This window comes from Neoarius graeffei, chromosome 5 (assembly GCF_027579695.1).
Source record: "Neoarius graeffei isolate fNeoGra1 chromosome 5, fNeoGra1.pri, whole genome shotgun sequence".
Taxonomy (NCBI): Eukaryota; Metazoa; Chordata; class Actinopteri; order Siluriformes; family Ariidae; genus Neoarius; species Neoarius graeffei.
In genome coordinates this window covers 9,051,412-9,123,500 of record NC_083573.1, presented here as the reverse complement: position 1 = coordinate 9,123,500, position 72,089 = coordinate 9,051,412, and the positions used below count along the sequence as shown (strand labels likewise).

Here is a 72,089-nt window from a genome sequence, read left to right as displayed (position 1 = left end):
GAGGCCTTCATACAGTGGTGGGCAAAAGTTTACATACCCCAACAGAATGTTTCGTTTCTTGCCTATTTCTAAGAGAAATTGAATGATAATACACAAAAACCTTTATTTCACTTGTGGTTAATGGTTGGCTGAAGCCATTTATTGTCAAGAAAATGTTAACTCTTTTTAAACCTTTATGACAACAAAGAAACTACACAAATGACCCTGATCAAAAGTTTACATACCCCAATTCTTAATACTGTGTATTTCCCCCTTTAACATCAATAACAGCTTGAAGTCTTTTGTGATAGTTGTCAATGAGTCTCTTTACCTTTTCAGATGGTAAAGCTGCCCATTCTTCTTGGCAAAAAGCCTCCAGTTCCTGTAAAGTCTGGGGCTGTCTTGCATGGACTGCACGTTTGAGGTCTCCCCAGAGTGAGGTCAGGAGACTGAGATGGCCACTCTAAGACTTTCACTTTATGCTGTTGTAGCCACTGACGAGTTGATTTGGCCTTGTGTTTTGGATCACTGTCATGCTGGAATGTCCAAGTTCGCCCTATGCGCAGCTTCCGGGCTGAGGCGTGTAGATTTTCCTCCAGTATTTTTTGATAAGTGACTGCATTCATCCTGCCATCAACTCTTACCAAATTTCCAGTGCCTTTGTAGTTCACACATCCCCAAAACATCAGAGATCCACCACCATGTTTCACTGTGGGAATGGTGTACTTTTCATCATAGGCCTTGTTGATTCCTCACCAGATGTAGCGTTTAGTGTTGTGCCCAAAAAGTTCAATTTTGGTCTCATCACTCCACACAACTTTTTGCCAGAAGGTTTGGGGTGCGTCTCTGTGCAGTCTGGCATATTGTAGACGGGCTTCTTTGTGGCATTTGCGTAGAAGGGGCTTTCTTCTGGCAACTCTCCCATGCAGCCCATTTCTTCTCAAGAGTCTCCTAATTGTACTCTTTGAAACATCCACATCAACTTGTTTCAGAGAATCTCGAAGTTCACCAGATGTTATTTGGGGCTTCTTCTTTACATCACGCACACCACTTCTAGCAGTGGTGTGTGAAATTTTTCTTGGTCTACCTGAACGGGCTTTGGTGTCTCCAGAGCCCCTGACTTTCCACTTCTTGATTATTGTTTGAACAGTGCTGACTGACATTTTTAATTGCTTTGATATTTTCTTATATCCCTTCCCTGATTTATAAAGTTCAACTACCTTTTCATGCAGGTCCTTTGACAATTCCTTTGATTTTCCCATGGCTCAATCTCAAAAAGATGACGCGCAGCACTGGATGAGGGATAAAAGGTTCTCTCAAAAGTCCAGCAATTTACTGACTTTTATTTTCACCCACTAATTAGAAGAAAACAGATCACAGGTGAAGGTAGTTGCCTTTAATTGCCATTCAGTCCTGTTTGTCAAATTGTGTACAGGTTTTCAGGCCAATTCACAGGGGTATGTAAACTTTTGATCAGGGTCATTTAGGTAGTTTTTGTTGTTTTCATGGTTTTCAAAGAGTAAACGCAGTAATGAATGCAATAAATAGCTTCAGCCAACCATTAACCACAAGTGAAATAAAGGTTTTTGTGTATTATCATTCAATTTCTCTTAGAAATAGGCAAGAAATGAAACATTCTGTTGGGGTATGTAAACTTTTGCCCACCACTGTATCTGTGATCCCCAAAGAAGGCAGGGACAGAGTGGACTGGAAATGTTACAGACCTATTAGTGTTTTAAATTCAGACTATAAATTGTATGCCACCATTTTAGCAAAAAGAATGGAACCTGTAATGCCCGTTAATAGACGAGGACCAAACGGGATTTATAAAGAATAGGCAGACACAGGACAACATAAGAAGAGCCTTACATACTATTGAACAGATGAACAAAGACCAAATTAGTGCTATCATTCTCAGTTTAGACGCGGAAAAAGCGTTTGATTCAGTTGGGTGGGAATTTCTGTATTTAGTTATGAAGAGATTTCATTTTAGTAAGGATTTTATACGCTGTATTCAGGCACTTTATGCCTCCCCCACTGCGAGAATTAAAGTTAATGGCAGTCTGTCTGATTCTATAACTTGACAACGTGGTTGCAGGCAGGGCTGCCCTCTCAGCCCCAACTTATTTAATTTATTCATCGAACCTCTAGCCCAAGCAATACGTCAGCAGTGTGAACCCTTTAGAATTTTCTATATTTCTGCGTAAACATGACCGAAAACATCATCAGATTTTCACACAAGTCCTAAAGGAGATAAAGAGAACCCAGTTAAACAAATGAGACAAAAATATTATACTTGGTCATTTATTTATTGAGGAAAATGATCCAATATTACATATCTGTGAGTGGAAAAAGTATGTGAACCTCTAGGATTAGCAGTTAATTTGAAGGTGAAATTAGAGTCAGGTGTTTTCAATCAATGGGATGACAATCAGGTGTGAGTGGGCACCCTGTTTTATTTAAAGAACAGGGATCTATCAAAGTCTGATTTTCACAACACATGTTTGTGGAAGTGTATCATGGCATGAACAAAGGAGATTTCTGAGGACCTCAGGAAAAGCATTGTTGATGCTCATCAGGCTGGAAAAGGTTACAAAACCATCTCTAAAAAGAGTTTGGACTCCACCAATCCACAGTCAGACAGATTGTGTACAAATGGAGGAAATTCAAGACCATTGTTACCCTCCCCAGGAGTGGTCGACCAACAAAGATCACTCCAAGAGCAAGGCATGTAATAGTCGGCGAGGTCACAAAGGACCTCAGGGTAACTTCTAAGCAACTGTAGGCCTCTCTCACATTGGCTAATGTTAATGTTCATGAGTCCACCATCAGGAGAACACTGAACAACAATGGTGTGCATGGCAGGGTTGCAAGGAGAAAGCCACTGCTCTCCAAAAAGAACATTGCTGCTCGTCTGCAGTTTGCTAAAGATCACGTGGGCAAGCCAGAAGGCTATTGGAAAAATGTTTTGTGGATGGATGAGACCAAAATAGAACTTTTTGGTTTAAATGAGAAGCGTTATGTTTGGAGAAAGGAAAACACTGCATTCCAGCATAAGAACCTTATCCCATCTGTGAAACATGGTGGTGATAGTATCATGGTTTGGGCCTGTTTTGCTGCATCTGGGCCAGGACGGCTTGCCATCATTGATGGAACAATGAATTCTGAATTATACCAGTGAATTCTAAAGGAAAATGTCAGGACATCTGTCCATGAACTGAATCTCAAGAGAAGGTGGGTCATGCAGCAAGACAACGACCCTAAGCACACAAGTCGTTCTACCAAAGAATGGTTAAAGAAGAATAAAGTTAACGTTTTGGAATGGCCAAGTCAAAGTCCTGACCTTAATCCAATCGAAATGTTGTGGAAGGACCTGAAGCGAGCAGTTCATGTGAGTAAACCCACCAGCGTCCCAGAGTTGAAGCTGTTCTGTATGGTGGAACGGGCTAAAATTCCTCCAAGCCGGTGTGCAGGACTGATCAACAGTTACTGGAAACGTTTAGTTGCAGTTATTGCTGCACAAGGGGGTCACACCAGATACTGAAAGCAAAGGTTCACATACTTTTTCCACTCACAGATGTGTAATATTGGATCATTTTCCTCAATAAATAAATGACCAAGTATAATATTTTTGTCTCATTTGTTTAACTGGGTTCTCTTTATCTACTTTTAGGACTTGTGTGAAAATCTGATAACGTTTTAGGTCAAATTTATGCAGAAATATAGAAAATTCTAAAGGGTTCACAAACTCTATTTCCATGGGAGAAGGGGAATATAAAATAAGTCTGTACGCAGACGATGTATTGATCACAATACAAAATCCTAATTTAGGCCTGCCTCTATTAATGAAAATGCTGAAAACATATGGGGAATATTCAGGATATGCTCTAAATATACATAAAACACAGATTATGACATTTAATTACACACAGAAGAACTCAACGCAATGTATAGTTTTAATTGGCGCGCACCCTGCTTTAAATATCTGGGAGTGAGTTTGCCTAAAGACATGACACAATTATTCAATATTAACTATAACCGTATTAACAAAAAAATATATGAAGACCTTGATGGGTGGAGCCTGCTGCCTCTTGACTTCGGTAGCAGAATTAGATCAATAAAAATGAATATCCTTCCTAGGTTATTATATCTCTTTCTCACTGCCAGTGGAAATCCCTCTGAAACAATTCAGAGAGTGGAATAAACATATTTCACGATTTATCTGGAATAAACAGAAATCAAGAGTTAAATTTTCCGCCCTTCAGCTCCCGGAGGAGAGGGGTGGTAAGGCCCTCCCATCTTTAAGGGATTACTATTTGGCAGCCCAACTGAGACCCCTAGTACAATTGTGCTCATAAGTTTACATACCCTGGCAGAATTTTTGCTTGCTTGGCCTTTTTTCAGAGAATATGAATGATAACACAAAAACTTTTTTCCCCACTCATGGTTAGTGGTTGGGTGAAGCCATTTATTGATAAACAACTGTGTTTTCTATTTTTAAATGATAATGACAACAAAAAACATCCAAATGACCCTGATCAAAAGTTTACATACCCCAGTTCTTAATACCGTGTATTGCCCCCTCTAACGTCAATGACAGCCTGAAGTCTTTTGTGGTAGTTGTGGATGAGGCTCTTTATTTTCTCAGGTGGTAAAGCTGCCCATTCTTCTTGGCAAAAAGCCTCCAGTTCCTGTAAATTCCTGGGCTGTCTTGCATGAACTCCGCGTTTGAGATCTCCTCAGAGTGGCTCGATGATATTGAGGTCAGGGGACTGAGATGGCCACTCCAGAACCTTCGCTTTGTTCTGCTGTAGCCAATGACAGGTCGACTTGGCCTTGTGTTTTGGATCGTTGTCATGTTGGAACGTCCAAGTACGTCCCATGCGCAGCTTCCGGGCTGATGAGTGCAAATTTGCCTCCAGTATTGGCTGATAACGTGCTGCATTCATCTTTCCTTCAACTGTGACCAAGTTTCCTGTGCCTTTGTAGCTCACACATCCCCAAAACATCAGCGATCCACCTCCGTGCTTTACAGTAGGAATGGTGTTCCTTTCATCATAGGCCTTGCTGACACCTCTCCAAATGTAACGTTTATGGTTGTGGCCAAAAAGTTCAATTTTGGTCTCATCACTCCAAATTACCTTGTTCCAGAAGTTTTGAGGCTTGTCTCTGTGCTGTTTGGCATAAATTTTTGTTGGTCTACCTGACCGTGGTTTGGTTTTAACAGAGCCCCCGATTTTCCATTTGTTAATCACCGTTTGAACACTGCTGACTGGCATTATCAATTCCGTGGATATCTTTTTGTATCCCTTTCCTGTTTTATACAGTTCAAATACCTTTTCCCGTAGATCCGTTGACAATTTTTTGCTTTCCCCATGACTCAGAATCCAGAAACGTCAGTGGCTGGATGAAAGATGCAAGAGTCTGTCTGGATCCCAGAAACTCACTCAGCTTTTATGCACACAAACTGATTACAAGCAAACTGATCACAGGTGAGGACGTTACCTTTAGCAGCCATTCAAACCCAGTTGTGTCAACTTCTGCGCATGTTATCAGGCCAAAATCACCAGGGTATGTGAACTTTTGATCAGGGTCATTTGGGTAGTTTCTGTTGTCATTATGATTTAAAAAGAGAAAACGCAGTCGTTTGACAATAAATGGTTTCACCCAACCACTAAGCATGAGTGGAAAAGATGTTTTTGTGTTATCATTCATATTCTCTGAAAAATGGTCAAAGAATCATAGATTCTGCCAGGGTATGTAAACTTATGAGCACAACTGTATATTGGTGTAACCCTTCTTATGAGGCTAAATGGAAAACCATGGAGTTATCATTAACAGACGTACCAATACAATCACTGCTTGGTTGTGTGGGAATGGAGGGAAAAATATTACATACGGAGAGCCAATGGGTTAACTGCTCACTGAAGGTATGGGTGGAGGTGGCTAAAAAATTTGAACTCCAAAAACAGATAAAACTACTTAGATGGCCAGCGTATGACCCCGAATTCACACCAGCATTACTAGATCATAGGTATAAACAATGGACCCATTATGGTGTTACTGCTGTATGCAAAATTGCTAAAAACTGGGAACTTAATAGCTTTAACAATTTGTCAAATGTATGGACTAGGTGGACATGACTTTTACAGGTACTTACAGCTCCGTGACTATTTTTGTAAAAAACTGAAAGGTTGCAACACAGCAGAGCCACCAGCAATTATTCATATATTTATGGATGCATACAACTCTGGGAATATTAAAGGACTTATAAGCAAGCTATACCATAGCATCACCTCTTTGAAGAAGGACTCTACAGACTATGTGAAACAATGATGGGAAAAAGAGCTGAACATTGTGATTACAGAGGACCTGTGGCTGAACGGCTGGAAAATACAGTCATCCTCCACCAACTCTTGGACTTGGAGAGACTTCTGTTGGAAAAGCTTAATTCGTTTTTTTATAACTCCCAAGCAGAAGTCCAAACAGACTGGTACACAACTGGCCTGCTGGAGAGAATGTGGAGAGGTCCTTGCTGATGTAGGTACAGTCCGTCTAAGAACTACAACAGCCCGTCTCTTTGAGAAACTACATTTCCCATCAGCCAACTTCTGCGTTGACCTACGTCACTTCCTCCAGGAAGGCATAAGAAACCCGGAAACTCCTAGCTCGCTCTCTCTCTCGTTGTGGATGTCAAGCCATCTGGACACAAAGAGATACCCTGCACCAGAAAACCCAAGATAAAGATGTATTTTCTTTTCTTTCTTGCAAGAATCAGAGTTTCGCGCTTTTCTTTCACCTTTGGCCACGGTAGACTCTAGAATCGCACGATTTTGACTCCGATTGAATATAACCGGTTTCATTTGTTCCTTATAAGTACGTACAAAACTGCAGCCCAGAGCAGTTTTAATTTAAAAGTTTAAAAGCGACCGGATCCTTCTAATTAAAAAGCTGTGCACATTGTCTGATCAGAGACTTTCTTTTCATCACGAGCGACCATGCATCGGACCAAGAAATTCTCTGCGCTTCATAGAAGCGACTCACGTGCTCCACAACGGTGAAACTCCAAAAATCTTGGAACATCTCATAATCTCGCGTAGAGGCGAGATACTGAAGTAAGACTGGCATTTGGGCAAAACTAGTCTTAGGAATTAGTTTTATTGAAGTAGTGTGAATTTAAACTCAGGAACGGTTTAAATGTGTACACTGTAAACACGCAGCGTGTTGAATTGATGATTGTTCTATTTTGTTTTAATCTCTCAATTGTTTAATAGATAGGCTTTGCATGCTCTCTCTCTATTCCTGGCTAACACTTTAATTTCATTATTTACACATATTTTGACCTCATCAAGATTTCAGTGGATTCAGTACTGTTATAAGCTAGTGAAATTAGCCTACGGCTAATTCTTTTGTCTCATTAGCATCCAGGGCTAAGGGTATTACCTCAAGGGAACACATGGCGGTCCTCCCCCACACTCTCATACACACCTTTTGTTTTAACTCCACGAGGTAGGATCCTCGGGCCTTAGCTAGTCACATACGGCTAATTCTTTTGTCTAATTAGCAATCCATGCTAACTCTTTGTTCAGGCCACACACACAGGCCTCACAAACACACATTTTAGCTAGCATTCTTTTGTCTCATTAGCAAGCTAGGCTAACCTTTTGCTTAAGCCACAAGGCCTACACCATGTGGACACACACACAAAAATCTTATCTAGCAACTCAGAGCTAATTCTTTTCCACGTGGTGACACACATACCTCAGATAAAACACACACGCACATCAAGTATACATCATATTTGCATATATTGCAATTGACATTCATTTTTATCTTTGTTATAATAAATTAATTTATTATTGAAACTGTGTTTATTGTGTTGTTCCAATACTTTTGAAGTCGCCCAAATCTCAAAAGAATTCCAAAGGTGCATATGAGTTATGTAATACGGTAAGTGATCATAATAATTTGGAATATACCATAATTTAGCTGTTTGGTAATTTATTATTAAGCACCAAAATTAATGGTATGATTCAATGAGACTGATTCAATTTAATGATTTAATGAGATTAATTAATGAGACCTTCAGATTTAATGAGATTGATCACTCAATTACCAATTGCACCTACACTGATTATGCTCATATTTTTTGGTCCTGCCCCTCCATCCAGTTTTTCTGGAGGGAAGTGGCAAAAATTATTTCAAAGGTTCTATGTTTTAATATGAATCTATCATTCACAACTCTCTACCTTGGGAATATGCCAGATGGGTTGAGTAGAGCTGATGTATACCTACTTGGGGTCTTGCTGGCTGCTGGCAGATTCTACCATAACAGAGGCCAGTTAAGTCCCATCTCCTTAAATTGCTGAACTGATTATTTTGATCATTCTATTAAGTTTTTCTAGTAGCATTTGGGGTCTTGGACATTCACAGTAAATTTTAGGACAGTAGTCCTGGTAACTAATTAATAAAAGCCTGACATGACAGACATGCTAAATGACAATAGAAACACATCGGTTTCTATCATCAAAATCTGACAAACTAACGTCTACCATCATATTCTGACAGACACTCTAGATGACAATAGCAACAAAACTGTTTCTTACATTATTAATCTGACAAATTTAGTAATAATATTAAATACCTCATCACTAGAACCAAATAATAAAATAAAAAATATTGAAATAAAAAAGATAAAATTTATTTTCAAAATTGAAATATCAACAATAATTGTCAGAACAGTGACGATAGACACGACTGTGTCACTTTCGCGGGGAAATAACACATTGAAATGGCCTGTCGGCTGAAAGGGTCGCAAGTGGCTCCGATTTATCTCAACTTACGATAGTTTTCCTCCAGAAAAATTTAAATATGAATGCACAAATATATTCTCAATGTTTCTATCGTCAGGATAGCTGACTGAAAATCTTACCTTGATTTATTTGATGAAATCTAGCTGTCAGAACTCCAAGTCTTGCCCGGAAGTAAATGTCTGCGGTCACAAAAATCATGCGCAGTAGAATTTCCTCTTTGCGTCAGTCAACATGTGCGTGGTGAGGGCTTGAATTTTGCTATCGTCAGGTGCATTTGACTGACGATAGCATTTTTTAAAAATAACTGTGGGCTTCTCTCGTGAACGAAATAGTTTTTTTCGCTGTTAATCTATTTCAACTCTATCTGTTGACACCCAAAAATGATAAAGCCTGCTTCCACACGATAACTACCAAAGATCCATAATGGCGGAGTCTATCGTCAGGTCATCTGACAGAAATTCACTGACGATAGCAACAGGGATAATGAAAGTGATTTTTAAAATGGGAGTTATGTCTGTCAGATATGTCAAAGAAATAGAACTTTATTCTTTAAAAATATCTTTTATTGATATACTCAGTGTATTTTTAAATGACGTGCTGTTTTAGAAGACCAAATACCATATTGTCAAGCTTGAAAATATTACCTCACTGAAAAAAGGACAAGAAAAATTTCTTATTTTGTGGGCAAGTGGTTAATGGATCCAGTTACGGTAGAATCTGCCTGCAAGTAAAAAAGGCCATCACAAAATGCTGGCTCCAGAAAAATGCCCCCACTATAGATTCTTTTGTTAATATTGTAAAACAACTACATGTATTAGAGCAAATGACTTAATCAGTCAGACTCCAAAAAGATCTAGGGGAAAAACGATGTCAGAAATGGCAAGCCTATTTAGCTAATGAATGAGACTGTATGCATGTACTGGGTATGATACTTTGTCTTTTGGATTTACTGATCACCCCCGGACCTTGAATAAGGGTAATTGTTCAATGTTCTGTTTTTCTCTTTTGTTTTAACTTCCTGTATTAAAAGATGAAAATGATCTATAAATAAAGAGTTAAAAAAAAAAAAAAGTTAGATGGGTTGCGTTGGTGTACAGCAATCTTCAAGTTATGCTACAGATTCTCAATTGGATTGAGGTCTGGGCTTTGATTTGGCCGTTCCAAGATGTTGAAATGTTTCCCTTTAAACCACTCCAATGTAACTTTTGCAGTACGTTTTGGGTCATTGTCCTGACTCAAACAGGTTTTCCTCCAGAATTGCCCTGTATTTAGTGCCATCCATCTTTCCTTCAGTCCTGACCAGCTTTCCTGTCCCTGCAGATAAAAAACATCCCCACAGCATGATGCTGCCACCACCATGCTTCACTGTAGGAATGGTGTTCTCAGGGTGTTGGGTTTGCGCCACACATGGCATTTCCCATGATGGCCAAAAAGATCAATTTTAGTCTCATTTGACCAGAGAATCTTCTTCCGTGTATTTGGGGAGTCTGTCACATGCTGTTGGGCAAACTCCAAACGTGTTTTCTTAAGCAATTACTTTTTGTGGCCACTCTTCCATCTGTCGAGTGTATGGCTTAAAGTGGTCCTATGGACAGATACTCCCATCTCCGCTGTGGATCTTTGCAGCTCCTTCAGTGTTCTCTTTGCTGCATCTCTGATTAATGCCCTCCTTGCCTGGTCTGTGAGTTTTGGTGGGCGGCCTTCTCTTGTCAGGTTTGTAGTGGTGCCATATTCTGTCCATTTTGCTATAATGGAGCTCTGTGGGATATTCAAAGTTTGGGATATTTTTTAGAACCCAACCCTGATCTATATGGTACTTCTCCACAACTTTGTCTCTGACCTGTTTGGAGGCTGCTTGGTTTTCATGTTGCTTGCTTGGTAGTGTAGCAGAGTCAGGGTCCTTCCAGAACAGGTTGATTTATACAGACATCATGTGACACTTTGATGGCACACAGGTGGATCTTCATCAACTAATTATGTGACTTATGAAGTGAATCGGTTGGACCAGTTCTTATTTACGGGTTTCATCTATGCGCACTCCAGATTGTTTGTGTCAAAATAAAAATGATTTGCACCTTTAAAATGGTAGGCATATTGTGTAAATCAAATGGTGCCAACCCTCCAAAAATCCATTTTAATTCCAGCTTGGAATGCGACAAAACAGGACAAACACCAAGAGGGATGAATACTTTTTGGCTTCTTTTATCTTTTTTGGTTTCTTGTGATCACTGGCAAAGTGTAAAAGCCTTTCATCAATGAAAATGTTTGTTTTCTGCTCCAGATACCTTCGACGTTAGATTTAACAATGGTGTCATTATACAACACGAAGACGATGCACTCGCCTTTACTGTAATCGTATGTTAGAGGGCAGATGACCGCGTTTGGAAAAGAATGCTATCTGCCCTCTTCTGTATACACAAATGACCAGGGCTAATTATTCTCTCAGACTCACACTCTCCCAAGGACAGATCAGTCAGGAATTGTTTGCTTTGAATGTGTTTTAATGTTTGCTCATCATCGATCCTTACCTGAAAAGATTCCATTACATGAATGAAACAATAAAAATTTGTGTCTTGTGATTTGTGCCTGTGCTGTTTATTTCTTTAAAGCGTACACAGTGAATTGATCGATGTGCTATAATTACTGTACAATTTTGATAGTATTTTCTAAATATGTAAATGCCTGCTTAGAGTTGTACCCAATTACGAAAAAAAAAAGAATTATAAATTAGTTATAGGAGAAAATAAGGGAGAAAAAAAAAATGCCTACAGCGCCTTGAATAAGTTTAAAGTGCATATCACGGGTAAATTCAGGAGCAAGATCAATGTAATGCTCTTATTTTATAGTAAACTTTGGTCAAATATCTGTCACATTTTGCGCAATTTTTTTACCTTGCGCAATACCAGAAAAATTCAGTTGAAATCAAGCCATTTGCGGCGAATTGGTCCGCCTGTGAAAAAACTTTTAAGGGGTGTTCACACGGCACATATATAAATAAATAATTATTTATTTCTGTCGCTCTGACTACGTCACAGTCACTGTTGCACTGATTGGTCAGAGCGTTGGCCTATACGCACAGAGACAGTTTGAAAGACAGCGGTTTGTTCCTCCCACACCCGTCGGAAATGTCTACACATTCACATTTAGTCTGGCTTGCCAGGCTAGTTTCTTCCATGTTTTCTTGATGTTGTGTTCTAGAAACAGCACTAAAACTTAGCTTCGAAACTACAAAATGCAACTTCGATGGGAAAAAAAATATATAATAAATTGCTTACCTCTCTTCACGTCGAAAGAAGGAGGAAAGTTTTGCTTGTTTTGACATGGCGAATTACAACCCCGATTCCAAAAAAGTTGGGACAAAGTACAAATTGTAAATAAAAACGGAATGCAATAATTTACAAATCTCAAAAACTGATATTGTATTCACAATAAAACACAGACAACATATCAAATGTCGAAAGTGAGACATTTTGAAATTTCATGCCAAATATTGGGTCATTTGAAATTTCATGACAGCAACACATCTCAATAAAGTTGGGACAGGGGCAATAAGAGGCTGGAAAAGTTAAAGGTACAAAAAAGGAACAGCTGGAGGACCAAATTGCAACTCATTAGGTCAATTGGCAATAGGTCATTAACATGACTGGGTATAAAAAGAGCATCTTGGAGTGGCAGCGGCTCTCAGAAGTAAAGATGGGAAGAGGATCACCAATCCCCCTAATTCTGCGCCGACAAATAGTGGAGCAACATCAGAAAGGAGTTCGACAGTGTAAAATTGCAAAGAGTTTGAACATATCATCTACAGTGCATAATATCATCAAAAGATTCAGAGAATCTGGAAGAATCTCTGTGCATAAGGGTCAAGGCCGGAAAACCATACTGGGTGCCCGTGATCTTCGGGCCCTTAGACGGCACTGCATCACATACAGGCATGCTTCTGTATTGGAAATCACAAAATGGGCTCAGGAATATTTCCAGAGAACATTATCTGTGAACACAATTCACCGTGCCATCCGCCGTTGCTAGCTAAAACTCTATAGTTCAAAGAAGAAGCCGTATCTAAACATGATCCAGAAGCGCAGACGTCTTCTCTGGGCCAAGGCTCATTTAAAATGGACTGTGGCAAAGTGGAAAACTGTTCTGTGGTCAGACGAATCAAAATTTGAAGTTCTTTATGGAAATCAGGGACGCCGTGTCATTCGGACTAAAGAGGAGAAGGACGACCTGAGTTGTTATCAGCGCTCAGTTCAGAAGCCTGCATCTCTGATGGTATGGGGTTGCATTAGTGTGTGTGGCATGGGCAGCTTACACATCTGGAAAGACACCATCAATGCTGAAAGGTATATCCAGGTTCTAGAGCAACATATGCTCCCATCCAGACGACGTCTCTTTCAGGGAAGACCTTGCATTTTCTAACATGACAATGTCAAACCACATACTGCATCAATTACAGCATCATGGCTGCGTAGAAGAAGGGTCCGGGTACTGAACTGGCCAGCCTGCAGTCCAGATCTTTCACCCATAGAAAACATTTGGCGCATCATAAAACGGAAGATACGACAAAAAAGACCTAAGACAGTTGAGCAACTAGAATCCTACATTAGACAAGAATGGGTTAACATTCCTATCCCTAAACTTGAGCAACTTGTCTCCTCAGTCCCCAGACGTTTACAGACTGTTGTAAAGAGAAAAGGGGATGTCTGCCTTGTCCCAACTTTTTTGAGATGTGTTGTTGTCATGAAATTTAAAATCACCTCATTTTTCTCTTTAAATGATACATTTTCTCAGTTTAAACATTTGTCATCTATGTTCTATTCTGAATAAAATATGGAATTTTGAAACTTCCACATCATTGCATTCCGTTTTTATTTACAATTTGTACTTTGTCCCAACTTTTTTGGAATCGGGGTTGTATTAACACAAGAGGAAATGCTTGTAATTCGCAACTAAAAAGACTGCAGCTACACTGGCAGCTTGACCACACTTTCTAGTGCGATTGTGTTGCGCTTGCGCAGAACGGTGTCAGTCCTGCGCGCCTTAGCACGTGCACCTGAAGGCGCGCCTTGGGCGCGTGCACGCCTAACGAGCTCCGGCACGCACGCCGTTAACAAAGAGCACCTTTCTTTAATCAATGAACTATGTTTGGGCTATTTAAGGACCGCGCCCATGCAAGGACGATGCGAAGTATTACGCCGCGTCTAGGAACGTGAAAAATCCGAAAAATAAATTTCTCCATTTGGAAAACCGGAGATTTTCAAGAGTTTTGTCAAATATCCGGATTTCCGGGTAAATCCGGAAGACTTTCGTCCTTGAACTTGGCGTGTGGATTTCCTGGCAAACATTGATTTTCGTGACGTCGTCTGCGGGACGCCTCACTCTGAATCCTACGTCAGCGCTGGTTTGTTTATGACAAAACGACCTGGTGGTTTTCTGCAAATTTCTTCAACGTTATCGCGTAATTATTAAAATGGTTAACAGATGTATCGTAGGAGGGTGTAGCAACACCAATCTTGATGGGATTAGTACTCATCGTTTTCCAAAAGACCGGACAATGAGAGAGAAACGGGAGCGCTTGGTCTACACAGGCTGTGCACTGAAACCGTGCAAAGCTCGTGCAGCCTGCACAGATAACATCACGAATCTGGCTCCAGACTCCCTTGGGATTTTTCCAGACGCGTTTTATTTTTTTCTGCTGTAGACAGATGGCCTTGTGCAGAATTACCCTTCTGGATGAGTGTGTAAAGGGACATACTTTCATATAAAAAAACCAAACTGGTCCAGGATATTCACTTTAACATGTACCGTATTTTTCGGACTATAAGTCGCACTTTTTTTCATGGTTCGGCTGGCCATGCGACTTATACTCCGGTGCGACGTATATATGTTTTTTTTTTTTTCACCGCGGAATAACTGGAGCTGATGCTGAGTCTGACGACAGCCACGCAGAAGAAGAGGAAACGGCGCTTCATCTGCCGCTGGAGGCAGAGTTGTTCAGAAGCGACACCGAGGATGAGGAATTCAATGGATTTGCTGATTTGGAGTGAAATCATCAGCTTGATAAACTTGATTGACCTGTGTTTTATTATTAATGATAGGCCTATAGTTATTTAAATAAGTTATGTAGTGATTTTAGGCAGTGCTTAATTTGTGAAGTGGGAGGTCCCAGAACGCAGGAGGTGGGTGGGTCCGGCGACTCAAAAAAAAAAAAAAAAAAAAGGCGGGGGATGGTTTACTATAACTTTACGCACATGCGCTTATTGTGTGTGTAAAATAATAATAATAATAATAATAATAATATCAGACATTATGATCTTAGAAAACGCTTTAGTGACAAACAGTTACAGACAGTAATATGTCGTGATATTATATTATAAAATATTAATTTTTATTAGTCTATATATTAAATTATAAATTATATATTACATTTATCTTCTAAAATAACAGACTGTACTCATCACAACCGGTTTACTTCACCATTGGAGATCAGATCACACAAGACATGAGTTAAATGACTCATTTTAAGGATTTAAGTAGGGGATTTAAAAGCGGTTGTTGTTTTTTTTTTTTTTTTCACTAGACGGTTGTTTTTACTACCGTACCTGTCTTTGGAGATGATATACCTATAGCCTACTTGACCTCTGATTTGATGAAATAAAATTCGACAAAAATGAAGAATGACACTCCTCGATGATGACTACAGCTTTAATAACACAGATGAAAGAGCCACGGGGCGATAATAAGCCCTACCGGTAAAAATATTCTAAAAGCAAACTGATTAATGCATCAGTAATAGGCTACTAATATTAGTTATAATAATAATAATATAGGCTATTAGTAATAACGATAGTGATAGTATTAAAGATAGTAGTAGATATTTAAAATAATCAGACTAGGCTACTTACAGGGCAAAGGGCGCGTTATCACTGCTCAGCTGTTCGTTTATTAAATAAACAATGCAGTCGCGCAGTAACCACGCGCCGCTTATCAGATACAATCACAGATTCTATGGATAGAATAACCCTTCAAAAAAGTGCGACTTATAGTCCGGTGCGACGTATACATGTTTTTTTCGTCTTCATAATGCATCTTTTGGCTGATGCGACTTAAACTCCGGAGCGACGTATAGTCCGGAAAATACGGTAAATAAAGGACTAGTGGGTGGGACCTTGTTTCTCCAAAGCTGATGCGGAGTCATAAATCGTGCTCAAATCGCCACTTGTTCTAGGAATCAATCAGTGCCATGATACATGTCGAATGGATATGAATATTCATCATATGGAAAGGGAAGGATCACACTTTATTGCTGCAGTTTGTGGAAAAATATTTACAACGTTTTCCTCCCCTTCAGACGTGTAATGGACAATACAGCATTTTAAAGCACAAGAAGGGAATCTTACAGGAATCTTACAGAAATCTTACATTGTGTGGCTGGTGTGTTATTGTCTGTAGCAGCACTTTCATTCAAGTACACACTGACATTCGAAAATGTACTAGTGTGCGTGTCAGGCATATTCACACAGGTGTCCACACCCGGCAGGACAGTGGCTGGAGCTCTTGAGCCACTCCATCACGTGCTCCAAATGGCCGCCGTGGCTGCAGCCCTGACACCACACAAACAGACCCTTCACAACATGGTGACACACGGCACACACACTTGCGCACTGGTGGCACCTACACACACAAGAAAATAGAAACAGAGCTTATCAGTTAAGGAGGCGTGGCCAAAAATAACGGCACCCTAAGCTTTGAGTGATCGAGGGCATGGGGCTGAAAAAGCAAGCGTCTGAAAAGGCGTGGCCTCTGAAGCTGTCTGTCCCAGTAAAAGAGGAGGAGGAGAAGCTTTCGCCGACTCAAATCGCATCGAAACGGCTCTCAGTCATGTTGTATTGAACCGAGTGTTTGTCCGAGATGCTTTTCTGCTCACCGTGGTTGAATTACTGTAGCCAGATGTACACTTGTGGTCAGAAGTTTACATACAGCGGCATGAACGTCATGGCAGTATTTGGGCTTTCGGTAATTTCTTTGAACCGTTCTTTTTCTGTGGCAGAACGATTGTACAGCATACAGCTTTAATTAAAAAATAAAATCAAATTTGGTGCACAAGTTTTAATTTTCTTTGGGTTTTCTGAAATCAACACAGGGTCAAGATTCACCTTGACCAAACATTTTTGTTTCCCATGAACAAGCTTCTGGCAGGATATTTCACGACTCTTCATGGTGGAACTGGAGGAGTTCAATTACATTTTTTTTCTTGGCATGGACTCGACTTATAAGCGCGGTCCATATATTTTCCACAGGGTTGAAGTCAGGACTTGTTATAAGCTAAATATTAGCCTGCTTTATCTTCCACAACCAGCTCTGATGCATGTTTGGGTTCACTGTCCTGTTGTAACTCCCAAGTCGTGTTCAAGTTTCTGATGGGTTTATACTGAAGAATTCTGAGCTAGTCCTCCTTCTTCATTATTCCATCCACTTTGTGCAGTGAACCAGTTCCACTGGCAGCAAAACAGCCCCAGAGCATGATGATCCTACCACCACCGCCAGCTGGTACAGTGTCCCTCTGTACATGGTGGCCAAACGACTCAATATTTGTCTCATCTGACCATACAGCTTTCCTCCAGAAGGCTTTTTCTTTGTGGTTCATCAGCTTCCAGTTCATGGCAGGGCTGTGCCATGGTGGTTCCCAGGTTGTTCCTGACCATCTGAACCAATTTCCTTTCAGCTGAGGGTGACAGTTTGGGTTTTCTTGAAGCAGAGTGGCTTGGCAAAGTGACTACACCTCACAATAACTTGCGTACAATTGTTTGAACTGATCTTGGAATTTGCAGTTGTTTAGAAATGGTTCCAAGAGACGTTCCGGAGTTGTGTCCATCTGCGATCCTCTTTCTCGGATCTGCACTGAGCTCCTTGGACTTTCCCATTGTATTGTATGTTGGTCAATCCAGTGAGTGCTGTAAACAAACCCTTTTTATGAAGGCACAGAGACGCTACCAGCTGTAGTCAATCACGATCACTAACAGGAAGTGAAGAGACCTCGGCCTTGGCAAGATAAGAGACATTCTGGAAGTTTCAGCACCTCGGAATTAATAATCTAAGTAAATTTTTGACCCCGTGTTGATTTCAGAAAACCCAAAGAAAATTAAAACTTGTGCACCAATCCTCGTGTTTTTATTTTAATTAAAGATGTATGCTGGACAATCATTCTGCCATAGAAAAAGATCAGTTCAAAGAAATTACTGAAAGCACAAATACTGCCATGTCACTGGATGTAAACTTGTGACCACAACTGTACATGTGTTTCTAATAAAGTGTATATCGTTCATGCGTCAGATTGTGTGCGTAGCAAGGTGTGTACCTGTCACAGATCCAGCCCTTGTTGCTCATGGGTCGTTTGCAGTTGCTGCAGTTGATGTGCAGTGTCGTGGACGCCTGGTTCAGACATGTGATGGCACTGCACGTGCTCAGCTTGATCACCTCGTTGCTGACGTTCCACAGCTCGAACCTCTGCAGCAGGTCAATGTAGGACATGTACCAGTGTTCCTGTGAGGCACGGATCAACACACCGTGATTACACGTCGAGTAGCTGGGTGAATTAACTCTTTTCTCCTGAAAGTCGGAATATGAAATAAACCAAAGTTAAAAAGTACGTGCCGCTCTCCTGACCTGTGTGAGCTCGTCGATCTCCTTGCGGATTCGTTCGCCGAGCACGATGAGCGCAGAGACGGCCATTTGCACGTCACCCTGCTCGGCGTAGTAAGCCAGCGTGTCCTTGACGATGGCGTTGAAGAAGCCGGGCAGCAGGCGTGGCTGAAAGAGCAGCTGCGACACCGAGATGAGGCTGAACGACTCCATGGGCGTCAGGCATACGGTCTCCGTCTCGCCGCCGCTCGCCTGCGGGGACTCGGCTTTCTCGGCCGGCAGCTCGGGTGCTGTCGCGTGTTCCACGATCTCGTGCCGGAGTGGGAACGCCTCCTGGGGGAGAGAAAACTCCGCCTCCTCTGCTGCAGAGGAAGTAAGCAGACAACCAGTAATCCTGACGAAGTAATTCAACCCCAGAAAGAAAACCTTTAAAACGTGAAACCAAGAATTGAGAACGTACTCGAAATATTGCATACAACAAATCCCTTGTGATCACATCCTGCACTCGTCACATCAATACTAAAGCCAGACAGAACAGTGTACGATTTGAGCGTGCCATGGCTGTATATCATTTGCAGGTCTGACCTGCCTGATTGTCGTGCTCCATGCTGTACAGGTCATCGTCGTCCAACTCTGCCTCTCCAAACAGATACTCGGCCTGACCGTCACTGCCTTCCGTCTCTTCGTTCTCTAGAAAGAAAGCGCGCATGACACAGAGGCTCTTTTAACTAAATATCGTGCCTTCAGGAAGCTTTAGGAATGATGTTTCTCATTAGACAAGGCAAACATTTATTGCCCAACTAGCGATTGTTACAAACAAGCCACTATCCATCAGTTTACAGTGGTGCTTGAAAGTTCGTGAACCCTTAAGAATTTTCTATATTTCTGCATCAATATGACCCGAAACATCATCAGATTTTCACACAAGTCCTAAAAGTAGATAACGAGAACCCAGTTAAACAAATGAGACAAAAATATTATACTTGGCCATTTATTTATTGAGGAAAATGATCCAATCTTGTGCAGCAATAACTGCAACTAAACGTTTGCGGTAACTGTTGATCAGTCCTGCACACCGGCTTGGAGGAATTTTAGCCCGTTCCTCCGTACAGAACAGCTTCAACTCTGGGATGTTGGTGGGTTTCCTCGCATGAACTGCTCACTTCAGGTCCTTCCACAACATTTCCATTGGATTAAGGTCAGGACTTAGACTTGGCCATTCCAAAACATTAACTTTATCCCTCTTTAACCATTCTTTGGTAGAACGACTTGTGTGCTTAGGGTGGTTGTCTTGCTGCATGACCCACCTTCTCTTGAGATTCAGTTCATGGACAGATGTCCTGACATTTTCCTTTAGAATTCGCTGGTATAATTCGGAATTCATTGTTCCGTCAACGATGGCAAGCCGTCCTGGCCCAGATGCAGCAAAACAGGCCCAAACCATGATACTATCACCACCATGTTTCACAGATGGGATAAGGTTCTTAAGCTGGAATGCAGTGTTTTGCTTTCTCCAAACAGAACGCTTCTCATTTAAACCAAAAAGTTCTATTTTGGTCTCATCCATCCACAAAACATTTTTCCAATAGCCTTCTGGCTCGTCCACGTGATCTTTAGCAAACTGCAGACGAGCAGCAATGTTCTTTTTGGAGAGCAGCGGCTTTCTCCTTACAACCCTGCCACGTACACCATTGGTGTTCAGTGTTCTCCTGATGGTGGACTCCTGAACATTAGCCAATGTGAGAGAGGCCTTCAGTTGCTTAGAAGTTACCCTGGGGTCCTTTGTGACCTCACCAACTATTACACGCCTTGCTCTTGGAGTGATCTTTTTTGGTCGACCACTCCTGCGGAGGGTAACAATGGTCTTGAATTTCCTCCATTTGTACACAATCTGTCTGACTGTGGATTGGTGGAGTCTAAACTCTTTAGAGATGGTTTTTGTAACCTTAACCTTTTTATTTAAAGATCCCTGTTCTTTAAATAAAACAGGGTGCCCACTCACACCTGATTGTCATCCCATTGATTGAAAACACCTGACTCTAATTTCACCTTCAAATTAACTGCTAATCCTAGAGGTTCACATACTTTTGCTACTCACAGATATGTAATATTGGATCATTTTCCTCAATAAATAAACGACCAAGTGTAATATTTTTATCTCATTTGTTTAGCTGGGTTTTCTTTTAGGACTTGTGTGAAAATCTGATCTTGTTTTAGGTCATATTTATGCAGAAATACAGAAAATTCTAAAGGGTTCACGAACTTTCAAACACCACTGTAAGTAGGGTACCGCAGGCAGGTTGTTTTGAGGTCTCGAGGTGGCATGAATCCATTTCTTGTGAATAGTTGGACGATTCCGGCCAGGGAAATGGTAAAAAGCATCATTCTTTTAAGCATCATTTTGGCATTTATATCTATAAATTCTGCAAAAATGTTTGTAAAACTAGCAAAACCGCAGGACATAAACAGCCGAGTTGCTCCAACGGGAGCTGGTATTTTCAGCAAAACATATTATTTGGTCTCTGAAAATGAAAGCTTGACTGCTGAAACCTACAAATGCTTTTACTTAACCTAAGTTGATGAGTAAATCCGCTGGAGGATCCCTTTAAACTAAAGGGGTGTTCACATGGCACATATTTGCATCGATGCTGCACCGATGCATTTTGTTGCGATATATCTTACACCGGTGTAAATTTTGTGGAGCGTTCACACGTCACAAACCTGCTTACTAGAGAGAAGCGCGTTAGCACCGGTGCAGCCCCACTTGCGTTCACACGGCAGTTTTTGCGACCGTGCTATACGACAGTAATAATGCGGAAATGAAATATGCGCATGCGTGAAAATGTACTTCCTTTTCCCGGTTGTCATGGCATCACCAAGCGCCGGGAAAACAACGTGGATGAAGACACCAGTGTTGCCAGATACTGCTGACGTTTTCCAGCCCAAAATATGTTCAAATCCGCCAAAATGCACTTAAAACCGCCCAATCTGGCAACACTGGAAGACACGCAGTTCTGTTGTTGTTGATATTCGCCATTTTAGAAGCGCAAAATACCAGGATGCAAATTATGCAATGCCCGTATGTAATCAACTCTCCTCACGCGTAGCGAGTCGACCCCTGTAGCGTTCAGACGTCCCATTTTATATCGGTGCTGCCCCGCAAACTAGCATTTACTCCGGAGTAAATTTCTTAAACCACCTCCCGAGCAGGGTTAGATTTGCACCGGTTTAAGCAGCTTTCAGGTAGCCTGGGAAATCCCATGCTGCTTTGCACAATTGTTCCGATCTGAAAAGACAGCATGGAAACTATGGTCTAAAGGCTCGCCTGAGTTAGGGAGCCAATCAGAGAGTGGGGAGGGGTGGAAAGACGGTGACGCGCATTACTCGACAAACGGAAGCTTGTAGTTTATTTGGGACTGTTTACGGATCACATTTAACATGGCGGCGAGCGATACGAACCAAACTTTCGATCAAGCTTCGTCTTGCACAAACGGCAGTAATCGTTCGGTGCCATTGTTTTCCTATTTCTGTTTTGCCTTCTCTTTCTCTTTCCTTCTCTTCTTCGCTCTAACTACGTCACTGGGTACAACTGCCATGATTGGCCATGGGCTACATATACGCCAAATGATAGACATTCGCAACGTCCAATAAACGGCCGTTGACAATCGTAAACCACACCTCCCCTACGAGAAATTCAATAGGCGGATTCCAGACCATATTTCACTTGTGATGTGGTCTGGTGTTAACCAGACTAGCTTTCAGGGGCTACACCGGTGTAACTTTGTACCGTGTGAACGCTCTACCGGGGCAGCCCCGGTGCTACGCCGGAGTAAAAGTTGCCGTGTGAACACCCCTTAAAAAGCAGTGAGCGAGAATTTCATTATAAAGTAAATCTTAGATGCCATTTGTGCTCACATGTTTGTTATACTGTTTATAAAGTTGTTTAGTGGATTTTCCCATCTTTAATGCTGCTGTCAGTCTTCAAGTATGTGCAGTTTATGGGTATGGGTCCATATTATTTGTGTGCGTGTCTCACCATCATTGTTGAGGCTCGTCTCCAGGTTGTGCAGGTTGTCCTGTCTATTCTCTTTGTTTCTCTCATTCAGAGCAGCACTCATATCCTTCAAACTGAAACTACAACCAAAAATTACTTTTACCCCCCCCAAAAAAAAACCACCCAAAAAACAGAGCTTTCAACAAGGTCGTTGACCTGCACAAGTCCACTACGGCCCCATACCTGTTCATGAGAGGCATGTTACCCAGTTTGCTTATGTTGTGATTGGCTGGTGGTGTTGGGTGACCCGGGTCTGAATACATTATCCGTAGCATGGTCCACGTGGTCGACACCTAAGTATGAACACACAATACAGTCCTGTCAGATGATGTCAGGGATGACCAGAGGTGGACAAAGTACCCAACTTAAGTCAAAGTACGTACAGATCCCGCTCGTCAAATGTGAAAGTTCTCCAGTCAAATTTTTACTTCACTCAAAGTACTTGCTTTTAAAAATACTTAAGTACATTTTCTATCTACGCATCGTTGTATTACTGCTACAATGCTTACAAAACCTAATGCTCTTACCAAAGACAAATGGGTCATCAGGGTTTTTTCTAGAAAAATTTAGTATGAGGGCGCTCACCATGGTGAGGGAGCGAAGCGGGGGGGGGGGGGGGGGGGGGGATGGTGCCGGTTGTCCCCCCTCCGCCATGCAAAGCCTTTGAAAAATGCTCCAATGGGACATTCTGAGGCTATCTGACAGGGAAATTGTAACAAATTGTGTGTCAACATTGAAAAAGAAAGAAGTAATCTTCTTCTGCCCTGGACAGTCTTTGGCTTTCTTCCGTTTCGTGCCGCGGGATGACATCTTTAAATGCCCAAGTGTCAACAAAAACAACTCGCGAACTACTTCTGTCAAAAGCTCCCGCGCCGGTGGGTGAAAGGTCATTCAGTCTCGAGAAATCTCGCTCTACAAGTCAGCTGACCTTGTATGTAACCCATGTCAAATCTCGCGAGAGCAGCCGCGACAAGTAAACAACTAAACAACATGGCGCCTCAGTCTGGAAAACGCCAATTCGGATTGTTTTTGCACCGTCTGGCGGTGTATCTACTATGATTGGAATATTTTTGGAGCAATTATAACGTATTTGATGATCAGACACATTGTCACGTAGTGTTGCTGGGATGTTTTCACGGAGTCGGTAAGGGGGCGCACGCCGAGAGTAAGAGGGCGCAGCGCCCCTGTTCCCCCGTTTAGATGAAAGCCTGGGTCATTCTACGTCAATTCAACCGGGGCCCGCGCACTTAGGTCTCAAAAAATTCTGAAAAAAAAAAAATAAAATCACCAGATGTACCCATGTTACCTAGAAGAAACACTGTAAATTTATTTGAATGTAAGATGTAGGGCTGTGCGATATATCAAATATACTCGATATATCGCCGAAAATTGTGTGTGCGATATATAAAATTATTATATCGTAACTATCGAGTATTTTATAGTCATCTTCCGACTTGCGTTCGTTTCGTGTTTGTTTAAAACCTTTCCCGGTGGTTTTCTCCCTGTCCCTCAGGCAGTAACGTGAGAGGCTGCCTAAGGGGAAAGAAAACAATAACGTCACGCACTCGCCAACCAATCCCAGGCGACATCTCGGTGCTGAAAGGAACTTCCGGGAAGATTTTCTAGTTTCGGTTGTGTTGCCAGATTGGGCGGTTTCAAGTGCGTTTTGGCAGGTTTTGAACATATTTTGGGCTGGAAAACGTCAGCAGTATCTGGCAACACTGCAAGATTTCCTGGTTCCAGTTGACAGCGCTGACTCAGTTCGTGCAATCGCTGGTGTTGCACAGTCTACCGTGTAAGCTCTGTCAATTTCAGCGACACATTAAAAATGGAAGCGGACGAATTGGTTCCTAAAAGAACTAGTAAGGGGTCAGTCATCTGGCATTTTTTGGATATCGCGAGGAGGACGTGGAACAGCAAATGCCAGCTTGTAAAGTGTGCAAAAAAACCTGTCATCACGAAAGGCAGCAGCACTACAAATATGTTCCATCACCTGAAACTCACCCGGTACAGTATGAAGAGTCTCTTAAACTTGCCCACGAGCTAAAACCCCCCCACAAGCTAAACAAATGACCATAGCGGCCTCGTTCTCCAAAGCCCCCCCATATGAGAAAACGAGTCAGAGATGGAGAGCTATAACGGATGCAATCACTAACTTCATTGCCGAAGACATGATCCCAGTTAGTATAGTGGAAAAACCAGGCTTCCAAAAATTATTAAAACACACTCGATCCCAAATACGAGTTGCCTGGTCGCAGACATTTTACAGAGAAGGCAATACCGGAATTCTACACATCTGAGAGGCAGAGCCGGAAAACATTCAGTTCAAAAGTGTGCAAAGAGGAAAATTATGTTTTGCAGATCTCTTTCTTCTCTCCCTCAATCTATCTCTCTCTATTGTGAATGTTCCAGTGGTTCTCAGTAGTCAGGTTAATAGCTTGGAGATCTATTTTTTAAAATAATTTAATGAAAGAGCACTTTTCTTATTTAGGCTAAATGTCTTTCTCAGTGTTGAGTTTGCACTTTACTGGTTTGAGCTCTGAGCAGCTCTGTATTGTTTTGCCCCTTTGTTGCAATTTTCAAGATTGTTTTTGCAGTTTGTGCCGCATCTTTGTTGAATAAAAATAGTCTTATTTCAATTCAATTGTGATTAATCACGAACATGACAATTTAAAATGTGTTGAAAACCACCTGTAAAGTTAACCAAGAATGTGATTTAATCTGCAGGGATTGTAGTGAAAACAGTAAAGAGTAAAAGTTAGATTTCATGGGGTCCTTTAGAGGAGATTTCAATATATCGAGATATATATCGTATATCGTGAAATGGAGAAAATGTATCGGGATATTCATTTTTTCCCCATATCGCACAGCCCTACTACATACTATTCCTATTTATGTACCAGCATGCAAAATTTGAGCCTCCTACATGGTTTAGTTCTTGAGCTATGGGCTTGTGAACTTTGACAAAACAAAGAGTCTGAACAAAATTGACACCCCCCTCCGCCAGTAAAACTGGCTGTAACATGGAAAGTATACACTCACCGGCCACTTTATTAGGTACACCTGTCCAACTGCTCGTTAACACTTAATTTCTAATCAGCCAATCACATGGCGGCAACTCAGTGCATTTAGGCATGTAGACATGGTCAAGACAATCTCCTGCAGTTCAAACCGAGCATCAGTATGGGGAAGAAAGGTGATTTGAGTGACTTTGAACGTGGCATGGTTGTTGGTGCCAGAAGGGCTGGTCTGAGTATTTCAGAAACTGCTGATCTACTGGGATTTTCACGCACAACCATCTCTAGGGTTTACAGAGAATGGTCCGAAAAAGAAAAAATATCCAGTGAGCGGCAGTTCTGTGGGCGGAAATGCCTTGTTGATGCCAGAGGTCAGAGGAGAATGGCCAGACTGGTTCGAGCTGATAGAAAGGCAACAGTGACTCAAATAACCACCCGTTACAACCAAGGTAGGCAGAAGAGCATCTCTGAACGCACAGTACGTCGAACTTTGAGGCAGATGGGCTACAGCAGCAGAAGACCACGCCGGGTGCCACTCCTTTCAGCTAAGAACAGGAAACTGAGGCTACAATTTGCACAAGCTCATCGAAATTGGACAATAGAAGATTGGAAAAACGTTGCCTGGTCTGATGAGTCTCGATTTCTGCTGCGACATTCGAATGGTAGGGTCAGAATTTGGCGTCAACAACATGAAAGCATGGATCCATCCTGCCTTGTATCAACGGTTCAGGCTGGTGGTGGTGGTGTAATGGTGTGGGGAATATTTTCTTGGCACTCTTTGGGCCCCTTGGTACCAATTGAGCATCGTTGCAACGCCACAGCCTACCTGAGTATTGTTGCTGACCATGTCCATCCCTTTATGACCACAATGTACCCAACTTCTGATGGCTACTTTCAGCAGGATAATGCGCCATGTCATAAAGCTGGAATCATCTCAGACTGGTTTCTTGAACATGACAATGAGTTCACTGTACTCAAATGGCCTCCACAGTCACCAGATCTCAATCCAATAGAGCATCTTTGGGATGTGGTGGAACGGGAGATTCGCATCATGGATGTGCAGCCGACAAATCTGCGCCAACTGTGTGATGCCATCATGTCAATATGGACCAAACTCTCTGAGGAATGCTTCCAGCACCTTGTTGAATCTATGCCACGAAGAATTGAGGCAGTTCTGAAGGCAAAAGGGGGTCCAACCCATTACTAGCATGGTGTACCTAATAAAGTGGCCGGTGAGTGTACATCTTACATTCAAATAAATTTACAATGTTTCTCCTAGCTAACATGGGTACATCTGGTGATTTTTTTCAGAATTTTCTGAGACCCAAGTGCGCGGGCCCCGGTTGAATTGACGTGGAATGACCCAAATGTGAATTCACAAAATGAACGCAAGCTGTGCCATCATGGTGGTTTAACGTTAAGCTAGCTAGTCAGTGAAACTCCACCTGACATGCTAGCAAACTTTTTAAACTCATATTGGGTCGCTAACGCTACTAGAAAAGAAAGATTTCTACATTGTTTATTTGGTGAGATTTTGCTAAAACATTTCTGAAAGGACTTCAGATAAGTTTGCATTATTCATGTTAGCGTAACTCCGGTTTTACACGCTGCGTCCAAGTTAACTAGCTTATAATGTTAACATTAGCCGTGGACAAGGCGATGGCAACTTGGCGGGCAAATCCGTAGAAAGTAATTTGACGAACCAGACTGCATAGCTACGTTTACAACGTTATCGCTAACGCTAAAAGAACAGACGACTTTGTTGCAAGCTTTCTCTTGGAATAAAACGTTTATACAGTTGTGCTCATAAGTTTACATACCCTGGCAGAATTTTTGCTTTCTTGGCCTTTTTTCAGAGAATATGAATGATAACACAAAAACTTTTTTCCCCACTCATGGTTAGTGGTTGGGTGAAGCCATTTATTGATAGACAACTGTGTTTTCTATTTTTAAATCATAATGACAACAAAAAACATCCAAATGACCCTGATCAAAAGTTTACATACCCCAGTTCTTAAAGGTCCCATGGCATGAAATTTTCACTTTGAGGTTTTTTAACGTTAAAATGAGTTCCTCTGACCTTCTTAAGTCACCCCAGTGGCTAGAAATTTCATAATGTGTAAACCAAACTATGCCCAACATTTGAGAATGGCGCGTCAAAACGGTGCGTTGATAAACTCTTCCCTTTACTACGTCAGCAAGGGAGATGATCCCCACACCCCCCCCCCCCCCCTCTGGATTCCCACCCAGTTGTAGTGAGGAGACCATAGAGGACACAACAACATGGCATCACCTAAGCGAGCGAAACATGGAAATTGCGCTGTACATGGATGTGACAACACAGAAAGGAGTCTGTTTTTACTGCCGACGGGAGAGCCCCTGAAGACGCAGTGGCTTAATTTTATTTACTCCAATAATACGCCGTCGAGTCTACCTAAGACGGTGTGTGTTTGTCGGAAGCATTTTCCTGAGGAATGTTTCCACAACTTGGGACAGTACAGGGCAGGTTTTGCACATCAACTGTCACTGAAGCCTGGGTCCGTACCAAGCATCCCTGCCGCATCAGCCACAAACACCGAACAAGTAAGTGTATAACTGTTAAGTCGTTTTGCCGTGTTTTAAAATCGGTGCGTTAGCCTTGCAATGGCTACATTAGCTGTGCAGCTAACCGCTTCCTGCAGTTAGCCAGGTACTCTGCGCTACAAAACTAAAGAGCATGCAGCATGCTCTGTTAAACTGAGTTTAGTCTGGAAACTGACTGTAACTTATAAGCTTATGTTTGACTATTGCTCCGCAATGCATGTCTTCTGTTGGATAAGCGCTATGTTGCTGTAGTTGCTGCTTCTATCCTCTTTGGTTATGGAGTGCGTGTTCAAGCCTAGGGTATTATACGTTCGTAAACTACCACTCCGAACACTCTCAGTGTCACGTTGAGTTTACGAAAGGAGTCCGAGGGAGAACGGGGTTTTGTCTTAGCAGCGTGGCTACAGGCGCTGATAGCAGCGAGTATGTGTGCGCGCAGCTTGGTCAAGCCCCTCCCCCCATGGCCCGCCTCTACCCTTCCCCGCCTCCATGCTTCTCATCAGCAAAACGACGCACTGCGAAAAGCGCTGAAATGGGGCTTTCTCCCAGGAGGCTATATCTACGTGCCGAGGGTTCATTTCGAGAAAGGCTGCGGATATAACATCCGGAAACCTCCACGAACCCGTTTAAAGCATCAACAAACCACCATGCCATGGGACCTTTAATACCGTGTATTGCCCCCTCTAACATCAATGACAGCCTGAAGTCTTTTGTGGTAGTTGTGGATGAGGCTCTTTATTTTCTCAGGTGGTAAAGCTGCCCATTCTTCTTGGCAAAAAGCCTCCAGTTCCTGTAAATTCCTGGGCTGTCTTGCATGAACTGCGCGTTTGAGCTCTCCCCAGAGTGGCTCGATGATATTGAGGTCAGGAGACTGAGATGGCCACTCCAGAACCTTCACTTTGTTCTGCTGTAGCCAATGACAGGTCGACTTGGCCTTGTGTTTTGGATCGTTGTCATGTTGGAACGTCCAAGTACGTCCCACGTGCAGCTTCCGGGCTGACGAGTGCAAATTTGCCTCCAGTATTGGCTGATAACGTGCTGCATTCATCTTTCCTTCAACTGTGACCAAGTTTCCTGCGCCTTTGTACGGTAGCTCACACATCCCCAAAACATCAGCGATCCACCTCCGTGCTTTACAGTAGGAATGGTGCTCCTTTCATCATTGGCCTTGTTGACACCTCTCCAAATGTAACGTTTATGGTTGTGGCCAAAAAGTTCAATTTTGGTCTCATCACTCCAAATTACCTTGTTCCAGAAGTTTTGAGGCTTGTCTCTGTGCTGTTTGGCGTAAATTTTTGTTGGTCTACCTGACCGTGGTTTGGTTTTAACAGAGCCCCTGATTTTCCATTTGTTAATCACAGTTTGAACACTGCTGACTGGCATTATCAATTCCGTGGATATCTTTTTGTATCCCTTTCCTGTTTTATACAGTTCAAATACCTTTTCCCATAGCTCCGTAGACAATTCTTTTACTTTCCCCATGACTCAGAATCCAGAAACGTCAGTGGCTGGATGAAAGATGCGAGAGTCTGTCTGGATCCCAGAAACTCACTCAGCTTTTATGCACACACACTGATTACAAGCAAACAGATCACACGTGAGGATGTTACGGTACCTTTAGTGGCCATTCAAACCCATTTGTGTCAACTTCTGCGCATGTTATCAGGCCAAAATCACCAGGGTATGTGAACTTTTGATCAGGGTCATTTGGGTAGTTTCTGTTGTCATTATGATTTAAAAAGAGAAAACGCAGTCGTTTGACAATAAATGGTTTCACCCAACCACTAAGCATGAGTGGAAAAGATGTTTTTGTGTCATCATTCATATTCTCTGAAAAATGGTCAAAGAATCATAGATTCTGCCAGGGTATGTAAACTTATGAGCACAACTGTCTACCTCAATATGCTTCGCAGGTCGGACGGTGAGTTTTTGTCGGCCGTGACGTGGCTCGTTTTCGGCAAACATTTAAAATATGGGTTCTAGCTATAGTCCCCCAGAAGAACCACCTCCTTCCATTCCGCCATCAACTGATCGTGTTAAATACATAATGCTGCGGGGAAATCATTGAGCTTGATTTTATAGACCCCTTCGCAGTAAACGTCATTCATACGTAAGAGGAAATTGCGCGCGCAGCCTGGACCCAAAAAAGACTCCGCGACGGTACAGACGAGAAGAAATATTTGGAAGAAATGCCTAGTTGTTGGGTGCCAGAATCGTAGCAGTGATGGGGTTAAAATGTACAGAATTCCAGCAGGATCTGACCCATTCAAAAAAAAAAAAAAAATCGCCGACGTTTATGGCTACAAGCCATCAAACGTGTAGACTGGGATGAAAGCACCATCAAAAATGCGCGGGTTTGCAGCGCCCACTTCATCACAGGTAAGATCAGGCTATTTATTAAATCTTTCTTTTTTATTCTTTCTAGTCTTCGTTTATTGATGTAGCAAAATACTTTGGTAACGTTTGTCTGGTTAGCTGGTCATAGTTACACAATGTAATGAATATTGTTACCCTAGGCTGACACTTGCATGACTTTTGGCCACGATTTTGTCGTGGCAAGTCGTGCCATTTTGGGGCACGAACTGGGAGGCTCCCGCACTGTTCACGACTAGTTCACGCATAGTTCACGACGAGTTCACGAATGTGTGCCCGTCCACATTCACGAACTGGCACGACGAGTTCATGCATAGTTTGCGCATAGTTTACGCACTTCCCGCATTGGCACGACGAGTTTGCGCAATTCGGACGGTGTCGTGCCGACTTGGGCACGCCTGTGACATGCACAACCTCATCCTCATCAGATACCCACACGCAATTTCAGAAGTGGACCGCGAAAATCCGGACACACATGATCTGATCCCTAATGGATGGAGGACTGACCGACACCTGCAGGGGCTGCTGCCTCTAACCGGCCATCATACCCAGAAGGATGCAAAGGATCGGCGAGACTACCTGTCACATTACTACATGTCCCCTGCTGGTGCTGTCCCTTGGCAAGAAAGAATGGTAGCAGCTTCATGAGCTGCATCCACAGTTGTTCCATTTTTGAAATAAAAGAAACGAAACTCCCCCCCCCCCCAAAAAAAAAAGTCATGAAGGAATAGAAAATAAAAGACATTAAAGAAAAAAGCAAGAAAAAAAATTGCGAATGGCGAGAAGTGTCCGGGAAGCCCTATATAATACCCCTGCGAGCGCCACTGTCGCGCAGTAATCGTGAACTGCTCGTGAACTCGTCGTGAACTGCTTGTGCCATGCGCAAACTGTTCGTGAAGTGCGTAAACTAGTCGTGAACTGCTCGTGCCATCAATGCGTGACCGTGTCAGTGGGAAGGCACGGCCACGCTGCGACGCGCACCAATTCGTGAACATGTCGTGAACTACTCGTGAACTCGACGTGAGCTGTTCGTGAACTATTCGTGGCAGTTCGTGCACGTCCACGCACTGGCACGCATCCTCCCGCATCGTCCTGACGAGATCACGAACAGTTTGCGCATAGTTCACGACCCGGTCGCGAAATTTTGTCGTGACCAAAATTTTGAACATTTCAAAATTCTCGTCCCGACATGGCACGCAGTCACGACGGGTTTACGCACACTTCACGCCAGTTTACGACTAGTTTGCACACTGGCACGACTCGAGTCGTGCCAATGCGTGCCACGGAATCGTGCAAGTGTCAGACTAGCCTTAGCATGTTAACTTAGCTTTGCATGCAATTTTGTTTGTAGGAGAGGTCTCGCTTGACTCAAGCAGTCCAGATTTTGTGCCATCGTTATTTGCGTATGCCGAAAATCACAATTTTAAAGCAAGGATGGAAAGGTAAAATTGTGTGCCCGCACTCTAAATGCCAACTTACGTTGACTGCTCTAACCTAGCTCCCGCCCCGTTCAGCTTCATTTCTGCTCTCTGCCTCTCACTTTTTACGCAGCTCTGATTTCTCTTATGGCCCTTTTCCACTACCCTTTTTCAGCTCGCTTCAGCTCACTTCAGCCCGACACGGCTCGCGTTTCGACTACCAAAAACCAGCACGACTCAGCTCGTTTCAGCCCTGCTTAGCCCCTAAAACTCGCACCGTTTTGGAGTGGGGCTGAAGCGAGCCAAGCCGTGCTGAGTGAGGCTGGGGGCATGAGCAGACACTCCCCTGTGCACTGATTGCTGAGGAGGAGTGTCCTCACATACCCACACACGCCCCGCGAGCGCGCTGGGATCTGTGAACACCGCAAACCCGGAAGAAGAATAATTACGAATTACGAGAATTTCTGAAGCCTTATGCGCCTCGCCTCATCTATACGCTCTTGCCAGTATCTGTTGGCGTTGTCGGTGACAACAAGCCACAGCACCAAGACCAGCAACACTAACGACTCCATGTCCTCCATGTTTATTGTTTACTATTCGGGTCGTGACACTACCGCTTAAAAGATCACTGAATCAGTGACATACAGAGCATCGTGGACGAGTTCGCGGAGCGCAAGGCTCGTCGTATGCCCTTCAAATAATGCGCGCAGTAGGCTATTGATGTTTTATTATGAGCCATGTACAGTATGTCGCCTAATGTTTTTTTGTTTCTGAGTTACATGTTCGTTTGAAGGACTTAATGTACAAAATAACATAGTTGCACCCCGTAGTGTTGAAATTGGTAAACACAGTGCATTCAGTGAGGTTTGCACCGCCCTCCTTTTATTTCTGACTCTTCCTGTCACCGTTGCAACCTCTGAGCGCTCATTCGTATGCCCTTCAAATAATGTGTGCAGTATAGGCTATTGATGTTTTATTATGAGCCATGTACAGTATCCTAATGTTTTTTGTTTCTGAGTTACATGTTCGTTTGAAGGACTTGATGTACTAAATAACATAGTTGCACCCGGTAGTGTTGAAATTGGTAAACACCGCAGTTGCGGACATTTTGTAGCCTAAAATGATGTTATGATAAGCTTTAATAAAGGGCCCGGTCATTTGCCCCGCCCCCGGCCCGGCTCTGACTTGTTCCGCCACTGTCACTGATGTCACTGTTTGCGCCGCTTAACGACATCACATGATGTCCACCCACTTTCGCTAACTCCACCCAATGTGTCCACCCACTTCCAGCCAGCACGGTTCAGCGCGGTTGTAGTCGAAATGCAACTCCAACAGCCCCGCTCAGCTCGACTCAGCACGGCACGGCTCAGCCGCGTTTGTAGTGGAAAAGCGGCATTAGCTGCACTCTTTACACTATCATTCCTTTCATGCCATTCCCTCCTGCAAATTGCTGTTTAGTGTTGGTATTTGCTGTTGGAGCGAAAGCCACATTACCATCACATCACTGGCATAATTTGATTAAAACAAAATGAATATGAACGTCCCATTGTTAATCAAGTTGTCATCTCACTGTAACCAGAATGTTGATGGCAGGCTACTTTTGTAAATAGGTTTTTTTTTTTTGAGTTTGACATTTTTTGTAAATAGTATGACTGCCTTCAGGTATCAGAGGAAAATGAGGAGGGAACTTACTAACATCGTCCGTCCACTCTTTAAAGGGGTACCAAATATAATATATACAGTTGTTGATGTGACAAAGTAACGTATTCTTAAGTATTCTATCAAATTTATATACTAGAAAACAACGAAATATCTTGGTAATTGTAAATATAATACTTTATACCAGTGATTCTCAAACTGTGGTACGCGTACCACTAGTGGTACGCGGGCTCCATTCTAGTGGTACGCCAAAGAATCATTTAATTAAATATAAAAAAAAATTAAAAAAATAAAATTAAATAAAACATGAAATACTATCCATAATATCCGAATGGATGAAAATATCTTATCAACCGATGACAAGAAAATGAAAGGAGATACAAATTAAGTTAATAATTTTAAAAAGTTTGCAAGTGCTTCTGGGTAGCCATACATAGCATACGGACGCATTTCCGCCGGTTCGGCTGATAGACGGTTATCCGCCATTGGTAGACTAGGCTGTGATGGGAAAAGGTGGAGGTGGCTTTGCTAATTATGACGAGTACGACAAAATTACTGTCGTGGCTTAAATCCGCAAATGGGAGCATGGATCAAGAGAGAGGGAGAACTGAAGAGGATGTGTGTGAGCCGAGCGCGGATGCTAACGACAGTGGCAAAACCAGCCCCAGAACTGCTAGCAAACGGCAGAAACCAGTGAGGAGGAAGTATGACGAAAAATACATAAAACTGGGATTCATTTGGAGCGGGACAGAGGAGCTGCCCAGGCCGTAGTGTGTTGTATGCGGGGACAGTACTTTTTTTTACATTTTGATTTAATCTTTAAGAACTGTCTTTTAATATTTATTTTAGTACAATGTTTATTTCACTTTTATGTGCAATTAATTTTATTTGATTCATTATTTAAGTACAGTGTTTTATTTTCCTATATTTAAACACAGTGTTACTGTTCAAAGTACTGTGTTTACTGTTACAGTAGCCAACAATATTAAATATACTTGTTAAATAAAACCTCCGCCTTGTTTTTAATGAATACTTGGACCTACTATGCTACTGTATTTTAATGTTGGTCATTATGGTGGTACTTGGAGAGCCAAGTATTTTCTGAGGTGGTACTTGGTGAAAAAAGTTTGAGAACCACTGCTTTATATGCTAAACCGCACAAGAGTCGCCATTTTTAAAAGACCGTGATGTCAGCGCTACGCACTGCACTAGCGGAACTCTCCGAAATAGAGGCGATAAGCGTGTAATCATGGCGTCGGGCGCATCAAGTGAAAGCGACAGCTCTGTCGAATCATACGAAGAGATCCCGCAAGACACACTGCGAGCAGGCTATGGCTTAGAAGGGTACCAGTTTGAACCTAGGAGCGGTACTATGTAGTGGAAGTTCGTTATGTCTAACTATTAAAGCTATTTTAAGTTCATTTCTTAAGACAAGGATTTTTTAAGATGTTCCCTTGTTGACAGTTTCGGCGAGAATCTTCCGCCTTCTTCAAAACAGTCATGAGATGTCGAGTGGTGACGTGCCTTATCAGCTGATGTTACGCTACGGAGGCGTGAACGTCCCGCCCAATTTGACAGGTAGTTCACGCCTCCTGCTGTCAGGTCGCTCCCCCAGGACACATCTGGTGACTGTTTTGAAGAAGGCGGAAGATTCTCGCCAAAACGGTCAACAAGGGAACATCTTAAAAAATCCTTGTCTTAAGAAACAAACTTAAAATAGCTCGGAGAGGTACTCTCGACTCCGGTGATGAAATAAGAGAAGAAAGCTCGGATGACGGCGAGGATGAGACTGATGCTGACCATGGGCGTGGCGAGCGTGGGGCAGAGCGTCTGCGTGCAAGTGACACAGCGTAGTGCTCGTGCGGAAAATGTAACGTGGAGTTGCTCACGAGTCCAGCAGAATTTATTTGCTGCAATGAAATAGGCGCCACCCGTGGACTTGCGAAATCGTCGCAAGAGGCAGAAACAGGTATTTCACACGTGCTATTCCCAACCTCAATGAGCCAACACAACTGGGCACATACATACGTCATGAGTGTTACGCAGAGAAAATGAACGTGCATTCTGATTGGATAAAATTAATATCATGGCGGGCTGTTCAAACTGCGGAAATAGTTTGCTCGAGCTGCTTTCAAAACACTATAACGTTCCGACCTTAGAACAAAAAAAACTTTTGTAAGACTTGAATAAGGTTCGTTAATGTGTGTTTTATTGTTATATTTACTAGGGCTGTAACGATACACCCAACTCACGATTCGATTCGTATCGCGATTTTTGACCCACGATTCGATACGCCCACGATTTTTTTTTAAATGTTTTTTTAAAAGTAGTAAATTTGACTTATTAACATTTACTTACTTACATTAACTATTTAATAACAAATAATTCAGACCACTGCAGAGAATGAGTAATATGTATGCAAAAATGAACAAATGTATATCCAAAGATTGTTTTATTTCTCAAAATAATACTGTTGAGCCGGAAGCTCTGGTTTTTTCGGTTCTGAAAAAGTCATTTTTCCAAATCGTGTAAATCCGTTAAGATTTTTTTTGGGGGGGTGGCTCTCTCACTGTCTCACTCTCATAGGGCCGATGATTTTCTGTGATCGCGGAAAACAGATGGAAATTACGGAATTTTTATGGTGAAACATTGCTCGCGTGTCAAAATGTAACTGCCGCAGAAGGCTTCCGCCCAAGCAGACATGCCTTCAGTGTTGCCAGATATTGCTAACGTTTTCCACCCCAAAATATGTTCAAAACCAGCCAAAAAGCACCTGAACCCGCCCAATCTGGCAACACTGCATGCCTTTCCGGTCAAGTGATTGTGATTGGCTTGTGGCACACCTAGCCAGCCAATGAGCTGCTTGTTTACAGATTCGCTCCCCGCGTCGCAACCAGAATGGCGACCGCTTAAAAGAAATCAATGCTCTGCCAGGGGTGAGTGTGGACGTTGCGTGACTCGCAGAAGATTGTCGCAGGTCGGCGAAAAAAACGACTTACTAATAGATATAAAAAAAAAAAAAAGTAATTTAAGTAAGTTTAAAATGTAATTTAAATAAAAAGTAAAGTATTCATAAATTGAAGTTTGGAAGCGCCTCTGTTTTTGGGCTGAGGAGAAGTTTGAAAGGGTGTACCGCGATTCTGCCTTCTTGTATCGCGATACGGATCGTGGCTCTGCGTATCGCGATTTCGATTTGTGTATCGTTACAGCCCTAATATTTACTCTATATATTGCCCTCTGTTCCCCTTTAATTAAATACGGATCCGGTAGGCGATGTCCACTTGTTAGAGTTAACTTATTTATGTAGCGTTCTCGATCTTGTAACGACAATTGTTTGGCATAATCCGACAGCTCATAATGCCGGTCTATGGGCAGCGCCATTGTTTCTGGGTCCAGGCTGCGCGCGCATCCTGGCAACGGTCGGTTTGTTTACAAACATGCGAAGGGGTCTATACAGTCTATGGACGTGACGTGACCCTAGTGATTACTGATCGGCTGTCTCAGCGTCACCTGGGGAAAAAAAAACAATCACGCTTTCGAAGAGAAAAGAAAAAACATCCGCTTTCAAAGCCGCTTCACAGTCACGCGGACCTTGACAGAAATGTAGTGGAGTGAAAAGTACGATATTAGCCTTTCAAATGTAGTGAAGTCATAAGTTTGCAAAAAAAAAAAAATACTCATGTAAAGTACAGCTACTCAAAAAGTGGACTTAAGTCCAGTACTCAAGTAAATGTACTTCGTTACTGTCCACCTCTGGGGACGACACACAAGCTGACACACCTGCGGCCTGTTGAGCTCCTTGGCAACCTTGGCGTTGTGGTCGCAGAGCTCGGCGAAGGGTCTCCCGCTCAGCTGGTACCTGCGCGCCGTTGAGATGAACCAGTCCATCCTGGTGCCGTTGTCCGGATCGCACTCGAAAACGCTGAGCATACTGGAGACCTGTGCAAAGCGCTCCATGACATCATGCTTCTTGAAGAAGAAGATCGGGAGGCGACGGTCTCCGCCTGGGCACGGCTTGCGCCCAGCCTCGGCCGCCATCAGGCTCTCTTTGGCGGCGAAGGCTAGGTCTCCGAACAGACTAAAGCTTAGGCCCTCTGGATTGGCGCGCACCTCTGGGCGACTAGCGTCGTTAAACATGTGCTGGTACAGCGTGCTGTCTTTGGAGCCGGACAGCAGCACGTCGGGGTCGTGCTGGTTGCGCCACACGATGCCTGTGGCAACGTCCTTGTGCTCCTCGAAGGTGGCGAACGGGATGTAGGGTCGACGTACGTCCCACACGTAAATGTTGTGGTCCACCATCATGGAGCACGTAGCCAGGTGCCAGCGACGCTCTGGCCGCCACTTGACCCGCGCCACCGAGGCGATAGTCTGGACGCAGTAGATCTCTTTGGCGCGGTTGGTCGTCATATCCCACACTTTCACCATCTTGTCACGCCCACCCGTTGCCAGCCATCCTCTGGAGAGTGAGAAAGAGTTTTTTTTTAAAATGAGAAATTACAGCTTTAATAAACATTATTAATACGGATTTACTCAGGAAGGAGTCGAGCAATATCCTTAACCATCATCTGATTACAGTTAAACGTGACGTCAATTCCAAATTTCCACCTGATCAGAAGTGTATATGTGGGTCAGATGACAATGATCAGCAGGGCGTTCATGGCAAGCAGCAGTTTGCACATTATGGAGAAGATCGCATCCCGAGCTTGACTGTTTTTATGTCGCTCGATGAAAAACTAAAGAGGTACAACAGAGGCGGCGGCAGGCAGTTTTGGAGGGGAGGGGGTTTTGACGTGTCATGCGCCAAAAGCGCGCCAAATCTAGGGGGGTCCGGGGACATGCCCCTCCAGAAAATTTTGGAATTTTTAACCCTCTAAAACGCCATTTCCCGCATTTGGAGAGGCAAATTTTGGTGGAGTAAAGCTAAGTTTAACGTCTCTATTAGATTACATTTCACTCACACAATCGAAATCGCGATACGCAGAGCCACGATCCGTATCGTGATACAAGAAGGCAGAATCGCGGTACACCCTCTCAAACTTCTCCTCAGCCCAAAAACAGAGGCGCTTCCAAACTTCAATTTATGAATACTTTACTTTTTATTTAAATTACATTTTAAACTTACTTAAATTACTTTTATTTTTTTATATCTATTAGTAAGTCGTTTTTTCGCCGACCTGCGACAATCTTCTGCGAGTCACGCAACGTCCACACTCGCCACTGGCAGAGCATTCATTTCTTTTAAGCGGTCGCCATTCTGGTTGCGACGCGGGGAGCGAATCTGTAAACAAGCAGCTCATTGGCTGGCTAGGTGTGCCACAAGCCAATCACAATCACTTGACTGGAAAGGCATGCAGTGTTGCCAGATTGGGCGGGTTTAGGTGCTTTTTGGCTGGTTTTGAACATATTTTGGGGTGGAAAACGTTAGCAATATCTGGCAACACTGAAGGCATGTCTGCTTGGGCGGAAGCCTTCTGCGGCAGTTACATTTTGACACGCGAGCAATGTTTCACCATAAAAATTCCGTAATTTCCATCTGTTTTCCGCGATCACAGAAAATCATTGGCCCTATGAGAGTGAGACAGTGAGAGAGCCCCCCCCCCCCCCCCCCCCAAAAAAAATCTTAACGGATTTACACGATTTGGAAAAATGACTTTTTCAGAACCGAAAAAAACAGAGCTTCCGGCTCAACAGTATTATTTTGAGAAATAAAACAATCTTTGGATATACATTTGTTCATTTTTGCATACATATTACTCATTCTCTGCAGTGGTCTGAATTATTTGTTATTAAATAGTTAATGTAAGTAAATAAATGTTAAGTCAAATTTACTACTTTAAAAAAACATTCAAAAAAAATCGTGGGCGTATCGAATCGTGGGTCAAAAATCGTGATACGAATCGAATCGTGAGTTGGGTGTATCGTTACAGCCCTACATTTCACCCATGTATTTTTTCCCGATATGAAACAGAACCAATGATACGATAACGTAATTACGTCTACTTAGTACCGTTGAGAGGATAACACCCTCTTACCGTGGGTTGCGGTCAACTCGTATCATGACAAATATTTCAATTATTACGTCAAACAGCCTTGGGAAATTTGAATAAACACGTAATGATACCTAAAAAAAACGATCCCATCTCTCGGCCATCCTGTCTTTACCGAGGAATAAACCCGTGAAAGTAATATTCCCGATCCTTCAAGGACCGCTGTCAGCTCCCGGGAAATCAAACTGACTGGTAATGACCGGTCGTGACCCCAGATCGGGTGCGAATTAATTTTTCTTCTTCTGTTTGTTGCATATTTTTCAAATCAAATCAAAAAACAGTGTGATAGTGGTGTAGTGAAGCGTGTATGAATCACAGGTGGCTTCTCCAGTGAGGAGAGGGAGGAAGATCCTCCTTAAAAATTCTAAGAATAAAAAGTTGAAATTGTCTTGACCAATTTAATGAATTGCTGTCCTTGAATATTACTATTTTACTGCCAAATACGACATGTACGTTATATTCGTTTCTCTGGGTGAAATTACATTAGTACCCCCTATCACTCGCTATTAGAAATTACTGCACGGAGGATCTTCCTCCCTTCGGCTCCCATTCACTCCGATTCAAACAGTCTCCGGCACTGGCGGCTCGTGGTTAACATAGACTTCAATGAGAGAGAGGAGGAAAATCCTCCTCTAAGAGGGTGGGACTAGCTAAGAGATCTGACAAGTGCTACAAAATATCAACCAATAGGCTGCAGCCCTAGTTGCGCAATGAACCAATAAGTAGAGGCCTTAGCTGCCTGGGGGGAGGGGTTATCTTATCAAACTTAACTTCTAGATCCGGTGACTCGGGCACTTCGGCAGTCAGAGTGAGAACGGCGAGGTGGAAGTGGATTGACTATGTTATAGATATTCTACGAATAAAGTAATGGAAACAGAGGACGTGGTGAATGTTTTGCTTGCAAAACCCTTCCATGGGCTGAGCTACAAACATGGCCGCCAGGTTTGCTTCGTTAAATACGGAAGATTTTGAGAGAATTTTGAAAGAGAAAGATGTGTTGAACACCTGAAAGTAATGTGTACAGCAGCTATAAAAAGTGTACACACCCCGTTAAAATGATAGGTTTTTCAACTCAACCCGTGCGTGTAACTATAGCCGGTCCAGCAGGTGCGGTCGCATTGGGGCCCGTGACCTTCAACCAAGCATTCCTTCCTCCCTCACTTTTACAAAAGCTAGCCGCTACTGGTATGAATGACATATGGGGCTGTATCGGTAAACTGGAAAAACAACATTCCCTTAGACTACGTTCAGACTGCACCCTGAAACGACCCATATCCGATTTTTTTGCCCATATGCGACCAGTATCCGATTTGTTATTGACAATCTGAACGACACAGATCCGATTTTTTCACATGCGACCCAGGCCGCTTGGATATGTGGTCCTAATTCCGATGCATATCCGTTATTTTCACATGCGACTGCAGTCTGACCGGACAGGTCGCATTCATGCGACCTACACGTCATCAACAAGAGACAAACGTCACTATTCTGCGTTGGCTAATCCCGCCTCTTTGGTGGAAAACAACAATGGCATAATGCGCTACACGAACAGGCGCACACACAGTCTCTCGCGCACTCCGTCATATGTGCGATGCAGACATTAATGTTTCGCGTGCATGCGCTTGCTCACTTGATCTAGATTCCGGGAGATATTCTCCAATTTGCGGGCATCAGGGAGCCGCTATCAATATGCGGGAGACTCCCGGAACTTCCTGGAGACTTGGGATGTCTGCACTAGACAGTGTTTATGTAGAGAGCATGCGCACTTCAATCAATCAATCTTTCAACGGAGGTTGCTGCCACGGCCCCACTCTCACACACACCCTCTCTCTCACACAGACACCCTCTCTCATTCACACACACACACACACACACACCCTCTCACACAGACACACTCACTCACTCACTCACACACACAGCACACGATGTGCTTATTACGTGTCAATTTGCGCATGCGGGACACTTTTGGGTCGTTTTCCGTTCATACTGGAGATCGCATACAAGTCTCATATAATTGGTAATGTGAACGGCCTAACAAAAAAATTGGATTTCACAACAAATCGGATACGGGTCGTTTCAGGTTGCAGTCTGAACGTAGTGTTAAGTTTTCTCATGGATCCGCTCCCCTCCCTACACAAAAACAAAACCCGAGAAAATCTACAGTGCTGAGCGTAAATGAGTGCACCCCCTTTGAAAAGTAAAATTTTAAACAATATCTCAACGAACACCAACAATTTCCAAAATGTTGACAAGACAAAATTTAATATAACATCTGTTTAACTTATAACGGGAAAGTAAGGTTAATAATAATTAGGGTGGTGCAAAAATGAGTGCGCCCCACAACAAAAACTACTCCATCTAGTGCTTTGTCTGGCCTCCATGATTTTTAATGACGGCACCAAGTCTTCTAGGCATGGAACGAACACATTGGCGACATTTTGCAACATCAATCTTTTTTCATTCTTCATCCAGTCACTAAAAGAGGTCGTTGTTGGAGAGCGATGCTCAACTCGTCTCTTCAGAATTCCCCATAGGTGTTCGATTGGGTTCAGATCAGGAGCCACTGAATCACTTTCACCCTGTTCTTCACAAATCCAACAGTGGCCTTAGATGTGTGCTTAGTCATGTTGGAAAAGTGCACGACGACCAAGGGCACGGAGTGATGGTAGCATCTTCTCTTTCAGTATAGAGCAATACATCTGCGAATTCGTGATGCCGTCAGTGAAATGCAGCTTCCCGACACCAGCAGCACAAGGACACTGCCACCACCATGTTTCACTGTAGGCTCCATGCATTTTTCTTTGTATTCCTCAGCTTTGCGATGCTATACAGTTCCAAAAATATTCATCTTGGTCTCATTACTCCAGAGTATAGAGTCCCAGTAGTCTTTATCTTTGTCAGCATGGGCCCTGGCAAACTCTAGGCGGGCTTTTTTGTGCCTGGGCTTTAGGAGAGGCTTCTTGCGTGGACGGCATCCATGCATGCCATTCCTCTGCAGCGTACGCCGGGAAATAGTCACCCCAGTTTGGCTTTCTACTTCTTTAGATAACTGCAGTGAACTCGCATGCCGATTTTCTTCAACCCTTCTCATCAGAAGACGCTCCTGTCGAGGTGTTAACTTCCGTGGACGACCCTGTGAGATGGTTGCAGTTCCATCTTTCTGAAATTTTTGTACCACGTTTGCGACAGTATTCTGACTGATAAGTAAAGCTTTGCTGATCTTCTTGTAGCCTTCACCTTTGTGGTGGAAAGAAATTATTTTCTTTGGGGAATTCTGAAGAGACGAGTTGAGCATCACTCTCCATCCAGTCACTAAAAGAGGTCGTTGTTGAAGAATGGAAAAAGATTGATGTTGCAAAATGTCGCCAACTTGTTCGTTCCATGCTTAGAAGACTTGGTGCTGTCATTAAAAATCATGGAGGCCATACAAAGCACTAGATGGAGTAGTTTTTGTTGTGGGGCGCACTCATTTTTGCACCACCCTAATTATTATTAACCTTACTTTCACGTTATAAGTTAAACAGATGTTATATTAAACTTTGTCTTGTTAACATTTTGGAAATTGTTTAAAATGTTACTTTCGGACTAACTTACGCCGAGCGCTGTAATAGATTTCTATACCTGCTCAGCTACGTCGTATAAAGCAAGAGCACGAATCACTGTCTTCCCTTTTGTCTTCAGTGCCAGTAAACAGTCATTTGACTTGGGATCTCATCTCATTATCTCTAGCCGCTTTATCCTGTTCTACAGGGTCGCAGGCGAGCTGGAGCCTATCCCAGCTGACTACAGGCGAAAGGCGGGGTACACCCTGGACAAGTCGCCAGGTCATCACAGGGCTGACACATAGACAACCATTCACACTCACATTCACACCTACGGTCAATTTAGAGTCACCAGTTAACCTAACCTGCATGTCTTTGGACTGTGGGGGAAACCGGAGCACCCGGAGGAAACCCACGCGGACACGGGGAGAACATGCAAACTCCACACAGAAAGGCCCTCGCCGGCCACGGGGCTCGAACCCGGACCTTCTTGCTGTGAGGCGACAGCGCTAACCACTACACCACCGTGCCGCCCATGACTTGAGATGTTTAAAAAAAAAATTTATTCTGAAAACTTACCTCATGATCATCAAGCAACTTGGGTGCCTTTGTCGAGCCCAAAAAGTTTGCAATGGATATTTGTCTGAAACTCATCTTCATACTGATTTTCAGTGAGTGGTCAAGGCAGTGAGCGAATTCATGTCGATCTCGAGCAGCATTGAGTTTTCGGGCGCCCAAAAATGCTTGTACGCCTCGTGAACGCTATCTAGCCATCCGGATAGGACACGAGTTATCAGTCAGATCCAAATGTAGCGACACTGTCGTAGCCTTGCTGTCACAGGGTCCCCGCTTTGGCACGAGTACCCAAGGAAACCAGACATGTCTAGAGAATTGCCACAGCAACGGGTTAATTAGTCCAGAGAATATTCATATTCATAAATCAGCTTGTCTACTACGCAGTTCTGCGTAAACCAAATCAGGAAAATCCCGGAAAGCGGAGGCAATCGGTGACGTCGGGGCCAGGCTAATTTGCATCGGTTTTGGCGCGAATGGGTGCTACCAACCTATTGACCCATCCCACGTGACGTCACGACAAATGCGGCTGCCATTTTGGACATGAACTACCAGTAGTCTACCACAGCCAACAACGAGGAACGACGGCGCAGCATCGAAAGGAATATAGCCGTCAAAGAAAGTTTTTACTTTCAGCAAGACTTCCATCATGCCATTATATTGTTGTGCACCTGGATGTAGTAACCATCAACACACGAGGCAAGATTTATCATTTTATCGGATCCCGACAGATGCTGACTGACAGAGAAGATGGATGGTCTCTAAAGTATTGGCAAAATGATGTTTATTGACATAGCAATCGTGTGTAACGGGAAGCATTTGCATATCCGAAGTGTTGTGTTTACATCAAAGATAAAATAAACCGATATGACAACGACTGCTGCTGCCAGGTTGGGGACACAAACTAGTAGAAAGGAAGTGTGCCAACAGACTTCCTTTGTGGTCGATTCTGCTTTAAGGTAAGATGCATTTAATTATTCGTCTGCTGTGGGTTTGGAATCGGTAGCCTGACCGATTCGTTCACGTTTGTGGTGCCATTTGTTTGTTGACGCGTGTTGAAATGGAAGATTGGTTGTTGACATGATTTCCAGTGATGCTTTGGTGCTGCAGTGGATCAGATGTGTTGAGTAGCCTGACTGTTTTTTTTTTTCTTGCGTGTGGTATCATTGTTGACACGAGGTTGTTTTTTGAACATGCCAATGCGGACACGATTTCCCCTGATGAGTTATGACTTCAGACGCGATGCGTGTGTGGAGTCCGCGTGATATGTGCGTAAGATAGGCTTCTCATGTGTTTGGAGATCCGCGCTCTGAGACAAGCGCAAGCACCCCCCACCAAGGGAAAAAAAGGGACCCCCCCGAAAATATCGGCATAGTTCGAACACTGGGTTGGAGAAAGTAATGGCAAATAGCGAGTGCACAAACCATAGAAGGTAAACTGTACACAGCGCCAGGGCAGTGTGATGGTATGTCTACTTTTAGATTGTGTTAGCTTATCAATGAACACACTCGTCACTCGACGAGTTTCACGTCTTTACGACGGATACTTAAATGCGTGTTAGGTATTATTGTTGCAGTCTAAGCAGTCATTGTAGCAGCTAGATGAACGAGAACTGAAAGGGTCTGTGCCATAAACCGTTATTTCTTCATGTCCAAAATGGCAGTTGCGTTTATGAAGGTCACGTGAGTGAAAAGGGTCTAGAGTACAAAGGGATGCCGCCGGGGCGCTGGGATGAAGGGATGCAGCAGGATTTAATAAGGGAAAACAAAAGGCGCGCAGCGGGCTGTTTATTCGCACGACTCTCTCCTTTTCTTCCTTGTAAATAGTCAAAAGACTCCCATCGTGTGCTGCTCCAACATAATTCTGCACAAGCGCCGCGTAGCGCTCGGATTAGGAACAACGAACGATCGGCGAGGGATCTGAATGAATTTAATGCTAATTTTAAATCACAAGTCAATTAATTCCTCAGTCCTCCGCGCTGATTTTTCAACCCTGAAATCATGTAGCTTTTCAAAATTACTACTAAAAACGTGATGTGTTAATATGACTGAAAATACTAATTCAGACCTGTTTACCCCAAATTTGCCCTGTCAGTAGTCTTGCACTATCTTGTCAGTAGTTTTGGTAAGCTGTCAGTCGGAATTTTACTGGGGTCCAATCTATGTATTGTATCAAAGACAAAAAGTAGAAAGCAGCCTATTAGATAATAGTACTCATTCAAGTTGAAAGTAAGTGATAGATTACATGAACAAAATTTTAAAAATTAAAATCTAGCACTGGTCTTATTTTTTCTGTCAAGTTAAGCACCTGTGAGAACCAAAAAGCAAACCCATGTAAGATTCTGCTTTACGGATTTTTTTTTTTTCAGGCAAACGTTTTAGCTGTGGTTGCTGAACGGATCCCAGAGTCTCTCGAGTGATCGGAAATATTTATTATTTAGAAATTTCATCAAATGAGTTTATGGGTTAATGTAAGCTCAAGGGAAATCAACCATATTGGAGGCGGGGCCTCCGTGCCCGTCAGTCCCAGTGCTGGAGGCGTGGATATGACTCAGCAAAGTAGTAAATATTTAAATAAGATTGGCTGGCGTTGAGTGGTATATCAGATATATTCCATTCAGCTAGCAGGATACTGAATGAGTCGAAGACGAGTAGCTGAATGGAATATATCTGATATACCCGGATATAAAAAAGCCAATATTATAGCAATATAATAAATAATACACCTATTATTATAATACATACGCACTCTTTTCCAGTTTTTCTCTGTCCGTTGGTATGTTTTTCTCTTGCAAACAGAGGGGAACCGTCAGGGCCTTCTCGGCCTTCAGAGACGGCCCGAACATATCAGCGTTTCAAATGTTATATTTAAGTTCTTTCATTATAATCATTCTCTTCTAATTCGGCATAATTTTCGATCAAATTTGCTTCAGAAATGAAAGGGTTACTGTCCTGAAAACATTAAAATCGAGTTACCCGATGAGATCGTTTTTGTTTGTTGTCTCTCGGCTGAGCAGAGTTTAGAGCTGCTCACTCACTGGTTAGGACTTCATTGCCGGGACAGAAGGCCATGATAGTGTACAACCCCGATTCCAAAAAAGTTGGGACAAAGTACAAATTGTAAATAAAAACGGAATGCATTAATTTACAAATCTCAAAAACTGATATTGTATTCACAATAGAACATAGACAACATATCAAATGTCGAAAGTGAGACATTTTGAAATTTCATGCCAAATATTGGCTCATTTGAAATTTCATGACAGCAACACATCTCAAAAAAGTTGGGACAGGGGCAATAAGAGGCTGGAAAAGTTAAAGGTACAAAAAAGGAACAGCTGGAGGACCAAATTGCAACTCATTAGGTCAATTGGCAATAGGTCATTAACATGACTGGGTATAAACATGACTCTAAGGTCTACTTGTTGACTCCTCATACATTTCATTATTTCAGTATCTCTGTATTAGGGGTGTGCAAAAATATCGATACGGCGATATATCGCGATACTTTGTCTTCCGATTCAATATCGATACTCAATTTGAATATCGATATTTTTTTCAAATAATAAATCATGTTTCAGACGGGATGTAAATCCAGTACGACTTCCGCACCTCCGCTCCGCGAGGTGTCGCTGTGCCGCTCCCTCACTGCAAGGCACTCTTTGTCTTCTCTTTTTTCCCCGCCGGTTGCAGTGAGGAAAAAAAACAAGCAAGCATGGCTGTTAACGTAAACCTAGAGATGCCGCCGAACTTTAAGGCAGATGTTTGGAGGCACTTTGGATTCCAAAGGAAAGGAGAAAAAAAACAGTGAGCCGGTGTTCTGTAAAGTTCTCCTACCTCTTGGATTTGTCCTACCAAGCCTACTGCGCATGCGCGAAATCCAGGAGGGTAGGAAAATTCAACAGTAGTTTTGTCCTACCGATCAGCTGGGCTGATAGAAAATCGGTGAGTATTTCACGCATTTGCCGATTTGTATGTTTTGTGCGTATTGGTCGAGTCTTCGGCCGAGTCAAATAATTTGTAATGACTTGATTTGAATAATAAACTGGTCTGTATGAGAACTTGCTAATCCATGTGTTCTGCGCATGCGCAGTAGGCTTCGCGCATGCGCAGTAGGAGACTAAGATGCACACTGCACTTTTCAATGTGTTTCAGACAGTGTGTTGTTCCTGCAAAATAAGCACAAGTTAAATGTTCTCAGGTAAATGTTCTCAAGTTTACAAAGAACAAATTGATATTAGTGTTAGCACTGAAATGTCTGTGCAGTCTGCAGTGCAAGTTTTAAGTTTTCATAAAACAATTTGATTCTGCTTGTTAAGCAGCACTGATGTGTCCATGCTTACAGAAAAGTTGATAACACTAGCACAGAAATGGGAATTTTCTGTATGTTGTAGTGAAGCAACTCTTGGTTTTGCCAGCAGTGGAATAGAGACAAATATATGTCTGGCAAGAGTGTGTAGTTATGTATGTGAAATGTAATTTTACAGTGGTCAATAAATTCTGATTTTCTTCAGTGACACAGATATCGTGATGTGGTTGAAATTTCTTGCAATATATCGATTATCGCAGAATCGCTGTACCATGATATTATCGTTATCGTGGGCAAAATATCGCCATAGTATCGTATCGTGAGGTATCTGGTGATACCCAGCCCTACTCTGTATGTTGCTTTGTACCGACGTGTCTCTTGCAGTCATTCTGACCCGCGTGCGCACAAGAAAAATCTACATTACAAACGTTGCAATGGACGTACATGTTCCCTTTCTTAGATGATGTAAGGCATGGCCACAGATCGTGATAGGAGTCTTTATATTTTTGCGACGACTTCTGGTGTTTCTTTGCAGGACTATCAATAACGCCATCGGCCTTTCGCTTCGCGGCCGCCATGATTGTGTGCTCAGAAACCAAAGTTGAAACAATGGAACCTTCCCACAATGCAACGTACGGTAAACGTGGCTTAAACGTGATTAAACATGGCCGCGCCCATGACTATACGATCGATGTTCGATTCCCACAATAAATATGATTATAAAGTAAGTCATGAACAGGGTTTTTTCTAGAAAAATTTAGTATGAGGGCGCTCACCATGGCGAGGGAGCGAAGCGGGGGGTGCCGGTTGTCCCCCCTCCCCCGCCGTGCAAAGCCTTTGAAAAATGCTCCAATGGGACATTCTGAGGCTATCTGAGAGGGAAATTGTAACAAATTGTCTGTCAACATTGAAAAAGAAAGAAGTAATCTTCTTCTGCCCCGGACAGTCTTTGGCTTTCTTCCGCTTCGTGCCGCGGGATGACATCTTTAAATGTCCAAGTGTCAACAAAAACAACTCGCCAACTACTTCTGTCAAAAGCTCCCGTGCCGGTGGGTGAAAGGTCATTCAGTCTCGAGAAATCTCGCTCTACAAGTCAGCTGACCTTGTACGTAACCCATGTCAAATCTCGCGAGAGCAGCCGCGACAAGTAAACAACTAAACAACATGGCGCCTCAGTCTGGAAAACGCCAATTCGGATTGTCTTTGCACCGTCTGGCGGTGTATCTGCTATGATTGGAATATTTTTGGAGCAATTATAACGTATTTGATGATCAGACACATTGTCACGTAGTGTTGCTGGGATGTTTTCACGGAGTCGGGAAGGGGGCGCACGCCGAGAGTAAGGCCGAATCCCATTTCACCCCTTGGACCAACCCCTTGGCCCTTCCCCTCCATTTTGCGCGTTCACGTGAAGGGGTAGGGGTATCCCAATCCCAGTTAACGCGGAGGGGTAGGGGAAGGGGTAGGGCTTCTGTACCCCTCCAAACGGAGATTTTCCTGGAGCTGACTCCGAACGAAGGGGTTTGAGTGATTTCCCACAATGCCATGCGGATTTCAGCGAGATTTCATGCGGATTTCAGAAAGATGGCGGTTCCCGCGGCGAAAGATTGTCATAAATGTATTTTCTCCATTATTTACGTGTTTTAAGTTGTTATCCAGAGGAAACACGCCGCTTGATTCGCTTTCGAGCTGAGAATGAGCAGCGATTTCTGAAATCCAAGCTGCTGCTAAAAAGCTTTGGGAGTGAGTATTGTTTTCGGTTGCTTGACTGCGTACGTTTTGTTATGTTATTCTCGCTTTTATTGTTTACATGAGTGTTCTGACACCTCATTCTGTCGGATGTGGTGCACGAAGCGCCAAAGATATCCCATTCAGTGGTGTTAGTTAACAAATCACACCCTGCCAGCAGAGATTTCTGGTTCTGGCTCTGACTGTAGCGGCTGGTCGCAGCCAATGACGCATTTGGTCGCGTTTTGCTAACGTAAACGCTGACGGAGGTACGCGATGACGTATGCGATCGTTGAAGGGCTATCCCAATACGCAGGGGTTGAATTTCAAGCCCTATCCCTTGTAGCTCAGTTTCAAGGGGAAGGGGGAGGGGAAGGGGTAGGGGTAGAAATTAGAATTGGGATTGGGCCTAAGAGGGCGCAGCGCCCCTGTTCCCCCGTTTAGACGAAAGCCTGATGAAACATTTGGCAGCATTTCAGACATAAATCGTAGTTTTTGGACAAGAATTCGTAGTCCGTATTTTGTTTTGAAAAATCGTAGGAACTACGGACAAATCGTAGGAGTAAACAGGTCTGCTAATTACAGCCAAGGATTTTTGTTATCAAACTTCCCGTCATTGGACCTACCTGTCCTCGGGGTGCCAGTCGCAGCAGAACACCGGGCCGGTGTGGGCCGTGAACATCCTCTCATAACGGTCAGGTCTGCGGATGTCCCACAGCTGCACGTTCCCGTTCTCAAACGACGCTGCAAACGTGAAAAAGTCCTTCGTGCTGAACTGCACATCTCGAACGCTCTCTGACTGACCTGGACACCCACACACACATACAGAGGTGCAGCAGAAATTCGTCATACACTAAAGTTATCATACTCGTCACATTCAGACATGGAGAGGCATTTTGTTTTTTCATCATTCTGATTTTTGTCCATATGAAAATAAACTTTCGTATTTAGCTCCCCATCCTTCTATCTTTGCATACCGGAGAAGGTGCTGACGCTCTCCTTCTTGCGCAGGTCAAAGTACTTCATGAAGCCGTCCTGGGAGCCGGAGAGCAGCATGTGCGCCTCGCTGGGGTGGAAGCACACCTTGTTGACGGTGCGTTTGTGCTCGGCGAAAAGGTGCTCCTGCTTGTTACGGCACGGCCGCGACAGGTTCCAGGTCACCACTGCGCCGTTGGTAGCCGCTGTAGCCAGGAGGCTGTCGTCAGCTTGGTGCCACATGACGTCGGCGCAGCTGAAGTTCAGCGACGGCTTGCGGCCCACGCGCAGGTTCAGGCGCTCCGCGAAGCCTTCCTCTTCAAGCGCAAAGATCTTGAAGATGTTGCGCCCGGCCACCACCACCTGGAAGAAGGAGAGCACGGCTCAGCGCTCTGCTACGGCCTGTACGTCGCTTATTCTGCTTTACGGATTTTTTTTTTTTCAGGCAAACGTTTTAGCTGTGGTTGCTGAACGGATCCCAGAGTCTCTCGAGTGATCGGAAATATTTATTATTTAGAAATTTCATCAAATGAGTTTATGGGTTAATGTAAGCTCAAGGGAAATCAACCATATTGGAGGCGGGGCCTCCGTGCCCGTCAGTCCCAGTGCTAGAGGCGTGGATATGACTCAGCAAAGTAGTAAATATTTAAATAAGATTGGCTGGCGTTGAGTGGTATATCAGATATATTCCATTCAGCTAGCAGGATACTGAATGAGTCGAAGACGAGTAGCTGAATGGAATATATCTGATATACCCGGATATAAAAAAGCCAATATTATAGCAATATAATAAATAATACACCTATTATTATAATACATACGCACTCTTTTCCAGTTTTTCTCTGTCCGTTGGTATGTTTTTCTCTTGCAAACAGAGGGGAACCGTCAGGGCCTTCTCGGCCTTCAGAGACAGCCCGAACATATCAGCGTTTCAAATGTTATATTTAAGTTCTTTCATTATAATCATTCTCTTCTAATTCGGCATAATTTTCGATCAAATTTGCTTCAGAAATGAAAGGGTTACTGTCCTGAAAACATTAAAATCGAGTTACCCGATGAGATCGTTTTTGTTTGTTGTCTCTCGGCTGAGCAGAGTTTAGAGCTGCTCACTCACTGGTTAGGACTTCATTGCCAGGACAGAAGGCCATATTGTAAAGTAGTAGAAGTACAAATTGTAAATAAAAACGGAATGCAATAATTTACAAATCTCAAAAATTGATGTTGTATTCACAATAGAACATAGACAACATATCAAATGTCAAAAGTGAGACATTTTGAAATTTCATGCCAAATATTGGCTCATTTGAAATTTCATGACAGCAACACATCTCAAAAAAGTTGGGACACGGGCAATAAGAGGCTGGAAAAGTTAAAGGTACAAAAAAGGAACAGCTGGAGGACCAAACTGCAACTCATTAGGTCAATTGGCAATAGGTCATTAACATGACTGGGTATAAAAAGAGCATCTTGGAGTGGCAGCGGCTCTCAGAAGTAAAGATGGGAAGAGGATCACCAATCCCCCTAATTCTGCGCCGACAAATAGTGGAGCAATATCAGAAAGGAGTTCGACAGTGTAAAATCGCAAAGAGTTTGAACATATCATCATCTACAGTGCATAATATCATCAAAAGATTCAGAGAATCTGGAAGAATCTCTGTGCGTAAGGGTCAAGGCCGGAAAACCATACTGGGTGCCCGTGATCTTCGGGCCCTTAGACGGCACTGCATCACATACAGGCATGCTTCTGTATTGGAAATCACAAAATGGGCTCAGGAATATTTCCAGAGAACATTATCTGTGAACACAATTCACCGTGCCATCCGCCGTTGCCAGCTAAAACTCTATAGTTCAAAGAAGAAGCCGCATCTAAACATGATCCAGAAGCGCAGACGTCTTCTCTGGGCCAAGGCTCATTTAAAATGGACTGTGGCAAAGTGGAAAACTGTTCTGTGGTCAGACGAATCAAAATGTGAAGTTCTTTATGGAAATCAGGGACGCCGTGTCATTCGGACTAAAGAGGAGAAGGACGACCCGAGTTGTTATCGGCGCTCAGTTCAGAAGCCTGCATCTCTGATGGTATGGGGTTGCATTAGTGCGTGTGGCATGGGCAGCTTACACATCTGGAAAGACACCATCAATGCTGAAAGGTATATCCAGGTTCTAGAGCAACATATGCTCCCGTCCAGACGACGTCTCTTTCAGGGAAGACCTTGCGTTTTCCAACATGACAATGCCAAACCACATACTGCATCAATTACAGCATCATGGCTGCGTAGAAGAAGGGTCCGGGTACTGAACTGGCCAGCCTGCAGTCCAGATCTTTCACCCATAGAAAACATTTGGCGCATCATAAAACGGAAGATACGACAAAAAAGACCTAAGACAGTTGAGCAACTAGAATCCTACATTAGATAAGAATGGGTTAACATTCCTATCCCTAAACTTGAGCAACTTGTCTCCTCAGTCCCCAGACGTTTACAGACTGTTGTAAAGAGAAAAGGGGATGTCTCACAGTGGTAAACATGGCCTTGTCCCAACTTTTTTGAGATGTGTTGTTGTCATGAAATTTAAAATCACCTAATTTTTCTCTTTAAATGATCCATTTTCTCAGTTTAAACATTTGATATGTCATCTATGTTCTATTCTGAATAAAATATGGAATTTTGAAACTTCCACATCATTGCATTCCGTTTTTATTTACAATTTGTACTTTGTCCCAACTTTTTTGGAATCGGGGTTGTATGTTTATGTAGGAAATGACAGATGAATTAATTAATAAATCAGATTTTGATTTATAGTGAGAGGGAACAAAAATTGATCATGCTAGGCCTTCTCGAAGGCCAATGCGAGCTTAACCACGAGTCGGTGCAGCAGCGAAGTCACCTTCCAGCCGGTGTTGCGTTCATCAGTAGTGTGAGCGAATGCTAATAAAGCAGTCAAGCCAGTGCTCTCTATTGAGAACAAGCAGCACAGACGAACGACTGAGAAACTAAGATTCCTGTCTCCAGACTCTTCTTCCACGCTACACGCTCGCTACAGTATTTGTCACTTATATTTAAGTATAAGTGCATATCTAACGAGGAATATCTAATGAAGCTTTGGTAGCTTTTCTGGTGTTCAACGGGTCTTTAGTTTCAGCACAGCGAATCCGAGCACTGGATTAGCCTAGTCTTTCTCTTTCACAGAGAACAAAACAGTACTTGTGCGCGTGCGCAGCAGAAAAGTTTGGTCATTGGATATTCGCATCAGCTCTGATGTTTGATGTCATGTTGTCTTGACAACGTGCAAGATCATAAACCATATTGTACGCTCATTCGCCATTGGCTAGAGTGGCATAATACATGTAGGAAAAGCGATATGCAAACAATGTTGCATGCTATCGAAACAAATGAACGAAACCCGCTAGACGGGAATTGAATACGTGTTTTTATTCCGTCGAAAAAGCATCCTTTATGTATAAAAACAACGAGTATTTTGTGTCTCTAAGCATTGTGGCAGGTGAAACAGTTGTGCTTGTAAAAATACAGGAAAAAAAAAAAAAGTGGAGAAAAACCTGCGTGGCATCCCGACACACACTGATGGCGTTGGCTGGAGCATCCAGGAGGCAGAACATGGTTCGGCCGCTGATGGTGCCGACGGAGGCCAACTTCTCCATCTCAGCCTGAAAGAGACAGAGAACATAAAGAGTGCCTGAAGTGATAGAGATTCTGCTATAGGTAAGATCTAGTATTGCAGTTTTGCTTCTGACCAGCAGCAGCAGGCAGTTTTGGAACTATTCTTTTAAAGCTAGACAGTAGGGCTGCACAATTAATCAAATTTAATCGAAAATCGCAATTTTGGCTGCCACGATTAAATTAAATGAAAATCGCGATTTATTTCCATTTAAAATGCGAGCTCTGCTGCATATCTGATCAAGCACTTTTTGACCAGTACTCCGCCAAACCATTAGGGGGCGAACCGACGCATGTAAGGTTTCATTACTCCGCCTAAATAAGCAAGCAAGCCAAGTGCGCAGAGCTTCAGTGCAGCGGTATCCAGTGTTGCCAGATTGGGTGGTTTTAAGTGCATTTTGGCGGGTTTGAACATATTTTGGGCTGGGAAACGTCAGCAGTGTCTGGCAACACTGGCGGTATCTTCTTCAAGGGGTGATAGCGTGAGAGTAGGTAACAGATTGAGCGTATTTAGCACTGGAGGCAATGTTGTGACCTGCCTTCGCTCATGTTTAAAGCCAGAGCATGTTGATGGGCTGGTCTTTCTAGCTAAAAACTTGTAGGCCTCAGTATAATGCTATGTAATAGTTGCAATTGAGTTTTCAGTTCCTTCATCCTTTGATAATTTCTTGGATAAATTTCATTTATTTGTCATTTGGAAATCAGAATTTCTCTTTTAAATTTCATTCTGCACTGAAAGCTGTTCATATTGTTTGTTTGAATACAGTGAAATAAAATTTAAGGGATTTCCCTAACATCAAGAATAATCGTGATTAATAATCGTGATTACAATTTTGATCAAGATAATCGTGATTATCATTTTTTCCATAATCGTGCAGCCCTACTAGACAGCCTTTCATTTTCATAACATCAGTGAAATTTAGTTCCCTCTGAAATGCGGTCACTGTGATACGTTTGCTTCTGCAATATTTAAAAAAAAAAAGACCATTCTGTGGCTGGGAAGTTATTTAATTTGAGGGGATTAAAGCAAATAACGCTCATGAAATCACTCGCTTCGTGCAGTGTGCATGTTTACCTTCTTCTTCTTCTTTTGGGTTTTACAGCAGCAGGCATCCACAGTGTCGCATTACTGCCATCTATAGGTTTACCTTTGACCGTGCACTGACAGTTCCATCATTCTGTCGCTAAACGAACAGCTGATCACACCAAGGCAGGGCTCGACATTAAGGACTGCCCGATTGCCCGGGGCAAGTGAAACATGCATTCGGGCAAGTGGGATATGACCCCGACATGCCCGACCAGGCAAGTTGGAATGGGCATATATTACGAACTAGCACCACAAAAATTGATCTTTTATTTGGGTCAGTCCATGAAATGATGTTACTTTTCATTGGTCCGGGTTTACATAATCATTTCATCTTTAATTTCCATGATTTAAAGAAATATTTAGCAGATTATCCATAAATATTGTTTGAAGAAATAAAATAAAAAAAAAAAAAATGAAGTTTTCTTTTGAAATAAAGAAATGTGAAACATTTTCTTCCCCTGTGACTGGACACGGATGACACGTTTTTTGTGACATGGAATATCTGCTGACTTTGAGCTTAAATAAACCTTCATTACTTTCTGAGAATTTCAATAAAATTAGTTTCATGGTACTTGCAATTTAGTTTTACACTCACATAATAAAGTTAAGAAGGTTCTATAAACTATTTAGCTTCGAATTCATCCACTAAAAATAGGTCGTGAACGTAACATTGTGGTGTCCTACCGTGTTACGTTAGAAACCAGGCTTATAAAAAATGATAAAACGAGTTGAAATCATGATTGATGTTTTTAATATAAAGAAGAATATACTATAAAACGATGTAGGTAGAAAGAAATTTAAACAAACGGCAATAAAAGAAATTATCTATGCTTTTTCTCACATCCTAACTTAGCGTCCACTCACTTCCTGGTTCGTTCACAACCTGCGAGACCTATTTACTCAATCTAGGTCAGCTGAACTGACGCGAGATAACTTCTCGCGGGATCTCACACACCACAACACGTGCTCTCGTCGCTATCAATGGCATCAAAATGGCGGCCAGCAAGAGCAGGTAGGTGATATTATCAGCGTGTCCAGCAAAGTTACGCTTAAAACCATGTTGCGTTCGTGTCCTTGTTACATTAGCAACCGGGTAAATATTTATGGATTTTATCATACATTGTAGAGCAGGAGTTATCTTAACAACTATGTTATATTTTCTTATATGGTCAATGCTTCATGGAAATAAGTTGTTTTCAGTTGTAAATTGTTTTAAGTGACTCCCTCTATGTCACATTTTGGTAACCCCATTTCATGGACTGACCTATTTCAGTTCCTAAAAGTGTCCCTCACTCCGGATCCACCATTATGTCTTGGCTGTTTTCTTAGTCTCGGTTTCATTTACTGCTTTGCAAGTTATTTTATATCCCCCCGCTGTAGTAGTATGGTACGCGTACTGTTTATAGACCCCTTGTGCATGACATCGCGCGATAATTACAGCTGGGGTCAGACAGACACCGTCTTTCATGCGAGCAAGGCTTCATCTGTCTTCAATCTGGTTAATTTTTGCGCCGTTTTTGCTTCTTCAAACAGAGAAATCGATAAAAGGCATTACCGTCTCCCCGCTATCAAGAAAAATGCTAACAAATAGAAGCAAATGCTTCAAGAACAACGAGGACATGAGCGGTTAAAGAATACGAGGAGAGGAGCTCAGCCTGAAAACTCCAGAGAAATTCACGATTGTATTTAAAATGTATTTGACAAAAACAGAAAGTCAGAAGTGAGGATGGAAGAGTTTGCTTAAGAATCTCGTTTTATTTTTTGGCTCGCATTCGAGTTAGCGCCTTCATGTCATGTGAAACAACAAGCAGCGACATGTGCGATAAATCCTGAAAGAACAGAACAGAGAGAGCTGGAGCTTTGTTTCTGTTATATATCGTTTGGTTTTTTTTGTTGTTATATCATTCACCTCTAGGTTAAAAAAAAAAAAAAAAAAAAAAAAAAAAGAGAGCGCTGCGTCATGACAGGCCGGCTGCACTGATTCAGTGAAAGGTTGCCAGGTCTGTATAAAACATCCACAACCTACACGCAAAACAATAATTTTAAACTCAAACATTATCCTGTCTGTCATGACGCAGCGTGTTTTTTTTTTCTTTCAACCTAGATATGAATATTCTCAAACAGTACTGTTCAAAAGTTTTGGCACCCTATTGTTTTCTTCATACAAACTTTGTTAAAATTTTCTTTCTTGATTAAAATCTGTTAGATTTCTATTTTATGATTTCTACATTATCGAGTAATGAACCTACAGTCTGAGAGAGTTCGACACAAACACACTGAACTTTGCAACAGCTGCATGCATGTGAAATGGAAATAAAATCGACTAAGGCAGGAGGAACTATTTTGGAGAAAATTGTTATTGTCCGTTACAGCCAATAACCAAACTTAATAATAAACTTAATCAATAACCAAACTTCAACTTAATGTGTGATCTTCATTTTATGTTGCAATTCATAACTATTCCATGTTTTTTCTAAAAAAAAAAAAATAACGTCGAGCCCTTGCGAGGTGCTTGCTGAGCGCCGATATTTATTAGTTTGGTCCTTTCCTTCGTATATAACGGAACATCTTTTCTTCTCGCTTTCCGTTACTGTAGTCGGTCTTTCACGTTTCACTCGCACGCTCACGCCCTCCATTTTTCTCTCCTGTTTCAAATTTGTATCCCACGATGCCTTGCGCGAACGGGGAAAGCCCACCACGTGATGCATGACGTAGCATCTTGAATTGGGTCATGGTGAAGCAGGAAAAAACAGCGGAGAATTTAGGGCCACATAGAGATAAATTCATTAATTGTTCTATTTAAAACAAACAAAAAATAATAAAAGTCTGTGATTCGAATTCAGTCGCTTTCGGTCCACTAAACAAAAAGAACAGGGTGTCAGGTAGGGAAAATTCTTTTTACGACCTCCACTTGAAAAATCCGAAAGGCAGGCTACGTTTAACAATGCTGGTTTTGGACTTTTGCTTGGGAAGAAGTGATGGTCATATCCTGAATAACAGGATCAGGTGCATTAGAGCAGAAAGAGTGATTAAAGTGTGTTGAATAAAGTCAGACGTGAAAAACAAACACTTTGCGCCCGTGTGTGTTGTAGGTGTGCAAATCAGGGAGTCACTGTCCCACGCTCACGTTTCAGACGAAAAGCCGCAGCTAAGCTCCTGTATTAAGATTCTTCTTCTTCTTTACGCAGGCACATGGGCATTCTGGGAAAACAAATCCATAGATCTTATGTGGTGGTGTTACTGCTCACATCAGCCAAAGTGAGGAGTTCAATCACTACATTCACTCGTCTGATAAAAGATGGATTTATCGAAAGACTTACGAGTGAAGCAGACTCCAGTCCTCGGCGCAGAAGTGAGAATCTGATTGCTCAAGGATTTGTGGATTTATTGCACAGTCTTCAGAACTGAAATAATCTACACTTTAGATCATTAAAACACCCACTTGGTCGTGTATCTGAACTGGAATTTTGTGCAATGCGAGTTTACGACTAAACCACGTGGGACGTCAGCGTCATGTTGCGCACTGTCCTGCTGCAGCCATCCTCGTGAACTCTTCCAAAATAACACACCAGCATGTGCTGAGGAGACACAAGACAAGACATATGTAAAAAAAAGTAATAATAATAATAATAAACCACGACAAGGTGTGCTGTTCTAGGAAAATAATCAATGACGGCATGAAGTGGGAGTTGCTCTCAGAACCTGCGCATCACAAAACATGTCAGACTTTCTCGAGTTCTATTTAACGTCTGAAAGGTGGGTTAGTTATTATATCTGTTCTCACTTCACTATCGCTGCTATAAATAGTCCTTCCCTCACCAGCCTCTCTATATTTCTCTCTCTTGAAGTTAGTAAGACGTAGGGCTGTGCGATATATCGAATATACTCGATATATCGATGAAAATTCTGTGTGCGATACATAAAAATTATTATATCGTAACTATCGAGTATTTTATGGTCATCTTCTGACTTGCGTTCGTTTCGTGTTTGTTTAAAACATCTCTCTGTCCCTCCGGCAGTAACGTGAGAGGCTGCCTAAGGGTAAAGAAAACAATAACGTCACGCACTCGCCAACCAATCCCGGGCGACATCTCGGTGCTGAAAGGAACTTCCGGGAAGATTTTCTAGTTTCGGTTGTGTTGCCAGATTGGGCGGTTTTAAGTGCGTTTTGAACATATTTTGGGCTGGAAAACGTCAGCAGTATCTGGCAACACTGCCGGCGGGAAGATTTCCTGGTTCCGGTTTACAGCGCTGACTCAGTTCGTGCAATCGCTGGTGCTGCACAGTCTACCGTGTAAGCTCTGTCAATTTCAGCGACAAATTAAAAATGGAAGTGGACGAATTGGTTCCTAAAAGAACTAGTAAGGGGTCAGTCATCTGGCATTTTTTTGGATATCGCGAGGAGGACGTGCAACAGCAAATGCCAGTTTGTAAAGTGTGCAAAAAAAAAAAAAAAAAACTGTCATCACGAAAAGCAGCAGCCGGAATTATACACATCTGAGAGGCAGAGCCGGAAAACATTCAGTTCAAAAGTGTGCAAAGAGGAAAATGATGTTTTGCAGATCTCTCTCTTCTCTCCCTCAATCTCTCTCTCTATTGTGGATGTTCCAGTGGTTCTCAGTAGTCAGGTTAATAGCTTGGAGCTCTATTTTTTAAAATAATTTAATGAAAGAGCGCTTTTCTTATTTAGGCTAAATGTCTTTCTCAGTGTTGAGTTTGCACTTTATTGGTTTGAGCTCTGAGCAGCTCTGTATTGTTTTGCCCCTTTGTTGCAATTTTCAAGATTGTTTTTGCAGTTTGTGCCACATCTTTGTTGAATAAAAATAGTCTTATTTCAATTCAATTGTGATTAATCACTAACATGAAAATTTAAAATGTGTTGTTGAAAACCACCTGTAAAGTTAACCAAGAATGCGATTTAATCTGCAGGGATTGTAGTGAAAACAGTAAAAGTTAGATTTCATGGGGTCCTTTAGAGGAGATTTAAATATATCGAGATATATATCGGATATCGTGAAATGGAGAAAATGTATCGGGATATTCATTTTTTTCCCATATCGCACAGCCCTAGTAAGACGTTAAAAAGCACTTTACTGAGAAACCAGACAAGATCCAGCTTTACCGTAACTGCTCACAGAAAACTTCATATCAACGATTACACGTGTTTTTAATACACACCCCTATCGAAATGAAGTTCATATGAACCTTGTAGTGTGTGAACAATTAATCGACACCTTTTCAGGTTTCCCAATAAAAATAATTTTACAAAAGGTGAGTTTCAGCTACAACAGTTATTATTGGTTAATTAATCAACCGGAAGCCCCGCCCTCACCCTTTGATCTTGTCATCTCATGACGCAGCTCGTTACCTGAGATGGAATTTTTTTTTTGAACACGATCAGCAATTTGACGAAAACCCGGACGTTATCATCGCAGGTAAGCATGGTGGAAAGATCACGGAGATGTTTTTACTCATCAAATTCACCGATATTTCATGATCTCCTCGTCGAAACCGACTTTGTTTCTTACTCTTTCATTCGACAGTCGCCGGTTTGTATCTAAACGTGCGTGAGGTGTCGATAATCGTGATCACTTTCACCGGTGTCCACCATTATCGACACCCCTATGGGATTAAGTGACATTTACAACTGTTATGGATCGATCTTTGTGTAACATCGTTGAAGTACTTTTTAAAAAATAAATAAATAAATAAATAAATAAAGCACTGTGATTTCTAATAATTTTTCTTCTCATTCATAACAGAACGGAATGTTTATGGAATCCGATTGCAATAAATAGAATTCGAGCAGATCTAAATTCTGAGCATATAAAAAAAAAATGACACGCTTGAAATGTTCAGATTTCTCGAGTCCATTCAGAATTTTTTTTTTTGCAGTTTGTTGTAAATATCGACCACGTATTACAACATCAGTAGACATTTTATATTTTGGTTCGAGGAATGGCATGCGACCTTTGACCTGAATTTTCATGTCGTTACAAATCTCAATTGCCTGTTGATATTTACTGGTAAACGACAAAACTAAGAAATGAATACAAACGACTACGAATGATTAACAAAACCTGATCTACGAAAATACAAAAAGATTTTCGGACGCAGGTTAAACATTATCAGCTCATTTGTTTACAAACATTCGACTTGCCTCCTCGTTTACGTAAACACACACATTGATATATTTTGTACTAAATATAAGTTGATGGAAAACAAATTTTAAATAAAAACTATGTTTTGTTAACTTAATACCACATACCGGGTTTTTTTTTTGGATAAATAATCATCTGGATGTCGATAACTGCGGACAAAGGTGTCGATAATTGTGGAACGGTGTCACGTGATCTGATACACTAAGGCCCTGTTTACATTATTTCGAATCAGCGGATCATCAGATTAACGTTTTTAAAACGATTCGCGTACACACACACAATTTCTGTGCCCGCAACAAAACCGTTCCCCGTGCACACAGCAACGCCAATACACGGATACGCTAATCACATGACTAATTAGACGGCACGTCACATGATCCCAGTGCATATCGGGCATGCGCAAGTCACTCACCACTTGCAAGTGGAAGGATGTCGTTGTAAAAAATGAAGTATGCCAGTCTGTTATCGGCGGTACTGGTACTACAATGACGCCTTTTTTACACCGTGTATGGCCTTCGTGTTTATGCTAGAAGGATCTAACAGTGTTCGGTACACTCTTCACCTCGCAGAACGGCTGTTTTTTGCGATTACAACAAGACTATTTAGCCCATGTTTACATTAGACCGTATCAGCGGATCATCAGATTAACGTTTTTAAAACGATTAGTGTGCACACAGCAACACCAATACACGATGTGCGTGCACATAGCAACACCAATACACGGATACGCTCGGCTCCGCAGGCATCCTGCGCTCCAAATCACTCCACCCTGAACAGCGAGTGCCCTCTGGAGGGTGCGCACTCCAGCCCTGCGCAGCTCACAGAGCGCGCGAGTGAAGTGAACAAGCCGCGATTCGGGACTGAGCCGCTGTGTGTGTGATCCCAGCGCAGATCACTTACCACTTGCACGTGGAAGGATGGCAAGCCTAAAGACAATCATAACTACACAATGGGCAGTATTTGCATCAGTATTTGCAGTATTTTCATACTTTTATACTCTTTAATGAAAGGCGATACAAGGCGGAAGTCCGCGCTGTTTTTCAGCAGTCGCGTCACATGACCAACGCCAGCGAGTCAGGAAGGTGGATGTCACAGTGACGTTGTCCAATGACGACGCCAGCTAGAGCTCAGCACAGCGTATCCGCGTATTCTCAATGTTTACACAGCACCGGACCAGACACGATCTGGATTGAATACGTGGACGCTGGCGGATTCCCGTTTCCTGGCGTTTCCAGGCGGTTTAATGTAAACGGACAGTGCATCCGCGAAGAAAACGAGACAGATACGGTCTAATGTAAACGTAGCCTTAGTGCTACGGTAACCAACACACTTTTATTGCTCATTCACTTAATGACTTCCTCAACACACTTCCTGTATTGCTCATTCACATGACCAACGTGGCATGACCAACGCCAGCGAATCAGGAAGGTGGATGTCACAGTGACGTTGTCCAATAACGACGTCAGCTAGAGCTCAGCACTGCGTATCCTCGTTCCTCAATGTTTACACAGCACCGGATCAGATACGAACTGGGTTGAATACGTGGGCCCTGGCGGATTCAAACTGTTCCGCCTGTGGAGTCGTTTCCCGGCGTTTTAATGTGCACGAACAGTGCATCTGCAACGAAAACGATACGGATACGGTCTAATGTAAACACCACCTATGTCATCGGGAATCAACTCTTTTTTTTTTTTCCAGTGGAAGTTTGAAGAATTATTCATGCACAATTGACGTATTGCAAGTCTTTTCTACTTTTGCGACGGCCTAAAAATCGTTAAGGTGTCGATAATTGTATATAGCTGTATATATCGCGTTTCTATAAGCAAAAGGTATCGAATCGGCAACTCGATATCAGTGTAATATTGAATCGTCAGGTCTCTGTCAGGTAGCACCTCTCGTAAACAATGCTATTTATTCCTATTTATGAACATTTATTTCTATTTATTATCATTCGTGTCTTTTCTTGCACGTCATTCCTAATCCAAACGCTGACGATAAAAACAGATAATAAAAACACTATTTATTACTATTTACACACAAGCCATCATTATGGTTATTTCATTTCTAATCACGGCTCTGATTGGTCCATTGTTCAAAAAAACCGCACCAATCATCAAGCGGCTCTCAAGCAGTGTTTAACAGCCAATAATCAATTCTTTCACCCAATTCGTTATGAGTTAGCTAGCAAGCTAACAGCAAAATAACAATAATAAATAAAAGTAAGTTAGCATACCGCAAAGTTTGGCTGTGAGAACAAACTAGCGCGGTGTTTCTCTGTCGACGACATGAATGTCTGTAATTTTTTTTCGCAATATAAATTATTTGTCAGTGAGATAAATGAAATAATTCGGCGAAACCGACCTTTCCAAAACAAACGGGAAGCAGTGTGAAGACAGAAACGACAGAACGGCGAGCACGCGGATACTCCAGAATAAAAGCTAAAGAAGGAGAAATAAAAATTAATTAATTACATTAATAATAATAATAGTAATAATAATAATAATAATAATTTTTTAATATAGTGTTCATGTAATGTCTCAAAATAAATATTTTTCTTAAACACACCGGAAGTGTACCCATCGTGTCGAGCTTCAACTTCCGCTCTGTCGTCGCGCTTCAAATCAACTGGAATGAGACTCTGATCTGAGACCAGCTTTATGCTTCAACATAAGGTTCACAAAACTCGTCCAGCTTTTTTTTTCTTCCCTCCTTCCAGTTGAACAAAGAGGTGAAGGACATTCACACATGACTCTTCTCTGTACAACATTTTCTATCAATATTTAAGCTGTCATAAAAACATATACCTTGAAGTGTATAAAAGTGTTGATTAATAATAATAATAATAATAATAATAATAATAATAATAATAATTTGTTAATAACCTCCTGCTCATCTCAGCGGCCTTGTTCTCTTGGGCCTCACAGCTGCCTTTGACACTGTACGGTACACCATTTCCAGATTATCTTCTTTCGGTATTACTGGCTTAGCTTTAGCCTGGTTTCAGTCAGGTGTTCATCAGTCATCCCCTGCTACTGTTGCTCAAGGTGTGCCTCAGGGTTCTGTCCTCGGTCCCCTTCTTTTTGTATTATATGTTTCTCCTATGGAGCACTTGCATGTGACGTCACAGCCGATCCAGATTGTGACAGACGCCATCTTGTAGGTCAAACGCCATATTCCGCCTTCTACTTCTACCTTTTCTTCTGGAAAACCCTACTATATACAATTCTACTACAACGGCTGCGGCTACAAGCTCTCCCTACCTGTGCACGTTTTTTATGTTTTTTGTGTGTATTTTTGCGTGTTGTTCGTCTGTACCGGACTTCAATATCCACTACAACCGTATGGACTTACTGGACATTGGTTTCCAGCAGAAAATGACGGTTTGTAGCGATTTCCATCGCATGCACAATATTCCGGACGAGATAGCGAGACCAGCTGGGTCTCCGTGGATTGTTATCGGAAGCAAAGCGAAGGAGGCGGCGTCGGGAGAGGAAGCAAAAGCGAGGCTGCAGGCAGAGCCGGCCTGTTGACTAAGCTCAGAAAACAGCCACTCAAATCTCCACTGCCAAGCCTCTACCTCTCCAACGCCAGATCCATGTAAACAAGACGGACGATTTGGAATTACAGCTGGAATTACCTTATTCTATTCTATAATCAGCTGGTCAGTGCTATACTCAATACTTAAGTGACTTACCCATCCAATGAGGATTCTTGTTTACAAGATGCCACATCTGAGTCGCTGACAAATCCTGAATTTCTGTAAAGATAACTGTCCAGAGATTTATAAGCACGCAGTGCTTCACCACTGAACAGCGAGGGAAAGTTAATGAGGTAATTATACACGTCCGGGTATTCCGCTGGCAGTTCAAAATCCGGTCGTGAAAACTCCGTCTGGTAATCGATAAGGGTCACTAATCTGTAGATCGTTTATTTTAGACATGTATCTAGTTATCTGTTCATTAGAAAAATGAGCCGTGTAGTCTGTCGGTTGAAATTGATCCATTCTGTACACGAGTGCAGCAGTATTCAGCGGTGTTTTTGACCAACAAGATGGCGGTTGTGTACTTTCTGGTCACGTGACTGCAAGATCTCTATAGGGCAGATTATCCGTAACCATGGCCTTAACTTTCATTGTTATGCTGATGACATTCAAATCTACATCACTATCTCCCCTTCCATAGCCTCTGTTCAGCTGCGTCACTGACCTTAAGCAATGGCTGCATAAGAACTGCCTTAAACTTAATGCTAACAAAACGGAGGTTCTATTAGTAGGTACCAAAAGACAGGTTCTGAACTTCTCCAGTTTTACTATTGATGTTGATGGTGTGTCTATTAGTCCTTCCCAAGTTATAAAAAACCTTGGAGTTCTCTTTGACTCCACCCTTACGTTTGAACCCCATCTTAAACTCATTACTAAGAATGCTTTCTTTCACCTCCGCAATATTGCACGTCTCCGCCCTTTTCTCTTGGAAACTGATGCCAAAGTGTTGGTCAATGTGTTTATCTTTTCTCGTCTTGACTACTGCAATTCTCTCTTCTATGGTCTCCCTGCCACATTGCTCAATCGCCTGCAGTCCATCCAAAACTCAGCAGCTAGAGTCCTCACACTCACCAAGCGCACTGTTCACATCACTCCTGTTTTACAGCAACTGCACTGGTTGCCAGTTATTTCTCGGATCAAATACAAAATCTTGCTTTTAACCTATAAAGCTCTTCATGGTTTCGCCCCTTCCTATCTCTGTGAGCTAATTCATTTGTACTGTCCCTGCCGCTCCCTCAGGCCTTCTGTCTGTGGACTTCTGGCTGTCCAACATTTTAAACTGGCATCTATGGATGGCAGATCATTCAGTGTTGCTGCTCCTAAACTTTGGAACTCGTTACCACAATCGCTTCGTGACTGTTCCACTCTCTCTTCCTTTAAAGCTAACTTGAAAACTTTTCTCTTTACCTCACACTACTCTTTCTAGTGTGGCTTTTTTTTTTTTTGGTAACTCCTGTGTAAAGCGTCTTTGGGTTTGTGAAAGGCGCTATATAAATTGCACTTATTATTAAAGAATGATCATCTTTCATTGACCTGGTGGTCTGTTTTACATTTGCTTTCATGAATGGTTTCCACAGTGCCTACAATGGAGTCAGTTCACTTCAGCTCTTCATCTGTAAAGAGAGCGATGCAGCAGTGCTTTAGTCTTTTTGTCCGTCCAGCTGTCTTCCCTCCTCATCTGTACACACTGCTCAAACGGATCATCTTCCAAAGGTCCAAACTTCATGCTAATACTGCCGCCAAGCCAAACCGAGTCTCTTCAGATTTCTCGAAAGCTGCTTTATGACAACGTCGAATGTTAGAAACGGCATACAAATAAAAATGCAATTGAATACCGTGAATCGTTCTTTCTTCTTTTCTCAGCGTTTCGTTATGTCTGGAGGCGAGCGTCTGTTCCAATGTGAGGATCCGGCTGTATGGAGAGGAATTTATGCGAAATACTGGGCTGTGGTGGATGCAAAGGCTGCTGAGAAGAAGAAGAAGAGTTCAACGAAACTGTTGGAATTAGAGAAATGGTATAACTCAGCTGCATACACAAGAAAAAATACATTTCACAAAATAGTACTAATATACTAATTGTATATCAAATACATGCAACCGTTCAGGTATCAGGAGGAGCTTCCAGCAGCCATTTTAGCTCGGACAGAGCGTTCTTTGACGCACCCCGAATTGGTCAAACTCATGGAGTGGAAATTAACCGTGAGTATACGCTGAAAAAAACAAAAACACTAATATCTGCACTCAGTAATGCACCTTCTAATAGAATAACTTCATTATCCATGATGGGTGAAGGTGTGAGCATTCTACGCTCCTCCATATTCAGGACTGTGTGTAGTCATGTGCTGATACCAGAACTTGTTCACATCGCTATTATGTCTTGTTTTTATCTTGCGTTGTATTATATTTGAAAAGAAAGCCTTGAGATCCTTTTTTAAGTCCATATTTTCTATCCCTGATTTTGTTCGATTTCAAGGCGAGTGCTTGTGTATAAAAGCAGTGGGCTAGATGTAATTGAAAAACCCTGTCTCTGACACTTCTACGCAAGAAAATCTTAGCGAACTACGGTACATGCAGGTCGTTTGAATAATCTGAATAGAGAGCCTAGAGAATCAGCTCAAGCAAAAATCGTGCGTAACCCGATTCTGAACGCAAGAAACTTTCCCTGTATAAATATTGATCCAACTCTAAATACGGCCCAAACTGGTTCCCCTGCCTCTCACAGAGGGGGAAGTTCCGTCCCCGGCTCAAGCAGCTGATTGGCTCAAACAGCGAGGAGGCGGTGCTTTGCTGCACCAAGAAGGCATTTGCGGTCCTTCCTGACGTCCGATCAGCAATCGCAGAGCTGAGCACGCTCAAAGGGCTCGGACCTGCTACGGCATCAGGCAAGTATGCGAGAGTAGACTATAAAAGGAAATAATGAAAACGCAAAATTGATCTGTCTCGTTTTCTGTAGCTGTATTAGCAGCAGGAGCTCCTGGAGAAGTCGCCTTCATGGCTGATGAGGTCGTCGAGAGCGTCGCCAAGCTGAGACCGGTTCAGTACACAGCTAAGCACTTCTCTCTCTTTTTGGAGGAAATACTGCGCAAAACACGCCAGCTCAACAAAGGTAACGTCCAGCGATCAAGCACAGTCTTCCTCCTTACATCAAATATAGAAGATTAATTCTTTGGTTTTGCGTTGATGCTTCAAAGCTACAGTCTCATAAATCATAACAGTTTCGCCTATATCTAAATCATTACACGCAAATCTCAAACACCACATTAAGCAGTTTAATGAAGGAGCAGAAACTGAAACTACTCCTATCGCAGTTCTAACATCTTAGTTTCCTCTGGTTTCGTGACTTGAAAGCTGAGATTTTAGCCAGACGTGATCATTAAAATAAGATTCTTTAATGACATGAAAACTTGTCAACAAGTATTTACGATATTTAACAGTGGTTTATTTTTACATATGAGGAACTTCAGCTGAAAACATTAGCAGTTTAAGAAATCTTGTTTTGGGCCGAAAATATAACATTCCGTTACGGGTATTTAGCAGAAGCTCTTATCCAGAGTGATGTACAACATACTCAGAGCAGCCTGGAGGCAGTTGGGGGTTCAGTGCCTTGCTTAAGGGCACTTCAGCCATTCCTGCTGGTCCAGGAAATCAAACCAGCAGCCTTTGGGTCCTAAAGCTGCTTCTCTAACCATTAGGCCATGGCTTCACCAGAAATGGATAACAAATACGGTATAGCTGGTGAATTTAAAAAGTCAAACAAAAATCAGCATCTTTACATTTGGTCAAATGAAAGATGCTTGTAAGTCACATGACTAGCTGTAGATACAGTAAGTCCTGCATTTATGAAAAGCACTACCTTATCAGGACTCTTGGTAGGTACGTCAGATCAGTACAGTACATCATATTTGCCTGTCTGTAAATGGATGTGTGATGGGTCTCGTGCGTAGGCGTAGCGCTAGTGTGCTTGCCACCTCTCGCTTTCAGCCCTCGCGGCTACGCAGCATTGTAAAAAGAGAGCCGAGTGCATAAGTGTCTCCTGCCAGTACGTAGCCTCTCCACAGCAAGTCCGATGCAGTATCTCCACGTGGCTACAGACGGAAACTGGGCACCGCAAGGCCCCAGGCTAAACTGCAAGGAGCTCGGAGGAGGTCTGGCCCCCAGACATGCAGCATGCTTGGCCCACTGGCGTGTGGATACGCCCTGATGCCCACGAACCAGACCCCCAGCTAAGGGTGAACAGCACAGGCAGACAGAGCTCCTTAGCCTTGGCAGGCAGTCCGTCTAGGGGAAGGTAAACCCTGATTCCAAACCCGTGAAAGGGTAGAAGGAGCCCTATATCCTTGGTCGGAAGTCCTTCTAGGAGACGGATACTCTGAAAATAAAGCTGCACTAGCTGAGGTTATTCCACACGTGGCATACTATGCACCTGTGGGACCTGTAAGCTTCGGCTGGCGAGAGGGTGGGAAGAGGGCTCCACAACCTCTTCTCACCATAAAAAGTCACTTGTGCTGGTCAGGTATTAGGCATGTCCTATGTCCCATGTCTCAACACTCCCACATGCGGACTCACATGAACAAATAGCTTGATTGCCTACTCATCGGTCGGCCTGGCGGGAGACTCCATCATCATCATCATCATCATATTTGCCTACAAGGAAACAACTTCTTCTTCTTCTTCTGGTTGTTCCTGTTAGGGGTCACCACAGCAGATAATGTCCCTCCATCTCCTCCTGTCCTCTGTATCTTTTTCTGTCGCACCAACCGTCCTCATGTCCTCCTTCATCACATCCATAAATCTCATCTTTGCTCTTCCTTCTACCTGGCAACTCCATCTCCAGCATTCTTTTCCCAATATACCCTGGATGTCTCCTCTCTGGTACATGTCCAAACCATCCCAATCTCACCTCTCACTTTGTCTTCAAGCCGTCCTACGTGTTTTAGCTTATCGCCCATTATTCCGACTGGCATGTAGGGCAGCAATGAAAGTCCTCCACTCCTGTTTGTTCCGGGCCAGCATCTGGATGGTACCCCATGTGTGCTGCCATGTCTTCATCTCTCCCTCAACTGTTCTGAGCCAAGTGTTCTTTGGCTTGCCTCGATTCCAGAGTCCTATCTTGGTTTTGGCACTCCGAACTTCCATCCTCCTGTCAGTGGCTTCTTCATAGTTTTCACCACTGACAACCATACGAGTCTCTTGCAGTGACTCTGGAAGCCCATCGCACCCAGTAGAGTTTGTTGGTCTTTCTATTGCTGTTTCTGTAAAAATAGGAGTTTTTACGGGATGCGGTTGTTAGCCCTATGCCCAACCTAGAGGACCAGGGATCATTTTAGTCTGGTCTCTACCCCTCGACCTGTCCGATATGATTGAACCTATGGCACAGCTCTCAGGGTCATTGAGACACGCAAGCCCCCATACCACGACAAGGTGATGATCCGGTGGAGGGTCCTACATGTGCTGTCTCTCTAATATTCTCGTTTCTAATCCTGTCCAACTCTGTCACTCCCAGTGAAAATCTCAGCATCTTCAACTCCACTCCCTCCAGTTCAGCCTCCTGTTTCCCCTACAGGGAAACAACTATGAGATATTTTTGTGCAATGTTTTCGTCTTTTTTCAGTTGTTGTTTCTGGAAAAATAACGGATTGTGTTCCATCATAACTACCCGACGAGATCCAGAATGTTGGTCAGTTGTATTGCGCCAAGTGGAGAAACCAATAAGGTGAGTTAAGATGAAATAAACACAAAGTGGCAATTTTAGACCAACTACAGCAAGCAATCAAAGAGCCCAGTGTTTATTGGTAAGCCCAACAACCTCTGAATTCAGAGTCTTGCTTGCTTGAGTCTTGTGTTGTTTGTCCCCCCCCCCCATCACCAGGTCATCCTGGGGAAGCTGAATTGGTGGTTATTAGCTCAAGAGAGGTTTCTAAGATTGGAATGCTTAGGAGCGATGAGTAGTTTTCCAGTAGAGAACTTCTCCAGAAAGCATTGTGTACTGATGATATTGGCAACAAAAAATGGCAGATACTGCAGCTTTTCGTCACTGTGTAAATTCTTGATTTCTGATGTTCAGATTAAACGTCATCAGGGGCACATTGGCAGCACTAACTAGAAGCAGAGCACTTTCGCAGTTTCAGTTAATTACATACAAAGATGTTGATTCTTCTCTCTCAGCAGACAAACAGAATGATTGGACTCCTCATAAGGTGGAGCTGTGCTTATGGGCGTATGCTGTCGCCAGTCAGATTCAGCCCTCCCTGCTGGAAGCATTTCCCCCGAGTTACAGCACCAACAGAGAGAACAAAAAGGAGGAGACCGAAGAACGGCCATCCAAGAGACACAAGACGGACTAATGTACGCCGGATCGTGTGTTGCGCCTTGCAATATTGGCATCTAATGAATCGAAACCCAATGCTCTGAAGAAGAGAAGATGATGTACCATCTTGATGATCATGACAATTCCAAACTCGTTCATTTCTTAACCTGAAGCACTGAATCTAGGCGGCGATCTTGTCAAAATTAGCGTCCCCAAAATCTCGGATGGTAAAAACTTCTTTTTAATGATGTGATGTGAAGATATAAATTTGCTTTGAAACAAGAAATCCAGTTTAATTTCATTATCACATAAATGTGCTTCATGCAAATGAGATATGGCTTCAGGCTCAGTCTGTCTGTATTCAAAATTGAAAAATACACCCTTCTTTTTTTTTCTCATCAATAATTTGCATATCTCAGCTATGTTTGGTGAGTTAGTAAGAATAACAGTCTTTATTAATACAGCCTTTTTCATTTTGAGTTTGAAAATGAATTTTTATACAATTGCTAATGAAGTGCCTATAAATAAAATGACTAAAAACATTATGAAAAAAGTGTATATATACACTATAACGGCATGCAGGGTTAGCATATTTCTTACATTAGCTATGTTTT

General features: G+C 42.7%; 2 protein-coding genes across 8 annotated transcripts; one reads left to right on the top strand and one right to left on the bottom strand.

The window, feature by feature from the left end:
* Positions 1-16,066: 16,066 nt before the first annotated feature.
* On the bottom strand, positions 16,067-64,015 carry wdr24 (WD repeat domain 24). 4 transcript variants are annotated; one of them, XM_060921153.1, is made up of 13 exons: positions 63,861-64,015; positions 58,787-59,044; positions 58,594-58,667; positions 54,262-54,369; positions 50,711-51,071; positions 50,360-50,537; positions 37,316-37,991; positions 22,669-22,778; positions 22,468-22,565; positions 19,017-19,121; positions 18,456-18,793; positions 18,148-18,332; positions 16,067-16,463 (listed from the first exon to the last, which is right to left on the bottom strand). In XM_060921153.1, the coding sequence occupies exons 4-13, from the start codon at positions 54,361-54,363 to the stop codon at positions 16,295-16,297; spliced, it is 2,322 nt and encodes a 773-aa protein (XP_060777136.1). In that variant the 5' UTR covers positions 54,364-54,369; positions 58,594-58,667; positions 58,787-59,044; positions 63,861-64,015; the 3' UTR covers positions 16,067-16,294. The 4 variants fall into 4 exon arrangements, with proteins under 4 accessions (XP_060777136.1, XP_060777139.1, XP_060777137.1 ...); XM_060921156.1 differs by having other exon boundaries at positions 18,456-18,790; XM_060921154.1 differs by having other exon boundaries at positions 63,989-64,008.
* Positions 64,016-64,169: 154 nt separating this feature from the next.
* Positions 64,170-71,808, top strand: zgc:112496 (uncharacterized protein LOC541336 homolog). Of its 4 annotated transcripts, none has more exons than XM_060921161.1 (6): positions 64,170-64,355; positions 67,032-67,183; positions 67,274-67,367; positions 67,891-68,050; positions 68,122-68,274; positions 71,337-71,808. In XM_060921161.1, the coding sequence occupies exons 2-6, from the start codon at positions 67,041-67,043 to the stop codon at positions 71,510-71,512; spliced, it is 726 nt and encodes a 241-aa protein (XP_060777144.1). In that variant the 5' UTR covers positions 64,170-64,355; positions 67,032-67,040; the 3' UTR covers positions 71,513-71,808. The 4 variants fall into 4 exon arrangements, with proteins under 4 accessions (XP_060777144.1, XP_060777141.1, XP_060777143.1 ...); XM_060921158.1 differs by having other exon boundaries at positions 64,176-64,355; positions 71,334-71,808; XM_060921160.1 differs by lacking the exon at positions 64,170-64,355 and adding an exon at positions 64,955-65,458 and having other exon boundaries at positions 71,334-71,808.
* The last annotated feature ends 281 nt before the right edge of the window (positions 71,809-72,089 follow it).

Coding starts and splice junctions, on each gene's coding strand:
- zgc:112496 (XM_060921158.1), top strand. CDS start 67,041: ATGTCTGGAGGCGAGCGTCTGTTCCAATGTGAGGATCCGGCTGTATGG. Junction 67,184..67,273: donor CTGTTGGAATTAGAGAAATG/GTATAACTCAGC, acceptor GCAACCGTTCAG/GTATCAGGAGGAGCTTCCAG. Junction 68,275..71,333: donor AACACGCCAGCTCAACAAAG/GTAACGTCCAGC, acceptor CTTCTCTCTCAG/CAGACAAACAGAATGATTGG.
- wdr24 (XM_060921153.1), bottom strand. CDS start 54,363: ATGGAGAAGTTGGCCTCCGTCGGCACCATCAGCGGCCGAACCATGTTC. Junction 22,566..22,668: donor AACATGCCTCTCATGAACAG/GTATGGGGCCGT, acceptor TTTTGGTTGTAG/TTTCAGTTTGAAGGATATGA. Junction 19,122..22,467: donor GACGAGCCTCAACAATGATG/GTGAGACACGCA, acceptor CTTTCTTTCTAG/AGAACGAAGAGACGGAAGGC.